The sequence below is a fragment of the Miscanthus floridulus genome, chromosome 4 (assembly GCF_019320115.1).
Source record: "Miscanthus floridulus cultivar M001 chromosome 4, ASM1932011v1, whole genome shotgun sequence".
Lineage (NCBI taxonomy): Eukaryota > Viridiplantae > Streptophyta > Magnoliopsida > Poales > Poaceae > Miscanthus > Miscanthus floridulus.
Window position 1 is genome coordinate 22,229,169 of NC_089583.1, and position 72,089 is coordinate 22,301,257.

The window sequence follows — 72,089 nt, forward strand, 5'->3', positions numbered from 1 at the left end:
TGCACTGTAGAATGTCAAGATGGCTACAGAGTACTACCCCGTGTAGGGTATGGACTTTGGTATAGTGGTTTTGACTTATGAGCCTCGCCCAGCCTTGCTCCACACGCCTTCTGGTTCCTATGAGTCTCTGTCGGAGGGACGCGGGGTTGGGGTCCGGAGTAGCGCTGTGGGCAAGGTCTTTTGATTGGAGAGGGTGTCCGGAGGCTAAAGCGAGCTCTCTGATCTGGTGGACCCGAGGGGCTGGGAAGTGGACACCGCTCCCCTATGATCATAGCGTGGTGAATGCACATCCGTCATTTATGGAGGACGCGAGTCCTTTCCTGGACCGTAGTGGTTGTCGCATATCTATGTCGGGTTTCGTGTCCCAAAGCTGAAGGCAGCGCCTACAACTCTACAGGGTGAAGAGCACACACCCACAACACTTTTCAAACTCTGCTACATCTGGGAGGGTCTAGAGCACCCATCCCATCATTCCCTGGCAGTACTTTTCCTACCAAGGCATAGGGTATGGTCCTTGAAGCCACGGTTGACCCAAACATCTTGTCCTACCCTACACCCATCATCATGAGGGAACGGGGAGAGGTTGTCAGGCAAGATGAAAACTAGTCCTTGGACATCGAGTGAGGCGAGGTTTGTCCTCGGACATCGGGCGAGGTGGAGTCTAGTCCTTATCCCTCAGGCAAGACCGAGCCCATCCCTCAGGGGTCAGGCGAGGCAGAGTCAATCCCTAAGCTCTCGGGCGAGGCGGAGCTGGCCCTTATCCCTCGAGCGAGACCGAGCCTGGCCCTCGGGGGTCGGGCGAGGCAAAGTCTATCCCTAAACCCTCGGGTGAGGTGGAGCTGGCCCAAAGGCGTCAGGCAAGGCGGAACCAAACTCCTGTCACTCGGGCAAGAAACGCAGCGACGCTCTTGTCTGTCCAGAAGTTTTTAACGTTCGATGGTTATCGATTCCACCTCCTAGGGTACCCCAGTGTTAGGTCCTCGACAGCGATCAACTCACATTTTGTGCTCATCTAACTTCTTTTCCTCATACCTTGCATGGGCCACCTCTCTGGCATGGTCCTCGCTGCATCCAATCCCTTTATGTATAAAATGCAACTAGTTAGCAACGCGATTATGTTACATTTAAAATCAGGCAACGACAATAAAAAGGCTTTCAAGCACTCACTGGCACACAATGCAACAACATGGTCATTCAAGACCTGCATCTATACTCTTGTCTCCTCCCTTGCCTCCTTCCTTGCCCTCTCCTCCTCTAACGCCCTCCGTCTCTCCAACCCCCATTTGTCAAGCCTAACATCGATCGGGTTACTGTAACAACCTCGGTGTTACACCATAAATCATTTACTAAAACATGTCATGAGCATCATGTTTATGTGTTAATGCATGTAATAAAGTGTGTAGATCAATTTCTATAACTCAAAATGATCAACTAAAATGCGAAACGAAAGTTGATTCGATAGTCACGTTATATCACTTAGGGTTTAAAACCAATTTTTATTAAGCAAAAATGCTATAGAACATGTATGTGATACTTAAATAAAGTTTGAAGTACAAACTTTGTAGATGACAATGAAATACTTGTGGTCGAAAGATGATATTACTAGCTAATATTTCCACTAGCTTAGAAATCACAAATGGAAATCAAATTTAGCTCAAAAACTTAGAAATTTTTAGGTCTACCAACAGTTAGAGACTGCTATGTTTAGCAATTTATTGTGAGAGATTGGGTTAAGGAGTGGTGTAGTGTTATAGCTCGATTTGATAGTCTCTTGTGCCATCTTGAGCATGGTGAAGACGGTGTAGGTCATAAAGCAATCGTTTGGTCGTGTTGACACTTTAAAATTCATGCGTGTCACTGTCTTGGGTTGGTTGGTGCTGGGTGCACGGTCACCGCGCGGCCTTCTCAGGCCATGCACATGGCCACATCCTGCATGGTCAGCCGTGCCGCCGCGCTTGGCTGGTCGAGCCGCCTAGGCTTGGCCAAGGTCGGCCGCAGCGAGCCGCTAGCCCCGCGCCCTACTGCTCTGCCTCATGCTGCCATTTTGGGTGCCGCTGTGGCCGTGCTTCACTACCGTTGCATCCGCACTGCCATCAATACTCGCATCATGACGCTGCCACTGCCATCGCATCGTTGTCGTGTCCAGGCTCATCCGCTGCACCTCTACGCTGTTGCTGGCCCTGTGCGTGTCACCTTTGCCATGCGCACATGGGCGAGCCAACGTCGCCATGCCATTTATGGCACTACGGTGTGTGGGCCACGCCAATCAAACGCACGCATGTTGTCCGTAGCACCATCACATGGGCCTCCCATCCTGCCGCTCATGTCTTGCAAGGGCAAGGATGAGCTGAGCCCACCTGCTACGTCGTCTCTCTCTTTCCCTCTCATCCCTCTGTTTTCTGCTACCGTCGCGTCGCATCATGGTGAAGCCAGAGAGCGAGCACCTCTCATCAATTCCTCATGCTCGTGTCTCCACCTTCATGCCCCCTCTCTAGCTGACCCCACCCCACCTTGACTCATGTCACGCCGAGCTCCAATTTTGGAGCTTTGCCTGCCACCGTGCCATTAAGTCCCGTCACCGCTCACGCCGTGGCCAGCCTCCACCACTTCACCCCATGCTAATTCCTCTACACCACTATCTTGCCTTGGCTCTCTCTTCATTGTCCACACGTGTGGCAGAACCGCCCAAAATAGCCCACTTACGGAGGTGCTCGTCTCCCACCAGACAGTAAGCACCTCGAAAACAGGCTACCACGAGCGGTATCCATCGGGCACACCACAAGGGAGAACCCGAACGATCCACATTTTCCCCAAGGATCCAATAATGAGAATGAGTTACAATACAAGTCCATTTCATACATTAGAGATTCTTAAAAAGTACATTATTACATTACCAAATGTCAGAGTGCGGAATGATAAACAACGGAATTTAAATAAACATCTAGCGGTAGGAGCGAGGATTCCGTCTGAGCCCACCAGAAGAATCCTCCACACAAAGTTACTTCTCATGCATCACCAACAATAGGGGTAAATAAACCTTGACAAGCAAGAGTTATCACCTAGCCAGTCTATATAAGCACCTATTCTACTTTCAAGCAAGAGTTGAGCAGTCAGTTCCATTTCCTCTCCTTTCAACTTTCAGTTCTTACTACGATGCTAAACCGCAGACAAGCCATACCGGATTTCCCGATGATTCGTGAATCAATGTGCCCAGCTAGGTGCCCCGAAAACACACACCCCACTTGTACCCTAGGCACAAGCAGGACTAACCCATCACTATCCTATCCCGGGTGTCCAGGTCCTCATCCAAACTTGGACTCCAAGCCCCCACTCCTGAGTCCCGGACTCAGTGCGGTGCAAGGACCTCCACCATCTCTGCCTCCAATTAGTTGGTCCGGAAAGAGTCGGATCCTCGACAAGAGAGCAACAAGTCTTTCCTATGCCCATACCCAAGTATGCACTCAGTACAATAAATCTATGACTTGCCTAGAGTCATATGCTACGGCCGGTCCTTAATCAACACAGACAGGGAAAAAGTATAACCGAGCTATGCCCTATTGGCCGTAGGACACAACCCCTTATACCCACCAAGAACCAAACCATATCCCTGTCCGGTCACCATTTACCTTTACCATTTTATCATGAGTGATCATATTTATCACCTACTTGCGAGTAACGACAGGTTACTCATGCTACCGATATCCCGAGCATAGCAGCTACTCAATCTGTACTAGTAGGACTTATGGGTAGATGTATTTATGCATGTAGTTTCTATAAAATGCCTGTAACTTAAATGCACGTCACATATATATATTCAGTGATCATTAAAATAGGGGTTATGCACCGGGGCTTGCCTTGGGTAGGCGACGGGTCAGTAAGGTCAGCACCAACAGGCTCTAGGGCTCCCTCCTGCATGAGGATCTCCTCCTCATACTCATTGATCACCTTGTGGTACTCTGGCTCACCGATGGGCACGAAGTCTACCAGCTCGTGATCTACATGCATGAAATGATGATGCAATGCTTATGAATATAACAACATCAACTTTTAAAATAAAAGTACATTGATTTAACTACTAAGCTAGTGCTACCGACCATGGTGCTAAGCTATCTATTGTTACTGATAACAAAATTGAAATGTGACATTCATTATTATTATAGCAACTACAGGTGTTATTACTCCTAATGCTAATTTATGCTATATACGATAAAGCAAGGGTAATAGCTACTCTATTTAGCATCCTACTCTAGGACTATGAAATTTATAGCAAGTACATAATAATCTAGTGAGGTTACTGTAAAATTTTTATAGCTATAACTATCACCGATTTACCACAAAAATTCCTACAATTATTAATCTACAGAATACTAAGCTCTTTAGTTTGAATTTATGAAACTACCATTGTTAGAGCTAACTGTAACCTAACTGTACTAACAAGTAGATGGTAATTTTGCAAACCTAGCAAAATTGGTTTTACTATTTTTGGACCACTACACAATTTACTACAAATTATCAAAGTTCAGCTTGAAAACTAAATTGAATAAACATTAATAAATTCGCTGGAAAAATGAAAACAGCTTTCGATCTCGCGGCCCACGCTAGAACTGGCTCGGCCCAACCCGACTCCCCCCTATGCACGCGCGCAGCCACCAGCGTGGCCCAACTAGGCATGGCCCACGCACGCCAGTGGCCCACAGGGAAGAAGACCCGCGCACGTGCCACAATATGCAAAAGAGCCCTCGGGTTCCCATCAGATGACAACACAGTCCATTACACTATTCCCTCCTCTCACTGACTCTAGCACTTAACCCCTTTGTTTACTTCAAATTCATGTCGCGGCGCCCCTAGCCGGACATAACAGAGCCGCGACCTCGCTGGCCAAACGCCGGCAAGCACTGACCACGCCGGCACACACCAGCATCCCCACGAGCTTCCACATGCCACTCAAAACGGATTGAGGTAACACACGTCCAGAATGGCGCACCACACAGATGTGGCCACACGCCACGGCAGTGACTGGCCGCGGTAGCCCGACGCTGGTGAAATCACCTATTCAAACACCTTAAATACTACTCGGTGACCACCAGCAATGTTGAACAAAGTAGCAGTTCTAATTGGTTTGCTACTACCCTCAAACGTGCCGACCATGAAAATGGCATCTCCTACGTCCGCCGAGGATGGCCACGCGCTTCGGCACACTTCTGCCCTAATCGGGTCAACTAGGTACTCTAGAAGTAAGAGGACCTCACCAGCGGTGTGACAGACGGACTAGGTGAAGGCACGGGGCTCGACAAGTGGGCGCACGGCCAGAGCGTCGTGGGGTGCTTCACCGTTTCAATTAGGCTATGCCTTGAATAATAGTTGACTTAGTTATCGCAATTGTGTAGTGGTTTCGTCGGCGAAGCAGTGGGTCACTAGATATGCCGTCGCTGTGCTCACCGAGAACCAGTGTGACCCCGTGTTCGTGGCACCTTTGCCGTCCTTCCACAGTGACTGGTTTGGCACGACGCCATCCTTCCACACAACCACCACACGTGCACGATACATAGAAAAGGGCAGCGCATCAATTCAGTTGCATGGCATGGCTCGGCCGGCCGACAACCTTGTAGGCAAAGTGACTAGCGCCTTTGCCATGGCCTAGAGCACAAGCATGAGAACGCGACAAGCTAGACGAGCCCACGCACGCGCACAGCTGACGTCAACGGGAGCAGTACCAGGACGGCAGCACCAGACGGCACACAATGCGAGCAACGTGACACGACATGAGTAGCAGCCACTGTGGACGTGCTGAAGGGGGAGCAGAGCCGCCAGACATGGCTAGGCCTAGCGTGCGCGGGCCGCGGGCCAGTGCACGACAGCAAGGGACCCAAGCCAGTAGTGTCGGGCCAACACGCGGCATACGTGCGTAGGCGCGACGACGGCCAGTTCGAAACACTTGCGACGCGCCAGCGCAGCAGCGTAGCACAGCCAGGGCAAGGGCAGCGGCTGGGATAGCCAGTGCAACGGTCCACGCGTGGCGTGCTCACCCGAGCGCAGCAGTGGTGATGTGCTGGCTCGATAGTGCTCACTGGTGGATAGTAGCGGCAGCAGCAGTGTCGAGCAGAGGCAGTGACCGTGGCCAGCATTGGCTTGGTTGAACTATGTGACGTGCACGCTTTTTAAACTGGTTGCAAAATCCTACCCGATGGTCCAAACGCCAAACTAATTCTTCTATGCGCAAGAGGGTACGTAGGGCTATCGACCCAAGCCATGACATCGTGCCACTTCTTAGGCCGCTTGCTCTACAAAAATTCCCAAACATGGATTCATCGACCTAATTACAGACTTAACGCGAAATGAATAAACCTCGATGGTTTCGCATCGAATTCAATTTCTGAGCTTCTTGATATACTAGCTAGCGAGCCGTGTCCTCGACCATATGCATTTCATCGATGCCTACGAAGTGCATACGACAAACTTTATCAAAGTTTGCATAAACATTCTATACCATTTTTGTTCGATAAAAATTCGCTTAGAATACTAAACGATATTAAACGACATGAAGCGTAACATTTTTTTTGTATAAACATTTCAAGTGTCGTACATTAATTTATACTTTATGTTACACACATTTACACATAAGTATGATGCTCATGCAGTGTTTTAGCAAAAACTATACAATGTAACACCGAGGGTGTTACAAATCTACCCCCCCTAAAACAAAATCTCGACCTGAGATTTTATGTGCCTAGGGTGAGAAAGAGGTAGGGAATGCACAGCAACTAACTATCAGAGCCGATGGGAGGGTGGAGGTAATGCTGCAATAGGTAACTCTCTTGCTCCCAGGTGGCTTCATCCTCTGAATGGTTTTGCCACTACACCTTGTAGAACTTCACCACTCTGTTCCTGGTCACTCCCTCCTTCTCATCCAAGATTTTGATAGGGTGCTCCACATAAGTCAAATCTGGCTGGAGGGGAAGCTCTTCAATTTCCATAGCTTCATCAGGAGCACATAGATATTTCTTCAATTGCGATACATGAAACACATTATGTACCGTAGATAAAATATCAGGAAGCTGGAGACAATAAGCAATGGGGCCGCACTATTGCAACACCTAGTATGGGCCCGCATACCGATGGGCTAGCTTGCCATGGACACCAAACAGATGCACCCCTCTCATAGGAGACACTTTGAGATACACATAATCCCCAGCTGCAAACTCCAAAGGCCTCCTTCTCTTGTATGCATAAGACTTTTGTTGGCTTTGAGCTGCCTTCAAGTGGCTTCAAATAATGTTTACTTTCTCTCGAGCCTCTTTTATGAAATAAGGCCCAAAATACCCATGGTCTCCCACTTCAACCCAGTTCAGTGGCGTTCTACACTTCTGCCCGTATAGAGCCTCAAATGGTGCCATGCGGATGCTCTCTTGGTAGCTGTTATTGTAGGAAAATTCAGCTAACTTCAAGAACTTATCCCACTTCTCAGGAAAAGAGATGGCACAAGCCCTCAATATATCCTCGAGCACCTGGTTCACCCTTTTAGTTTGATCATCAGTTTGTGAGTGGTATGCTGAGCTTCTAAGAAGATGAGTACCCAGACAATGTTGTAGTTGCTCCTAGAAACGAGAGACAAAGATTGACCCTCTATCAAAGACGATAGTAAGAGGAACTCCATGAAGGGTCACAATCTGATCGAAATATATCTAAGCATACTTCTTGGCTGTATATCTAGTGTCCACTGGGACAAAATGGGCAGACTTGGTGAGATGGCCCACAATGACCCAAATAGAATCAAAGCCTGTGGATGTACGGGGTAAACCCACAATGAAATCCATGGAAATATCCTCCCATTTCCAAATAGGAATGGGCAAGGGCTACAAATATCCTAGGGTACACATATGATCTGCTTTAACCGTACCACAAGTGTCGCACTCTATGATAAGCTAGGTGATGTCCTGCTTCATGTTAGACCACCAGTACAAGTGGCGCAGATCATGATACATCTTGTTGCTACCAGAAATGAATAGACAGTTTTGAATGGTGAGCTTCAATCAAAATCTTTCTTTTCAGCTCTCCATTGGATGGAACCACCAATCTATCCTTATATCTCACTACTCCATGTTCATCAACACTAAAGTGAAGGCCACGTCCTTCGGCCACCAATTTTCTGATGTGAGGAATTTCTTCGAGATCTTCCTTTTGCTCTCGAACAATCTGTTCCAACAATTCTGAGGTCAATGCAATGTGAGCCAACACCTCTGCGTGGTTGAGAGACAAAGGTGCTTCCTCAACCTGATGTGACTTTTGGCTCAAAGCATCAGCTACCACATTGGCCTTTCCTGGGTGATAATGGACTTCCAAGTTATAATCCTTTATCAATTCTAACCATCTCATCTGCCTCATGTTTAGCTCAGACTGAGTGAAAATATACTTGAGGCTCTTGTGATCTATAAAGATATGCACTTTGTTGCCCAATAGATAGTGCCTCCAAATCTTTAGAGCGTGGACAACAGCAGCTAGTTCTAAGTCATGAGTGGGGTAATTCACCTTGTGCTTCTTTAGTTGGCATGAAGCATAAGCTATCACACGCCCATCTTGCATAAGCACACACCCCAACCCCATCTTCAAGGTATCACAGTATACATCAAAGGGCCTATCAATATTTGGTTGGGCCAACACAGGAGCAGTGGTTAGAAAAGTCTTCAGAGCTTGGAAAGCTTCTTCACAGGCTGGGCTCCAGTCAAACTTGGCTTCTTTTTGGAGTAGCTTGGTCATTGGCTAGGCTATCTTGGAGAAATCAAGAATGAAACACCAATAGTATCCAGCCAGACCAAGGAACTACCGAATTTGATGCACAGACTTGGGAGACTTCCAATTCAATACATCTTGCACCTTGCTGGGATCTATAGAAATGCCTTCAGGTGTCAACACATGCCCCAAAAACTACACTCGATCTAACCAAAATTCACACTTGCTAAATTTAGCATACAACTTGTGCTCCCTTAGTTGAGTCAGTACTATCCGAAGGTGTCGGGCATGCTCTTCATCATTCTTGGAATAGATCAGGATGTCATCAATGAAAACTACCACAAACTTATCCAGCTCCGGCATGAAAACTGAATTCATCAGGTACATGAAGAAGGTAGGAGCATTGGTGAGACCAAAAGACATCACTAGGTACTCATACAGCCCATACCTAGTAGAGAAAGCGGTCTTCGATATATCATGTGGCCTGATCTTGATCTGATGATAGCCTGATCAGAGATCAATCTTTGAGAACACCTTGGTGCTAGCTAGCTGATCGAACAAAGTATCTATGCAGGGCCAAGGATACTTGTTCTTAACTGTTACTGCATTAAGAGGGCGGTAATCCACACACATCCGCAAAGTACCGTCCTTCTTCATGAAAATAGTCGAGCAACCCCATGGTGAAAAACAAGGATGGATGAAACCTTTGTCCATCAACTCTTCTAGCTGCTTCTTCATTTCTGCTAGTTCCCTTGGAGCCATGCGGTACGAGCGTCTAGAGATAGGGGCAGTACCAGGCTCTAGCTCAATGGAGAATTCTACCTCTCTATCCGGTGGCAACCCAGGAAGATCTTCAGGGAAAACATCCGAGAACTCACATACTACTGGAATGGAGGTAAGATCAGGAGAAGCTTCAGCATGGGCAACAACATGTAAGACTGGATTTGAGGGTACAATAAGAGACATCCTATCCTCAGAAGAAGGAAGCCATAACTCCACACTTCTCCTCTTCAAATCCAAGACTACCCCATACACCCACAACCAATTCATTCCAAGAATAGCATCAATGCCTTGCCCAGACATGACCATGAACTGTAGACGGTAATTGTGGGTGGCTAATACCAAACTTACTATATCTGTACAGGTATTGATGAACATTTGCAAACCCATAGTACGGATCTTATATGCATAAGGTATAGCCATAAGTGGTAAGTTGTGCCGCTCTACAAACCCCATGCTCATAAAGGAATGTGATGCACCAGAATCGAACAACACATAAGCTGGATGGGAGTCAATGGTAAACATACCAGCCATCATCAGCTCCTGCTGCAAAATCTATTCAGCATCTATGAAATGCACCTGACCGGATCTGTTGGGCACTTTCTTCTTGATTATGGTCCTCTTGACAAGCCTAGATTTCGCTGATGGTTGAGCGGACTAAGCTGGCTAGTTCTAGGGACAAGCTCAGGCATAGTGGCCATCTTTGCTACACTTGAAGCAAGCACCTAGCTTGTTCCCAAACCCCTGACAAGGTGGGACCTGCTGTCCCTGAGACTGCTAGGGCTGCACCTGCTGTGTGGGTGCACGGTACTATGTGGAGGAAGTTTGAGAAGTATGCTAGGGCTATCAGAACGAAGGCCCGCCTGATGACTGATAGGGCCCCTATCGGACAACCTGTACCTTCTGAGTGTGAGGGTGGCTAAGAAGATCCAGCTACCACCCGCTTCCAATTCCACTCTGCCTGAGACTCCCGCTGAAAACCCTCCATGGCGATGGTGGCATTCATCAGTGCCCTGAAGGTCTGATAGTTCGCCATGTACAGCTTCTCCTGAAGGATGGAAGAGAGACCGCGAAAGAAGTGGTCCTTCTTCTTGTCGTTAGTATCCACATGAATGCCAGCATACTGGGCCAAGTGATTGAACTTATTCACATAGTCCATCACTGTCATATTCCCCTGGCGCAGCTCCAGGAACTCAGTCACCTTCTGGTTGATGACACCAGTAGGGATAAAGAACCCTCAAAATGTGGTGGTGAACTCCTGCTAGGTTGCTAGATGATTAGGCTGCTCCATGGCATGGAAGGTATCCCACCATGCGCTTGCGGACCCCAAAAGCTACTACGCTGTGAAGCACACCTTCTGCTCGTTGGCCATGTCGAGCAGCAGAAACTTCTGCTCCAGAATGCAAAGCCAGTGCTCCGCATCTAGGGGCTCATCAGACGGGGTGAAAGTGGGTGGGTGAGTCTTGAGGAAGTCCTGGTAAGAGGATGGTCCCTCAGGACGGAGGGCACCACCCCTGTTCCCACCGTTGCCCCCATGGCCTCCATGGGCGAGGCCCGCGATAGCTTGTGCCATGATCTCCATGGCATGGGCTAACTCACGGCGAGCAGCCAACAGCTCCACCACCATCTTAGCGTGGGTCATCGGAGGCGACGGTGGCGGAGGAGGAGCCAGAAGTGGAGCCCCATGGCTCTCCCCGTTGGGCTCATGGGCCTGGCCACTCTCACCGTGGCCCTCACCAAGACCGTGAGCCGCCCCCGTACTGGTGCTCCCACGTCTAGACCTTAGATTCATCTATAAGAGATATGAACCATCCATTAGAACGCCCTCCTGATTAGAATCAAGGGATAAGAGAAATGACAGCATATTTATTAAAGCATTCATTTAGTTAGTCCTATCAATTTACTATCTCAATTATACGTGAAGGGGGATTTTAGTTTGAGTAAGATGCTATTGTCATGATGCATACCTCGGCCTATGCGCTCACTCGAAACGGAATATAGCGGCATTCGTTAAATTTCCGGTACATCGCACACTCACTTTTCGTATACTAAGCGCTTTCTTACGCAACGTAAGTCAGTGTACCTACAGAAACTGATTAGATAAAACCAATGCTGCTATCCTAGATAGACCATATTGTAAGGGCTTATACTTATTTACCTAATATAATCGCATCCTACTTTTTGCAAAACTTTTGTTGGTCAAATTTTTAAGTTTTTGAAAAAAAGTAATCAAACTTGTAACCATTATTGGCTCTGGTACCAACTGTGGTAGAACCACCTGAAATAGCCCACTTACGGAGGTGCTCGTCTCCCACCAGACACTAAGCACCCCCAAAAATAGGTTACCGTGAGCGGTATCCGTCGGGCACACCCCAAGGGAGAACCCAAAAGATCCACATTTTTCCTAAGGATCCAATAATGAGAACGAATACAATTCAAGTCCATTTCATACATCAGATATTCTTAAAAAGTACATTATTACATTGAGAGAATTCCTTATTTGACACTGGGAAAATGAGCCGTTCCTTTCTTGACCCTAAAATTTTCTTCGTTCCTTATTTGACACTCACTTAAACTTTCATCCCTAATATGACACCGCAGTCAACTCTATCAGCTAACAGCGTTAAGTGGTGCTTAAGAAGACCTTTTTGCCCCTGGTGCTAGCGCATGCATGCAACGGGCGCTGGGCGTATGCAGAGGCACGGACGCATGCATGCAGCGTATCTGGCCGCTGGCTGCTCTCTTTTTTTTTGTCAACATGTTTTTGCTGAGCTAACCAGTTTGGCCGATAGGATGGTAGATCGTGTCCAATGACCTCTGGCCTGTGGGGAAAGTAGCTTTTGGGGCCGGCCAGGCCTTTTCCCTTTTTTCATTCCATGCCTGCTTGCAGTTGCAGCAACACAGACTTGATCGATCTCAGGACCAGCAATCTGGCATGCAGCTGCATGCTTTATGATTTGTAACAACTATTTTTCAACATTTACACAGCATGATGATGACACATGATATAGCAAGTTCACAGACCAGCACCACATTAACTTCAAACACAAAACGGTTCACATATACATGCAAGTTCACAGGAGTCCAAATTCACATGCAAGTTCACACACAAAGGTTCATGGATACATGCAAGTTCACACACAAAGCGGAGTCCAAATTCACAGATACATGAGGATCATAGGCTGAACCTCCTTTTGCTTCTTGTGCTCATTGCATGGCTAGCAGGATCAACCTTTTTGCTTGTTGTGCCCTTTGCAGGGCTGTCAAGTGGCAGCATAGGAGTGGTGGTTTTCTTTTTAGTAGGCTCCTTTTTCTTTTTGCTCTTTGCCTTGACTAGAGCAACAGTAGATGCAGGTTCATTTGAATATGATATTGACCTATGTATGGCAGAACTAGATTTGAACAAGAGACAACAAAGTAACAGTAGCAACAAAGTAACGGCAGAACTAGATTTGCCAGAAAGGGTTGTATATGTAGCACCAGACATCTTGTGTAGAAGACTATTACACTATTGACAATGGCAAACTAGTAGCTCCATCAGGGAGATAGGGAGCTGAGAACAAATCATTCTACTGACATGAATACCATATCAAATGAGGCCAAGAAAATCCAGATTTCAGTAATATTGTGAATGATCATTCTCTTTTAGCATGACAGTGCATAATTTATTCCATCAATTTTGCCAGGTTGAAAAGTGTTACGCTCAACCTTCACTTATTGAGTTAGAAAACCCCACAAAGAATGTTCAACGAGATACAGAAGTACAGTAGCTATATCATGAACTGCGTCTCATTACCTTTTTGATGCTCCAGAACTAGATTTGCCCTTATTTGCCTTTTTCTTGGATATAATCTCCGCGCTTGTTGATGCTCCAATACTAGAAATGACTTGGTTATAACCAGGCGGGTACTTCTCTACAATCTCTTCAAGTAAATCCTTATAGTTTGTCAAATATGAATCAATAGTCATATCAAAACAGAAACACCTAAAATCCTTTCTAACTTTCTTTTTGTTGCCAAACAGTCTAATTTCTAGCAAATATGTTGAATTTGGATCCATCCTGCAAATGAAAAGAACAATCTAAGGAATCAACACTGCTACTTGCACATCACTTTTGCACTGCTTAGATGAATCGAAGGCTAGCACTCACCCTTCAAGGAGCCAGCCTGGCTTTGTGCCAGCATTATTAGACCCTCCATGCCCCCCTAAATCCTGCCCGAGCATGCTGCCTGGATTTTGAATACAAGTCAATGAAGCTTCAAGTTCATTTTGCTTTGTGCTCAGCACAGCACAAATACGTAGAATATGAATGCCTAATCATGTGCTTATATATGCAGCCGGTAACGCAAATGTAATCAAATTAGTTCATTTGTATCTGCGGCCGATAACTCTAGGGTAGAAGCAAAGATTCTATCTAGTGTATATGTTCACTCTTCGGATCAGAAAGCTAACTGACAACATGTATATGTTCTAGCTGTGAAAAAGGAAAGGCAGATTACGTGGCAATTTCTTAGAGATCCTTAGTTGCAAAAAATGGGACACCTTTTTTTATTTTAAGAAAGACCACCTTGCCTGGCTAGCACCATTCTCAGACTTTCAGAATTCTAAAAGCACTCATTACCAGTGTGGAAAACACAAGAATGAAAAGCAGCGTGCAAATAGGTACGTACTTCAGACATAAATTCTGTGTTCAGCATGCCAGAGTGGCAACAATATATATGTGTTCTCAGACTTTAGAGTTCTAAAAGCAATCATCACTAGCGTTTCTCTCATGACAGATAAGCAGAACAATATTTCAGACACAAGAATGTAGATGACAGGAGTTGCACGAGGCAACCAAGCACTTGTGTGACAATAGCTAAATCACTAGTGAGTGAGTTTGCAAAGCACTAGAATGAAGGCCAGTTTGAGCAAATGGGACTTAACACAAGAAAATGACAGTATTCAGACAAACACTCTGTGTTTCAAAAGAAACTCAAGGGTAGAATAAAAGATTCAAATACAAGAATACATTCTATAGATCAGATCAGCAAGCCAGAGTGGTGAAAATATCTGTATGTTTTAGTTGCAAAAAATAAAAGGCAGATTACGTGTCGACGTCTTAGAGATCCTTGGTTGCAAAAAATAAGAGACATAACCCTTCTTTTAAGAAAAAAGGTCACCTTGCCTGGCGAGCAACGTTCTCAGACTTTTAGATATCTAAAAGCAGGCATCACTAGGGTATCTCATGGTCATGGGAGATAAACAAGACAATATTTTACTAAAGCCCGTGAGGATATATTACCATTGGACCAATTGAATAATCCATCCATCAATTGGCTGGAAATATATTTATTTTTTTTTATCAAAAGAATATAAATAATGAACCAACAAAACAACAGAGGAATGTAGATGACACGAGTTGCACAGGCAACCAAAGTGACAATAGCTGAATCAGAGCAAATGAATTTGCAAAGCAAGATAATTAAAGGCAGTTGAGCAAATGTGTACCTGCTTTACACATGATAATGGCAGTATAGAGACATAAACTCTATGTTTCAAAAAATAACTCTGTCGTAGAAGCAAAGATTCTATCCAGTGATATAATGCATTCCACTCTTCGAATCAGCAAGCTAACTGACAACATATAGAAGAATTTGTGCAAAAGACAGTACCACCAGGGGGGCTCGCCGCCGCATCTACAACCAGGCCAAGGGAGCTCGTGGCCGCCGCTGCCTGCGCAACCCGCTGGGGGGGGGGGGGGGGGCTCGCCACCGCTGCCTGCGCGCGCCGCTGGGGGGGGGGGGCTTGCCGTAGCCGCCTATGCAACCCGCCGGGGGGGGGGGGGGGGGGGGCTTGCCGTAGCCGCCTACGCGCGCCGCCTGGGGGACCTCGCTGCCACCACCAAGCCCCGCCCGAGGGAGCCACCGGCCGGATCCACATCCTCCCCTGCTGGATCTCCTTCCATCTCGCCGTCGACGACCGGCCACCTCCAGGAATCTCGCCGCTCGCCACCGGATCGAGCCTGGGACAGACGCACAAGAGAGAGGACTGGGAACCGCACGCACAGGACAGTCGACGAAGGCCAATTTTGACCTAATCAAAATATCTGACAGCGTGTCCCAGGCACTTTGACGGAAGAAGCTAACGGATCGGACGGTAGTGTCATATTAGGGATGAAAGTTCAAGTGAGTGTCAAATAAGGAACGAAGAAAATTTCAGGGTCAAAAAAGGAACGGCTCATTTTCCCAGTGTCAAATAAGGAATTCTCTCTATTACATTACCAAACGTCAGAGTGCGGAATGATAAACAGTGGAATTTAAATAAACATCTAGCGGTAGGAGCAAGGATTCCGTCTGAGCCCACCAGAAGAATCCTCCACACAAAGGTACTTCTCATGCATCACCTGCAATAGGGGTAAATAAACCCTGAGTATACAATATACTCACAAGACTTATCCGACTAGTGAGAATAATTTCCTGACTCCAAGGAATATGAAAGCTTTATATTTTGCTGGTTTCTTTTGGTAGAAAGCAATACTAATTGTGAGTCCTTATTTCTGTATTATTATCAGCCATATTAAGTTATCACCTAGCCAGTCCATATAATCACTTGTTCTACTTTCAAGCAAGAGTTGAGCAATCAGTTCTATTTCTTCTCCTTTCAACTTTTAGTTCTTACTACAGTGCTACTGCAGACAAGCCGTACCAGATTTCCCGGCGATTTACGAATCAATGTGCCTAGCTAGGTGCCCCGAAAACACATGCCTCGCTTGTACCCTAGGCACAAGCAGGACTAACCCATCACTCTCCTATCCCGGGTGTCCAGGTCCCCATCCAAACATGGACTCCAAGCCCCCACTCCTAAGTCATGGTCTCAGTGCGGTGCAAGGACCTCCACCATCTTTGCCTCCAATCAGTTGGTCCAGAAAGAGTCTGATCCTCGACAAGAGAGCAACAAGTCTTCCCTACGCCGATACCCAAGTATGCGCTCAGGATAATAAATCTATGACTTGCCTAGAGTCATATGCAATGACCGGTCCTTAATCGACACAGACAGGGAAAAAGTGTAATTGAGCTATGCCCTATTGGCCGTAGGACAAAACCCCTTACACCCACCAATACCCAAACCATATCCCTACTCGGTCACCATTTACCTTTACCATTTTATCATGAGTGATCATATTTATCACCTACTTGAGAGTAACGACAGGTTACTCATGCTACCGATATCCTGAGCATAGCAGCTACTTCACCTGTACTAGTAGGACTCATGGGTAGATGTATTTATGCATATAGTTTCCATAAAATACCTGTAACTTAAATGCACATCACATATATATATTCAGTGATCATTAAAATAGGGGTTATGCACCGGGGCTTGCCTTGGGCAGGCGATGAGTCAATAAGGTCAGCACCAATAGGCTCCGGGGCTCCCTCCTGCATGAGGATCTCCTCCTCATACTCCTTGATCACCTCGTGGTACTCTGGCTCGTCGACGGGTACAAAGTCTACCAGCTCCTGATCTACATGCATGAAATGATGATGCAATGCTTAGGAATATAACAACATCAACTCTTAAAATAAAAGTACATTGATTTAACTACTAAGTTAGTGCTACCGACCACGGTGCTAAGCTATCTATTGTTACTGATAACAAATTTGAAATGTGACATTCATTATTATTATAGCAACTACAGGTGTTCTTACTCCTAATGCTAATTTACGCTATATACGATAAAACAAGGGTAATAGCTACTCTATTTAGCATCCTACTCTAGGACTACGAAATTTATAGCAAGTACATAATAATCTAGTGAGGTTACTATAAAATTTTTATAGCTATAACTATCACCGATTTACGACAAAAATTCCTACAATTATTAATCTACATAACACTAAGCTCTTTAGTTTGAATTTATGAAACTACCATCGTTATAGCTAACTATAACCTAACTATACTAATAAGTAGATGGTAATTTTGGAAACCTAACAAAATTGGTTTTACTATTTTTGGACCACAACACAATTTACTACAAATTATCAAAGTTTAGCTTGAAAATTAAATTGAATAAACATTAACAAATTCGTTGGAAAAATGAAAACGGCTTTCGATCTCGCGGCCCACGCTAGCGCTGGCTCGGCCCACCCCAACTCCCTGCCTACGCGCGCACGCAACCACCGTCGCATCCCAACTAGGCATGACCCACGCTCGCCAGCGGCCCACGGGGAAGAAGACCCGCGCGCGTGCCACAATATGCAAAAGAGCTATCGGGTTCCCATCAAATGACAATGCAGTCCATTACACTATACTCTCCTCTCACTGACTCTAGCACTTAACCCCTTCGTTTACTTCAAATTCACGTCGTGACGCCCCTGGCTGGACTTAATAGAGCCGCGACCTCGCCGACCAAATGCCGACGAGCACCGGCCACGCCAGCACGCACCAGCATCCCCACGAGCTTCCACGTGCCACTCGAAATGGATCGAGGTAACACACGCCCAGAATGGCACACCACGCAGACGTGGCCACACGCCGTGGCGATGACTGGCCATGGTAGACCGATGCCCGTGAAATCACCTATTTGAATGCCTCAAATACTACTCGGTGACCACCAGTAGGCTACGTTGAACAAAGTAGTAGTTCTAATTGGTTCGCTACTACCTTCAAACGTGTCGGCCATGAAAATGGCATCTCCTACGTTCGCCGGGGACAGCCACGCGCTCCGTCGCACTTCTACCCTAATTGGGTCAACCATGTACTCTAGGAGTAAGAGGACCTCACCAGTGGTGTGACGGACGGACTGGGCGAAAGCATGGGGCTCGGCAAGATGGTTGGCCACGAACAGGGTGACGTTGGTTCCCAGCGAGCATAGCGACGGCGTCTCTGGTGACCCGCTGCTTCGCTGACAAAACCACATGATTGTGATAACCAAGTCAACTATTATTCAAGGCACAACCTAATTGAAACGGTGAAGCACCCTACGGTGCTCTGGCCGTGTGCCCGCTCAGGCGGCCATGGCGGACCGCCATGAGGGAAACACCCTGTCTCACCTCGCTGAAGGCCGAACGAAAGCCGGGACGGCTTCACTCACACGCTAACTATTTGGGCTCATAGTGGGCATGGTTAATTGGAAAATGGTGGAGTGGTTGAGGCCAATTGCAGTGGCGACTCCTAAGGACTTATGGTGGCCGGCGGCGATAGAATTCCAAATTGGCGTCCTTCCCTTGTACCACCACCATAGTGATTGATTTGGCACAACGTCGTCCTTCCATGCGACCACCACACATGCACGATACATAGAAAAGGGCAGCGCCATCGATTCAGTTGCTTGGCACGACTTGGCCAGCCGACGACCTTGCAGGCGAAGTGACTGGCGCCTTTGGCGTGGCCTAGAGTGCAAGCGTGAGAATGCAACAAGCCGGACGAGCCCTCATGCGCGCATAGCCGACGTCAATGGGAGTAGTACCAGGATGACAGCGCCGGACGCACGCAATGCGAGCGACGCGACACGACGTGAGCAGTAGCCACGGCAGACACGCTAAAGGGGGAGTAGAGCCGCTAGACATGGCTGGGCCTAGCGTGCGCCGCATGCCAGCGCACGACAGCAAGGGACCCAAGCCAGTAGTGCTGGGCCAATGCACGGTGTACGCGCATAGGCATGACGATGACTGGTTCTAAACGCTTGCGGCACGCCAGCGTAGCAGCGTAGCGCAGCCAGGGCAAGGGCAGCGTAGCGCAGCCAGGGCAAGGACAGTAGCTGGGACAGCTAGTGCAACGGCCCGCGTGTGACGTGCTCGCCCGAGCATAGTAGTGGTGACATGTCGGCTCGGCAGTGCTCACTGGTGGCCAGTAGCGGCAGCAGCAGTGCCAGGTAGAGGCAGTGACCATGGCCAGCGCTGGCTTGGTTGAACTATGTGACGTGCATGCTTTTTAAAGCAGTTGCAAAATCCTACCTGATGGTCCAAACGCCAAACCAATTCTTCTATGCATAAGAGGGTACATAGGGCTATCGACCCAAGCCATGACATCATGCCACTTCTTAGGCCGCTCGCTCTACAAAAATTCCCAAACGCAGCTTCGTCGACCCAATTACAGACTTAACGCAAAACAAATAAACCTCGATGGTTTCGCGTTGAATTTAATTTCCAAGCTTCTTGATATACTAGCTAGCGAACCTCGTCCTCGACCGTATGCATTTCATCGACGCCTATGAAGTACATACGACAAACTTTATCAAAGTTTGCATAAACATTCTATAGCATTTTTGTTCAATAAAAATTCGCTTAGAATACTAAACGATATTAAACGACATGAAGCGTAATATTTTTTCGTATAAACGTTTCAAGTGCCGTACATTGATTTATACTTTACGTTACACACATTTACACATAAGTATGATGCTCACGCAGTGTTTTAGCAAAAACTATACAATGTAACACTGAGGGTGTTACAGCACGCTAGTCGTAGCTCTAGTGCTGCCTCCTCACCACTACCGCAGCCGTGCCTTTGTGGTCCACCATTCACCTCGCAACACGCACGTGGCCAGCCTTGCTCAGATCATCTCCGGCCAAGCCGGCTTCTCGGTAAGGTCACTAGCGAGTTGTCGTTGCTCACCCACTACCCCTACCGCCTTGTTGTTGTTGCGGCTCACCAGAACGCCGTCGCCATTGCCGCAGGGTGCCCGCTGTCATGGAGAGGTCCTTCTATGGCGTCCCGGCTCATGCAACCATCGCCCATCGAATCGCGTCGAACCCTAGGTGAGCGTCGGCCTCATAGATAGGTCAGTGTGGGTCCTGCGTGGCCGACGCAAGCGCCAGTGCCACCGCTCACTGTGTTAGAGCACGCCGGGAAGGCCGGTGGCCTTGCCATTGTAAAGAGGAGAAATATCTGAGGGTTTTGTTGCAAAGTCGTTGTCTATAGAAATAGTAACGTGGACTATGGGTTGTTTTGCTCGAAGTCCAGGGGCATTTTTGCTAATGTGCCAGCGCGCGTGGGATTCCCATGCCGTGGGCTGCCTCGCACTGCAGGGCAGCCTCGCGTGGGTCACCCCTATGGGCCGCCATGTGCTCGGGCACTCGTGCGCTGCCCCGCATGGGCCGCGTTGGGCCGAAAGCGGTTTACCTTTTTCGTGGAAAAATAGAAATAGCTTTTCATTTCAATTCTTTGCTAAACTTTGATAATTAATATAAAATAATGGAGATGTCCAAAAATTATGAAACAAATTTTGATAAGTTCCTAAAATTGTGCTCTATCTATTAGTGTATTTAGTTCAGATATATACTTGTTGATATAAGGAGCTATTAAATCAATTGAGAGTGCCTAATATTATTAGGTTAAATATTATAGGAATTTTTGTGATAAAATGGTGATAGCTTTAGCTTTGAAATTTTATAGTAGCTTCATGGTATTATTATGTGCTCACTCTAATTTTTGTAGCCTAAAGTAGACTATTTAATATGGTAGCTAAATACCCATTAAGGCTAAATGGATAATGGCATGATATTGGTTTATAAAAATTAAGCACTTGTAGGGTGAGCTTGGAATCTATTTGATAGAGATAATGATTAGCTTAGTATTTTAGTGATTAGAGCTAGCTTAGTAGCTTAGCATGTGTATTCTTATTTTAAGAGTTGTTGTTGCATCATCATCATCGTATGCATGTAGAGAACGAGTTGGTGGAGATCGTGACCATCGGAGATCACGAGTTCGAGGAGGTGATTGATGAGTATGAGGAGGAGATTCTTGTGTAGGAGGAGGTCCTAGAGCCGCCACTAACTGACTAAGCTGACACCCCGCCTGCCCAAGGCTAGCCCCGGTGCATAACCCTTATTTTGAATGATCACTATATATATATATATATATATATATATATATATATATATATATATATATATATATATATATATATATATATATATATATATATATATGTGATATGCATTTATGTTACATGCTTATTGTTGAAACTACATGTATAGATAACCTACCTATGAGTCCTACTAGCATAGGTTGAGTAGCTGCTATGCTTAGGCTATCAGTAGCGTGAGTAACCTGCCGTTACTCATAATAGATGATTATTATTATCACTCTCATGATAAAATGGTGAGAAGAAATGGAGGCCGGGTAGAGATATGGTACGGGTATTGGTGGATGTAAGAGGTTGTGTCCCGCACCCAATAGGGTATAGCTTGGTTATATTATTTTCCCTATCCGTGTCGGTTAAGGACCGTCCGTTGCATTGGATTCTAGTCAGGTCACAGACTTATTATCCTGAGCACATACTTGCTTATGGGAGAGGGAAGGCTCGTTGCTCTCTTATCGTGGGTTCTGGCTCTTTTCGGACCGACTGATTGGAGGCGGGAATGATGGAGATGTAAGCACCACACTAAGTTCGGGACTCAGGTGTGGGGGCTTAGAGTCCAAGTTTGGATAGAGACCTGGTCCCCTTGACAGGAGAGTGATGGGTTGGTCCTGCTTGTGCATGGGGTACAAGCGTGGCATGTGTTTCGGGGTACCCAGCTTGGCTACATTGATTCGTGAATCGCCGTGTAATACGGTACGACTTGTCTACGATCTAGCACCATAGTAAGAACTGGAAGATAAAAGGTGGTGAAATGGATTTGATTGCTCAACTCTTGCTTGAAAGTAGAACATGTGCTTACATAGAATGGTTAGCTAAGGAACTAATCATCACTGCTAATAAAATACATACATATGGATTCACTACTAGTAATGCTTTTGTAAAAAGGAAACCCAGCATATCATAAAGCTTATCATATCCTTTAGAGTCGGGAAATTATTCCCACTAGTCGGATAAGTCTTGCGAGTACATTGTGTACTCAGGGTTTATTTACCCATGTTATAGGTGCAGCTTGAGGAATGACCGTTGTGTGGAGGATTCTTCTGGTGGGCACAGATGGATCCTTGTATCTTATCGTTAGATGTTTATTTCAATTCCACTGTTTAAATTATGCACTCTGAACTTGGTATTGTAATAATGTTTTTTTGAGAACTCTTGTTGTATGAAATGGACTAAGTATTGTAAACTCATACTCATTATTAGATGCTGGATGAAAAATATGGATTGTTTGAGTTCTCCCTTAGGGTGTGCTCAACAGAACCGTCCGATGTAGTTTACTTTCGGGGTGCTTAGTGTCTGGTGGAAGACGAGTGCCTCCAGAAGTATGCTATTTTGGGGTGGTTCTGCCACAGTTACGAATACCGCGCTGTCTAGCAAACTCACACGTCTTCTTTTTGTTCTGTTTAACGAATAGGTTGATGTAGTTAGTTCCATATCCCTTCTTCCGTGCTTAGTGTCTGTTGATGTAGTCGTGCTTGTTCAGACACAAACTCCAACGTATTCTTAAGGTTATCACAGCTCGATCTCCATATTCGCACAGAGAAGGCTCCTCGAGTCATCTAACTGTGGCTAGGTGCTTCTCCTTAGCCGTCATTGGTGGGGGGTTAGGGGGTGAAACACATCGCTCGAAGTGCTCTCGTGGATGTCTCCCTCTATACCAATCGTCGAAAAGGAGGTAGCTAGGGTCAAACTTGTCTGCACCGTTGATCCACTGAAAGAAAAAGCACATCTCATGGGCTTACAGAACTAGATTCCAACAAAATATTAGTAGCCTACTTACACAAATGAAGAAAAAAAAGATAGTGGAAATAATTACTTACATTAAAATGACTGCATCTGTAGAAACAACGCGCCGCTATGTCTGGATGTCTCGATTGAAACACGTCGGCCGAGAAACCACAGTCACAGTTAGGGATAGGGAGGTGAGGAGGGACGGGGGCATCTTTTGCTAGATGCGTCGGGGTATAATTCTCTAGGACAACCCCGTTTTCACCAAAACTCCTCCCGTTACATGTCTTGCATCTAACAAAATGATTGCAATTTAACAAACAAAAATCAAAACATCATAAATTAATGTCAATGAGAACCATTTGCATTACAACAAATAAAATATAACCTACACTTTGGTGCAAACTCTATCTTAGATGTAAACATGCAAACTATATAAAAACTATACTTTGGTCGCTAAAAAATAAAAGTTGGTACATCAATAGTGTATCCGTATATTTATTCACGTATAAAAGTTGAGATGCAAACTCAAACATCAAAATTCATATAAAAATTGACCTTAGAATATATGTTAATCATAATTCTAACTAACCAATTAACCTTAACATTGGCAATCCTAATCCTAATCCTTCAATCCAACGTTCTAACGAACTCATATTTTCCTCCATACCCTAATTACTCATTCAAATCCTTTGATCCACTGTGGAGGCCGAGGAGGTGCTTCATTACCTTGACAAGGCCGAGGAGGAGCTTTGGAGAAGGTAGGGAGGGGGCCGGCAAGGGAGGGAAAGGCCCCGTTCGCTTCGCTGAAAAAACAAGTCGAAACACTGTTTCGACTGATTTGTTGTGAGAGAAAAATACTGTTCCAGCTGAAAAAACCAAGCTAAAAATACGGATTATAAGATAAGCGAACAGGGCCAAAGTCGGTGGCCGGACGTGGGGAAGCCGGTAGTCAATGGCGCGGGCGCCGCGAGCGACCTCCCCTCGAGTCGGGTAGATAGACAGAGAGAGGGAGCCAGCGCCGCAACGAGTAAGTAAAGCCTTACCGCGCCATGATGCACGGCGCGTCGGCCCCGCCACGTCAGCGGTCGCCGCGACCGTTGACCGCCCCATTCCGCGCCGCCATGCATGGCGCGGCAGCGTGAATTTACCGCGCCATGCAAACAGGCGCGTCCAAAAGTGTTACTTTTGAATAAAAAGTAGTGTTAGAATTAAAAATAGTTTTAAAAAGTGTTAAAAATAAAAAAATTACCGCTGCAGCCTGCGCCAATGGGCATACGTGTCAATACGTAGCAAATTTTGATATACGTGTTTAGATACGTAGCAAATTCGATGTAAAAAAGTCAAAGCGACTTAGGAGAACGGAGGCAGTATATTTTTTGAGGATCAAATTTCAATTTAGATTTTTTAGCAAAGCGTCACCCTCTTTATTCATCAGGTTAACTGGTACAAACTCCATCAGGAGGAGCAACAAACCAAACCATATCTTTCTACCGAAAAGTTTACTGAGCTCCTAGCTAGACAATGAGCATAACATTGGAACGTCTGCCTTCATGAACAAACACCACTCTTGTGAAGCTTCCCGTCTAGGACTTGATTTCCAAAACGATTGACCCGTACCTCCCAAAACCCTCACCATGGATGTTTCGTACTGCATTGACACAGTTGCTTGCCACCCGGAGCATTTGGAGGTCAAGGTCACTGGCCAAAGCTAGGCCCTTGTGGCACGCCACCACATCGGCTGTTTTCGGGTCGGCACAGCCCTCTAGGACCAATGCCGACACACCTAGAAATTCGCCGTCTTCGTCCCTGGCCACAGCCGCTCCCGAGCAGGCCTTGCTCGAATTCTTGGAGATCGCCGCGTCCATATTGACCTTCACAAATCCCCTTGGCGGTTTGATCCATCACGGTTTTGGATCGCCCACCTTCTCCTTTTGCTGGTTCCTCGGCTTGATCATCTCTAAGGGCAGTCCCAATGGTGCATTGATGACGGTTTCTATCCTCATTAAATGACTTGCCACGTAGGCAAAATGCTGACATGGCAACGTAGTTAATGAAAAAAGAGAGCAAAAATCATAGAAATGGTTTCTTCATGAAGAAACCAGGTCTACTCTTGACCCAATGCACCAAAAAACCATGAAATCGCCATTGGGGAGAAACCACCAGTTTCTAGGGAGCTCGTGTCGCACTCTCATTGGAGGAAAAGATAGAGTTGGGAGAGAGAAAGAGAAAATAGTTATTACTTATAGAAATCATGGGTTGAAAAGCAGTACTTTTTTTATGCGGTATTCTATGTTATAGAAACTACTGGTTTCTTTCATTGAGACTGCCCTAAGTCACTTCCACAAAGCTGTTCGTCGAGAACGGACTCTGAAATTTGTTCTCGAACAGCGCCTGACGTGAGCTCTTGGGGCCTGTTTGGATGCAGCCCTGGCCTGGGCAGCGCCGGCCAGGCATGCACATCCGACCCCAGGCGCTCAAAATCGAACGCCTGGGAGTGATGCCTGGCTCAGGCAGCTTTTCCACGCTGCCATCCAAACAGCCCCTTGGTGCTTGAGCGCCGCCATCACCTAATACAAAAGTAGAAAAAGAACTCTGGATACGGATGCAGCTGGCCAGGGTATCGTAGCCCAGCCCAGGGCGCAATGGCGACGTGGCCCATCAGGGGCAGCCCATGTTGACACGATTGTCCCGAGGGCCCGGCCCGGGGCGACCATTTTGTACCCGAGCAGCAACAAAAGTAGCCGGCACGTGAGAACATCCCAAGAATCTGGCGACGTGGCCCATCAGGTGCAGCCCACGTTGACACAATTGTCCCGCGGGCCCAGGCCAAGTGCGACATTTTGTAGCCGAGCAGCAGCAAAAGTAGCCCGCACGTGAGAACGGCCCAAGAACCTGGAGATGTGGCCCATCTAGTGCAGCCCATGTTGACACAATTGCGGGCTCCGGGCTACTACTTTTGTAGCGGAGCGAACAGCAGCAAAAGTAGCCCACACGTGAGAACGGCCCAAGAACCTTCATGTTTTTTGATAACCAAACCAAACTACATTAAGATTAAGTAGCCCACAGGTTGGAGCACAAAGGGCTCCCAATTTGCAGAACTGAGTGCTTGCACTGATGGGAGTGGTGTGTGTGAGTATAGTGTATAGGAGAAAGTAGTATGTGAAGAGAAACAATAGGTTGTCTTGCTTGGTGTGCTAAAATGTGGGGCGGTTGTTCTTTCAAAAAAAAGAAAAAAATATGGGCAGTTGAGTTCAAAGAAAAAAGTCCTCTCTGAATATTGACACGCAAGCACAGCAGTCAGCAGGCTAATTATATTCCAACGAGCTGAGCAAGCTTCATTAGGCTGATGAGGGCCAGAGCTCAAATCCTGCCTGTTGCATGCTCAGCCATCAGCCCAGCACACCAAAGTGGCCAGACCGATATGTGCAGATTGGTAGCCAGAAACGAGTAGTTTTAAAATCTTGCTGGTCTGGCATTACGTCTGAGTCACTCTTTCACTACTCTTCGGAGAGGTCAGTCTTGATCTAAAAGTCCTGATGGATCCCATCCCCATTACAGACCTCTTCAAGAGTTCCCAACTGGATTCTAGTTACTAAAAAAGGTATGAGTTATACATAAGCAACTTCTTTCAGCAGCTATATGAGTTTGCATCACATACGTTCTTCATTCTTGTAATCGCAGAAGGGGAAAAAAAAGGTTCCAAAATGCAAACAAATAAGCTATCACCTCGATCCAGTAGCAAGTTTAATTTGTAGAGAAGGCTTGCTAGCCTCCGTCTCCCTCCTGCAACGACCTGATGAACGCAGCAGCCTCTTTTCAAAGGAGAATGGTAACCTTCACACAGGTCAGCTATACAAGACTTCCACGCACTATGCTCCCCCGCGGGTCAAGTTCTTCGGCTGGCTGCTGATACAGGAAAGAGTCCACTGCAAAACTAATCTGCACAAGAAGAACATCATTGAGGATGACACTTGTGAGTTGTGTGGCCAATCTTCAGAGAGCTGTGATCATCTCTTTTCCACTGCTCAGTGTCCCAGTCATCCTGGATCCACCTTGGATGGACCTTGGACTCGCTGCCTTCAGCTGGAAACCTATGGAACATGCCTCAACCGGAGCACGTCCCCTAAAAGCTGTTCTCCACCATGATCTTGCTCTGCTGCTGGAACATCTGGAATCACTTTCTAGACTACTAGCTGCTTGCAAAACTGCTTGCCAAGAGTGGTGCTGTCGCCTAAGATCTCAGGATAGGTGGATAGCTAACAAATGGTGTGAAATGTTCACCACGATGTAATCTCTGCTTCCCCCCTCTGTAATCCTCCGGGGTTCCACACCCCACAACAAAATGTAGGTGCTATGCACCCTCCATCACTGGTTCCGGCATCTATGGAAAATCATTCGGGTGGGGCTCTCACCCCTCTGGTGACGTCTTCAGGAAAAAAAAAAGTTTAATTTATAGGAGTGCAACACACCGGGCACACGTTTTTAATATAAGAACAGTCCAAAAGATCTTGTAGAGAATAACAATAAGGCTCATGCTTAATTTTCTTAGAAACATAAATGTTTGCAACAAACTTAGTTGTTTGTTTTCCTTGCAGTTATACACCTATAACTAATAATGCAAACACTGCAATTATCCTGTAACAAATGCGAACACAGGACTAATGCATAAATCTCGTCTTCTTGGAGGTAGTGTCCATAGTGGCGTAGTGTATTCCCAATGACTCTTCAATCATTGCCAACCAAATGAACTAATTAATCCTAAGTTCTTCAGCAGTGCAGTTGAGATGTGCACAGTGGTTACCTATGCTAGGTGACCCAGCGCTCGAGTGGACCATGTACTGCTTCATCTTAATTTCCCAGTGTATCCCATCCTCACGACAAACCTAGGCCTTGGGCACAATTTGCATTATATTCATCATCGCTCCAGACCCCTGGGTTAGTAATATTAGGGAAAGAATCGAGAACAGGCTGATGTTATCATCAATCAGTAGGTAATCAGCCATGGGAGAGCTCGAGCTTATAAAACAAGGCTCAAAGACAGTGTTTGCGAGACAACCTGAGATGGGGGGGGGGGGGGGGGGGGGGGGGGGGGGGGGCGCATTACTTCCCAGCTTGCCACCAATCCTCTTAATAGAATGTACAGCGGTAGGTGTTTTGGCCTCTTGGGCTTTTACACATACACTAGTAGTATGGTTGCTCTATAGTGTAATTGTAGTTGCTTGAAAGCAGGAACCCAAACCCTTGTAGACTTGCAGCTAGAGGCGGAGGCGACGAAAGAGATGCCATCAGAATGTTGCTGGACTCCATCAGTGAGGAAAGCATGCACTTGACACAGAAGCTTGCCATGGAGCCTCAATTCTAGGGCTCAAGGCGAGGTCGATGATAGTGGAGCTATTTGGAGCACTACTACAGATTTGGACATCACTGCTGGCCTCATCACTGTCAGATTTATGAGAACCGGCAGTGATGTACTTTCACTGCCGGTTATTAACTTGAAAATGAGAAAATGATTGGGACGGGCTAAAACCGGCAGTGAAGGACCACATCACTGTCGGGTTGTGGCTTGCATCGACAGTGTTTTGGCGGTCACTTATCACGGACGGTTCAAGCAAAGAGCCGATAGTGATTGGGATCTATCACTGTCGGTTCTAGCCAAGAACCGACGGTGATAAGACTACAACACAAAAAGGCTGCAGCCGTCCTCTTCTTCCTCTTCTCTTTCATCCCGAGAACAGAGGCGCGCGGGCCCTTCCTTCCATTATTGCGGCTGCTCTTCACCATGAACCTAGCGCTTGGATTTTGAAGAATGGGATCTTTTGCTTTAAGGTTAGTAACAAACATCCACTCCTTTGATTTTGTTGCTTAATTAGCTTCGTTTTGATGGCTACATTGCTTGATTCTTATTCTAATTTTTTTTCCATTTTAGAGAGCACTTTTTCAATTGGACATTTGTGCAAGGCTCAAATTATAGTGAATCCATCGTCCAAAAGGTTGGTGTCTGTGAACACATTTAAATTCTTAGCTAATTATTCTATGGTGGTCAAGATTATCATTGTTAGTATGTGATGCTATAATTAGTTCTTAGAAGTAGAGTGGAATAGTTGTTCTTCATTATTGTGCAATAATTATTTTTTACTATAATTTTTAATTTACAGGGCCGGGGCTACCAATTTCAATTTTCCAATAATTAGTGTACAATAATATTTTCCGAAAATGGTACTTTCGAGCTATAATTGTTGTTCATGAAGCTCGATTTCTTATTAATTCTTTATTATTATTGTCTCAGTATTTTTTTGTGTAGAGATAGATCGAGAGTGGATGCACCTGTCCCGAACGGACAAGCGGTACATGCATGGCATCAGTCAGTTTATCACCGATGTCAAAGCCCATGTTGGGAATGAGAACCCTGTCTTCTGCCCATGCAAAGATTGCAAGAATCAAATGAACTTTCGTCAAATTAAGTCTATACGATCGCACTTGATTACCAGGGGGTTTATGCCAAACTATATGATATGGACTATACATGGTGAGGTTGGTGTGAGTGTTCTGCAGGAAAACAATGATGATGTGGACATGCCTGACGTAGCCATCCACGATGTTGACGATGAACCCGGTGTCAATACGGAACCTATGGCCACAGTTAATAATGTGTTTAGTAACACGCTAGCTGACGACACTGAGGATAACGATGGTATTTCTCAGCTGCTATGTAATGTAGAGATCGAATGTCTTAGTAAAAGACAGCTGAGAAAGTTAGAGAAAATAAGACAAGATGGCAAAACACCGTTGTATAGGAATTGTTCAATGAGCAAATTGGAAGTCGACATCATGCTGTTAGAGTTCAAATCGACAAACGAATTGAGCGATAAAGGCTTCGATCAGTTGTTAGTATAATAAGGAAAATGCTCCTAGAAAAAAACGAGTTGCTAAAAAAGACATACTTGGCCAAGTAAATGATCTGCCCCATCGGCCTCGCGGTTGAAAAAATTCACGCGTGTTCCATTGATTGCATATTGTACCGTGAAGAAAAATATAAAGACTTGGACAAGTGCCCTAAATGTGAAGCTCCACGGTACAAGGAAGCACCGTCAGATGAGGGTACCAAGACCAGAGGAGGTCCCGTAAAAGTCGTCTGGTATTTCCCTATAGCTCTCCAGATGCATAGGTTGTTTGCATGTGCAAAGTCAGCCAAGCTATTGCGCTGGCATGGTGAAGAGCATAAGAAAGATACAATGATGAGGCACCCCGCCGATGGACATGACTGGAGGACTGTCAATACTATGTTCTATAAGGACATCGATGGAGAGGTAAGGCACCTTTGGTTTGCGTTAAGCACAGATAGGATGAATCCTTTCGACCAGGTTAGAAGCAATCATAGCACCTGTCCAGTGATGCTCGATGAATTCAAGATGAAAAACAAAACCCATATACTTCTAGCCTACAACTACGAGTATGTGTTCTCGGCTTTTAATTTTATGCTTCTTTTTTATTAAGATTATTCGATAATTAGGATTTTGTGATTGCAGCAACCATTTTGTCTTCATTTGTGTCAATCTTGCTAAAAATCTGATCGAGGTGTGGGACTCAAAGAAAAAATCATTTTCATCATCTGGATGCACTGGTGGCAGTGCTGAATTAGTAAGCGATCCTAATAACATATTATTTTCTAGTCACACATACCGCTTTCTAATGTTTCTCCTTTTAATGTTGCATAGTATCCGAAGAAGACATATCGGTGGGACGCAGGTCCCATTCAAGGTTGTCGAAACAGAGGGAAAGTACCTAAAATAGCCGGCGGGAACCAATAAATGCGGGTTTTATGTAATGTGGGCAATGCTTCGCTACATCGACGGAAAATCGAAAGAAGGAGATATGTTGGTGTGTATAATCCCCATTTCATTTATGTCTGTTAATAATTCAACAAAATGATTTACCGATTTCTCTTTGGATATCATCTTTTTTGAACAACAGCGCAAGAAATATAACCACAAAAGATTGTTAGACATGGAGATCGTCGCACTGTAATCGGAGCTAGCAAAATTCATCTTAGCCAAGGTATTGAAAAAAGATGGAGTATTTTCCATTGCACAATCCGTGAAGTTTAAGGACTAGTATGGCAGATTACTGTAAGAAGTCTGAGAAGCATGCTTCATCTTATCGAATAATTTCTTTTTTTATTTTAAGGGATCGAGATCTTAATAAGAACATTTAAACTGTAACTGTAACATTTGTAATGTTTAATATTGATGGACATATCGTCTCCGTAGCGTATATAAAGCGAAACTCGAATCCACGAAAAAATATAAATTAAAATAAATTATAAAACAATAAAATACGAACGGATCATCACTGCCGGTTAGCAACAAATCGGCAGTGTTGTTGTAACCATCACGGCCGGTTAGCAACAAACCGGCAGTGATGGACAAGATGGCACTGCCGGCTTGAGCCACAAACCGGCAGCGTTAGCTTAGCCATCACTGCCGGTTCTTGTCACAAACCAGCAGTACTGGTTACGACAACACTGTCGGTTAAAACACAAACCGACACTGTTAGTAGAACTGAACTCTGTCGGGTGGTCTCATGAACCGGTAGTGATGGTAGAACTGAACTCTGTCGGGTTGTGTAAAGAACCGGCAGTGAAGTTGAAGAATACTGCCGGTTCGTAGGAACCGACAGTGATAGCTGACCCTCATCACTGTCGGTATGGTTATGCCGATTTAAAATCCGACAGTGATGGGGTGTTTTGAACCGGCCGCGAAGTGCTATTCTGACATAGCGGAGCATCACTAAACTTTGGTGAACTCAGGAGACGAGGAGAGCCATGGAACCAAACTAATCATTTTTTGTATTTAAAGAAAACTGATTAATAAGGAAAATATCAAGGAATCAAATTACAAAACCTTTTAGTGCCAATATGGTACGTGAAGCCAATCTCCAAAGTGGCAAATTGTAGAAGCTAGCTGTTTTATTGGAGGGTCAAAAATTCAATTTTATGTAAATATCATATGTACCTAAATGCTGGCTGTTATCAATGCTAGTACAGTAAGTAGTGACAGATCGGTCGACCAATTGATGGCTCGTTATCTCAATGCACCCGGAGCTGTGGAGAAGAACGAGATGCGATTTCTTCGATTTCACACTTTTTTATATGGCATTTAGTTTATGCATCCTACAAAATCCAAAATGATTGTTTCTTCTTCGTAGTTACCATCTAGCGAGCTTTCCTTCTCGATGTGGTGACGAATTTACTGAAGTGGCATTTTTTCAGGTAGAACTTTCTGGACGTAGCTACATTTTCTGCGGTCCATAGTCCATAGAGGAAGATACGGCAGTGTTCAGCTGGGAAAAAGCGGCTTTTTTTTTAGCCGAAATAATATTTTTTTTTTACAACACAGCATAAAATAGTGAAAATTTTATCCGAGCCGAACACTGCCTAGTCTCAATCACTGAAATAGACAAAGATCTAGAGTACTGCTGGTTGTTCTTATCTACAGCTGCTCCATCATCTCCTTGTTTAGCATGGTGTTTCGGATCAGTTGACATATATATAGACACGTTCACTTGGCAGTGGCTCAAGGATAGGATACTAGTCCGGACGCGGACGGACATGCGGACACCCACTACGCCAGATTCTGTAGGAACCGGGACATTTTTACTGCAAGGGCGGCTAGGGATAGGGGTGTCTCTATAGTGAGCATCCTCGGGCCTCAGCAGCCCAGCCGTCCCTACAGATGGCACTATAAGGGCGGCTGGTAACTTGAGCCGCCCCTACAGTTGGGACTGATATGTAGGGGCAGCTCAATCACCAGCCGCCCCTGCAGTGCCTATTTGTCGTTTTTTCAAAATTTCAAATTTAAAAGGTTCAAATTTTATCAAATGACACGATGACTAAAATAAAAGTTGTAGATATTAATGAGTTGAACAACTTTGGTATTAATCACTTTTTATGTTGAAATCATTTTGGGTCTCCAATTTTGGTTCGAACTTGTCATTTTTTAAAATTTCAAATTTAAAAAGGTTCAAATTTAGTCAAATGATAAGATAACCAAAATAAAAGTTGTAGATCTTGATAAGTTAAACAACTTTTATATTTATCACTTTTACATCTGAAATCATTTAGGGTTTGAAAATTTGGTTTGAACTTGTCAAATTTTAAATTTCAAATTTTAAAATGTGTAAAACATTGTCACATCCAAGTTTGATCAAACTTAAATGCTAAAGCATGGTTTTAGAATTTTTTAGGAAAAAAAACCATCACATTTGGAGTTAGTATAAGGAAAAACAATAGTTACAAAGTTTACCCACAGATTAAAAAGAGAAATCACACTGTTCTAAACGATCCTTACGTGATCATAGTGAACAGTGTGATTTCTTTTTTTAATCTGTGGATCAACTTTGTAACTAGTTTTTCTTTCTCATACTAACTCCAAATCTGATGATTTTTTTCCTAAAATTTTCTAAAATCATTCTCTATCAATTTATTTTGTTGGTTTTGTCAATATATACATATGAAAAGTTTGAGCAATTTAAATTTTGAATTTTAAAAAAATACAGCTTCAGACAAGATTTTGGTACCCCAAATGATATCAGCTGAAAAAGTGATAAATATCAAAGTTGAATAACTTATCAAGATCTACAACTTTTGTATTGGTCATTTCTTCATATGACAAAGTGGTAATGACATTGTTCACAAATGTGACACATTTCTCATAAGGTTTTATAAACTATATGAGACATGTGTAAGATTAGTGAACAATGTGTGCTAAGAATTTATCAAATGAAGAAATGACCAAAATAAAAGTTGCAGATATACATGAGTTCAACAACTTTGGTATTCATCACTTTTTATGTTGAAATCAATTTGGGTGTCAAATTTTGGTTCGAACTTGTCGTTTTTTAAAATTTAAAATTTGAAATGTTCAAATTTTGTCAAATAACAAGATGACTAAAATAAAAGTTGTAGATATTAATGAGTTGAACAACTTTGGTATTCATCACTTTTTATGTTAAAATTATTTTGGGTCTCAAATTTTGGTTCGAAATTGTCATTTTTTAAAATTTCAAATTTGAAAGGTTCAAATTTTGTCAAATTACAAGATGATCAAAATAAAAGTTGTAGATCTTGATGTGTTAAACAACTTTTGTATTCATCACTTTTACATCTGAAATCATTTAGGGTTTAAAAATTTAGTTTGAACTTGTCAAATTTTAAATTTTAAAATATGTAAAACATTGTCACATCCAAATTTGATCAAACTTAAATGCTGAGAACAACTAGTTACAGAGTTTACCCACAGATTAAAAAAAATCACACTGTTCTAGATAATCCTTACATGATCATAGTGAACAGTGTGATTTCTTTTTTTAATCTATGGGTCAACTTTGTAACTAGTTTTTCTTCCTCGTACTCACTCCAAATCTGATGTTTTTTTCCTAAAATTTTGTAAAATCATTCTCTATCAATTTATTTTGTTGGTTTTGTCAATATATACATATGAAAAGTTTGAGCAATTTAAATTTTGAATTTCAAAAAAATACAACTTCAGACAAGATTTTGGTACCCCAAATAATTTCAGCTGAAAAAGTGATAAATACCAAAGTTGAATAACTCATCAAGATCTACAACTTTTGTATTGGTCATTTCTTCATATGACAAAGTGGTAATGACATTGTTCATAAATGTGACACATCTCTTATAAGGTTTTATAAACTATATGAAACAATGTGTGCTAAGAATTTATCAAATGAAGAAATGACCAAAATAAAAGCTGCATATATTCATGAGTTGAACAACTTTTGTATTCATCACTTTTTATGTTGAAATCAATTTGGGTCTCAAATTTTGGTTCAAACTTGTCGTTTTTTAAAATTTTAAATTTGAAAGGTTCAAATTTTATCAAATGACAAGATGACTAAAAATAAAAGCTGTAGATATTAATGAGTTGAACAACTTTGGTATTCATCACTTTTGATGTTGAAATCATTTTGGGTCTCAAATTTTGGTTCGAACTTGTCATTTTTTAAAATTTTAAATTTGAAAGGTTCAAATTTTGTCAAATGACAAGATGACCAAAATAAAAGTTGTAGATCTTCATGACCTCTACAACTTTGATGTTTATCAAATTTTCATTTGAGATCATTTGGTGTCTCAAAATTATTTTAGTAGTTTGATTTGATTTCATACAATGATCCACATCTAACGCAATGCTCATCATCTAGGCCGTCCACCTTGCGATCGAACGACGGGGACGGAGTCTGAATCACATGGGATCTCCCCAACGAGGAGGGGGCCGCCTGGAAGGCGGTCTACCGCGGCGCTGTGGCGGTATACAACAGAACCCCCATCCCAGCCCTCTCCTTACGCCCACGCGCTCACCTCTCTCCTCCTCCCCCCTTCCGCCTCTCGAGGACCCTCGCCATCCTCCCTAGGCGCACCACCAAACCCCCAGCGGCGGCGCTAAGGTTTGCTTCTCCGCGCGTCGGCACCGTAACCTCCGCCTGCGGCGATGGCGGGGCAGGAGCGTAGGACAATCGATTTGGAGGAGGGATGGGCGGTCATGCAGAAGGGCATCACCAAGCTGAAGAACATCCTCGAGGGCAAGCCAGAGCCACAGTTTAGCTCCGAGGACTACATGATGCTTTACACGTACGTCTCCCTCTTCCCTCCCTCCTCGCCGCCATCGCCTTCGCGGCCGTGGCCGCTAGGGTTTCCCAACTCGATCCGCTTCGATCTGGTTCTGATCTAGGGTTTTGGTTCCCTTATCGCAGGACGATATACAACATGTGCACGCAGAAGCCGCCACACGACTACTCGCAGCAGCTTTATAACAAGTATCGAGAGTCGTTCGAGGAGTACATCACCTCCATGGTGAGCCACCTGTTCATATCCCTCTTGCTCATGTGAATGTCTGTCTTCGACCTAGATTGTTTTGTATCTGCGGCGTGGTATTAGGGTTAGATTTCCTACCCTAAGGGAAATAAGGCAGTTTGGATGGTTTTTTTAGCTTTGGTGGATTAGCGCTTGGTTGATAGGTTGGGACGAGAACGGCCTTGGTGTATATGGGGATGTTATTGTTTCCTTTTGGTTTTCTTCTAAATAATACAATGCTTGCCGATGACTAGTCAGGTTCATTCACTCTGTAGATGGACATTCTTTTCTAGGAAAAAAATTAGAGTTGTTTGTCATAGAAGATCGAACCCTTATACTATATAGAATTGGCCTGATCTGTTTGATTGTACTTTGTAAATGAACTAACCAAAACTTTTTTATGCTACAAATATTGCAGTGGTAGCGCTCTCTTCCCCTTCTTTTGTCCATCTCTTGATTTGTACAGGATAATAAAATCTCTTTAAAATGATTGTAATCATCTTGATTAGGTGAAACAATTGGTCCAGCTACTTTATGTGCCTTTGTAACAATTATGTGCCCATTTACTTATACACTTGGGCCTGGTGTTCTGTTGGCTCCAGTAGATTCATTAGATGTCTTGTGATATCACTGTGGCTGTTTCCATTTGCTTTTTGTTGGAACTTGTAGTTTATGTTTGATTATAATTTCACTCAAGGGTAGACAGCAAACCAGAAGTGTTTCATTCATTCTGTATTTTGACTTTTTTTGGGGGAAAATGAGAGTTGTTTGTCATAGATGGTCAACCATTATAATAATATATGTAGAATTGTGCTGATCTGTTTGATTGTAATTTGTAAATGGAGTAATCAAAACTTTCTTTATGCTGCAAATATTGCAGTGGTAGCTTTCTTTTCCCCTTTCGTCCATATCTTTTTTCTACAGGATAAGTTAAATCTCTTTAGTTTAATTGTAATAAGCATCTTGATTTGGTGGAACAATTGGCCCAGCTACCTCACAAACAATTCTGTGCCCATTCTTTGTACTCTGCAACTCATTTCTTATAGATCATGTAGAGAGTACCTTTTTGTATTCTTGCAGCACCTTTTAATGGACAGGAATTAGACACTAACCGATGCTATCTATGGCAGGAATAGTGCTCGACGTATTTTCCCGTATGACCCTTACATTGTTATAATCTTGAATTTCGACAGAAAGTGCAAAATGAATCGCTTGCTCAGTATGCAACCCCGCTGTTGGAGAAGGAGCATTCTGGATGTTCTGCTTTGCTTCGTGATGATACGGTTGGATTGAAAACCTATTTTATCATCATCATCTAATGAATGACTTCCTAACAGTATTGAATATTCACTGCATCCCTCTATTACTGCAGGTTGAGGATCTTTCTAGGATGTACAGGCTCTTCTCCAAAATCACCCGCGGTCTGGAGCCTATATCTAACATGTTCAAAACGGTAATAATTTCCCTTGCAGGGTGCCTCTTTTCTTTTTTAGCTCACTCATTTTATTCCTTTGAACCATGATATTCAGTTCTGATTGAGTTATATTTGTCCGCAGCATGTTACAAATGAAGGCGCAGCCTTGGTAAAGCAAGCAGAAGATTCAGCTAGTAATAAGAAGGTGCAGTGTTTCTTTAGCTGTTAAATTATTTATGTTACCTTTATGCACTTTTTGATTCATATATATAAACAGCAAAACCTCCACATTAATAGTTTGTAACAACCTTCATCTAACCTCTATTGTCAGGTTGCTAAGTAGTTCCCATTTCCCAGTCCTTTTCTTTACATTACCACTTTTGTATGCTTGATATTCTGCCACCTAGCTGTTTGATTCTTCTTGCTATATTTGATTTGATTAATTTTCTGATTTATCTTCCCTAAATTATTATTTTTACAATTCATTGCTTTTACAGCTAGAAAAGAAGGATATGATTGGCATGCAGGAACAGGTGTGTATCTTGATCGCACTCTGCTTTTGTTGTGTGTTATGTTAGCTTACATTTATTCTTGTTTTTTAGGTCTTCTTGTGGAAAATCATCGAGCTGCATGACAAATATGTAGCTTATGTGACACAATGTTTGCATGTGGACTTGTGGATTTCTTAATGGACTATGTTATAATGATAGACTTCATAATAGATTATGTTGTAATGATGGACTTTTGTGAATTATGACTTGTGATGATGTTCTAAATAATAGTCTTGTGTTTGTGGATGTATATATGTATATTTGTGGCGGTCATATTCAAATTTGAAATATATATATATGTGGTCAGATTTGAATTTGAATTATTTACTTTTTTTTTGCTGGAAAATCTACTCTAGGGGCGGTTCTTGATTGAACCGCCCTTACAAATACACACAGCATGGATGGCTGGTGATACAGTCACCCTTACAGAAGTCCACTACAGGGGCGGCTGATATTACCAGCCACCCCTACAGAGGACACTGTAGGGGCGTCTGAAAACACCAGCCGCCCCTACAGAGGGCACTGCAGGGGCGGTCAGGAAACCGCCCCTATAGAGGCACCCTCTGTAGGAACACCCTGGGAAGGGCGGCTGACGTAGCCACCCCTACAGAGGCTCTAGAGCCGTCCCTACAGTTAACTTCTGTAGTAGTGATCGTCGTTGTTTAATTAATATTAGAACTTTAGAAAAATTGTAGAAAATAGGTAGCCGGCCAGTTCACCACCGCGCGTTAGTGGAGTTATGAAGTCTGTGCATACTCTTTATATTCTTGCAAATCTATAAACCAAGAAATGTGCTGCCTCTTTGCTTGACGACAGCCAAAAAGAGCAAGTTCATCGGTGTGTGTGCGTCTATGAGGCAACAACACCTGACCGGATCGAAGCTAATAAAGCACTAAAACCAAATGCCTGGAATTGATTCCTATGCAATCAAGTTGTTAGTTTCAGATCAATAAGCTTGTGGTACGTACGAGTATATATTTGTGACACAAAGCTCAAGTCCTGCTCCTCCCCGATTGCATGCTCAGGCGTCACTCTGCGAGACAACAGAACCTAAGCACTCTGCTGCGAGGCAACACAACACAAGCAAATATCCACCTAGACGGCATAGGCAGACAGCTTCCTGTCCACAAGCTAGCTTGCAGGCTGCTTTGCCGTCGTGCCGACGTATTTGAGCTCTGTCATTCATGATGAGGCTGGCTCTAAAACCGCTGATGCATCCCATCCCCATCCCAATTGAATCCTCTCTACTCTAAGGGTCACCATCGACCTATTAGAACGGTCTACTCAGCAAATCAGCACCCTCATCAGTCGTTACTCATTGCCCCCACCCTATTTCAGCCAGGCCATTCCATACTAAGGGAGGCGTGGATTTATTTTCTTCTTTTTTTGAGATCCGTGATTTTTTTTTTGTTGATGCCTAAAACCCACCAGCACTACTGTTATGAACCCTAGTTCATATCGGGGATAGGGAGGATAACCATTGCCAAGAGGAAGACCGGGCAAAGTTGGTGTGGAGGGAGACTAGAATATTTGGAGTAACTGGATTGTTTGTTGTTCATTGCTTGATTCCTCATAAACTGGTTATAGAGTATATATAGAGGCGCCCAACCCCTTGCTCAGGCGCCCAACCTTTAGCTCCTTGTTTCTCTCCCCACCATTAACTCTAATCTCTCAACCATATTACTAATTCTCATTGATTACAGCCGCATGCTCTTATTGCTGTGTTTCTGGCAGCTGCACGTGCCTCTATTACTGCAGCCATAACTATTAATCCCCAACCATCTACTAATTGCTATTGATCACAGCTGCATGCACCTCTATTGCTGCGCTCCTGGCAGCATCTCGAGCCCTGGGATGCCTTTGGTACTAGCACCTCCACATCACATCTCTCCCCCCCCCCTGAGCAGCTTGTCCTCAAGCTGGAAGCTTGAATAGCGGTCGATGAGGCTGTCAATGTCCTCTTGGATCCCATGGGAAGAGCCCAATAGCTAGCTTCAGGATGTAGCAGTCAACCAGTACGTTGGGCCTGTCCAGCAACACAAAAACAGATGACAGAACAGAGAAGATGGCTGGTGTTGGTGGCGGTGCCACATCCAACTCATCAAGCCTTGAGAATTTTTGGTGAACGTCCGCCGCTATCGTGAGCGTCGGATGGACAGTGTGTGGTGCAGCGACACCTAATGATGCGGTGGATGGGATCATTGAAGGCGCAGGGTTGATCGCAGCCCACATCTTCCTTGTGGTGTGCCTTACCAGGAACCCTCGCGCTGCTGCCTGTAGCCACACCGCTGCTTGGAGTTCATGCTCTAACTTCTCCTTGTGAGCACGGTAGCGGTTGAACATCTCGACGAAGCGACCCATCTCCTCTGTGAGATGGAGAGTCCCCTCAATGAGGGCAGTATTGGCTCATCACTTCATGGTGATGGATGACAGACAGTAGAAGCCATAGGAAAGGATCCCTGACTCATGACATGGAAGCGGCGGAAGTCATTGGTGAGGCTGGGGCGGATGGCATGGTGGCTACTAGGTTTGGCGGCGGAGTAGAGGTGGAAGAGGAGCGTCTGAAAGCCGATACCAGATGTTATGAACCCTAGTTCATATCGGGGATAGGGAGGATAACCATTGCCAAGAGGAAGGCCTAGCAAAGTCGGCTTGGAGGGAGACTAGAATATTTGGGGGTAACTGGATTGTTTGTTGTTCATTGCTTGATTCCTCATAAACTGGTTACATGTTATATATATAGAGGCGCCCAGCCCCTTGCTGTTGACACCGTTTTTTGCACGTGTCAAAATAATCGGAGTGGACCAATCGGCAAGGGGAAAGTTATTGAATACTTTGATAGCCAATGAGAGCCAGTTTGTAAAAATGGTTGCCGATAGTTGGTGATGATCGATGGAAAGGTTGATTTGGACTCGGGCGTTGCCGATGAGGTTGGAGGAGTTGTTGCCGATGAGACAGGGAGTATGCCGATAAAGGAAGACTTGACGACTACTGCTGATGAAACAGGGAGTATGCCGATGAAGGAAGACTTAAAGACTACTGCCGATGAAACAGGGAGTATGCCGATGAAGGAAGACTTGAAGACTACTGCCGACGAAGCAGGGAATATGCCGATGGGAAGGAGGACAGTGAGATTTCCATCGTAATTGAGGCGGACAGGGAAGTAGATAGGAGTTGATTTCCTTTTCTATATTTGTTAGGTTATGATTCGTGTAAGAGTCACGTGTTTCCTTAGATATGGGATTGGTGTCCTAGTTGTGTTTGGTTGTGTCTCTTTAGATCAGGGTATAAATATGGAGTAAGGGGCAATGTAATAAACAATATCAATCAATATCAAAACCAACTTTTTACTCCTATTTGCATCTACTTACTTTTCGGCGACTTCGTCAATTTGCATATTTTTCCTTTTTACGAGTTCTCATTGATTCGGCGAGCTGCATCGCTTCAGTGCGACCTTCGGCGATTCTCGAGTTCCGTGTGAGCACCTCTTGGCCGTGACTTCCGGGCGTATCGCTGTTGTCAGGACCAAAGTGTTCGTGTCTTCATCCTTGTCGATTAGCAGGTCAAATCGACTGGCACGCTTTGGATATCGATTCGGGTATTAGCCCTTTGTGTTTGCAGATCACTTTTGCATCAACACATCTTTTGGCACGCTCGGTGGGACCAATCAATCAATATGTTCAATTCCGAGATCGATCCAGGGAACATCATCGCAGTATCAGAAGAAGATCTCAAGGAAGAACAGAGGCAGGCTATGGAGAAGGCTGTAGAAGAATACAAGCAGCTTTGTCTGAGATCGTTTAGCTTGAACAAGAGTGGACAAGTCATCCAGAAGCAAGATTTGCCGTTGCCTCGGCAGGTTACCTTTGACTCCAATCCTGGTAAACTTCAAGAGATGGTTAATTCTGCAGTAAATCATGCTTTGATTAATCATTCCAATGTGCTGTCCAATACTGTTCATAATGCTGTGGTTCGAACTCTCAAAGAAGGACAAGCGGCACCACATTACGTTGGGCCTGCCTATCATCAACCAGAGCCGGCGTCTGTCAAAACTCCATCGGCTCCTTCAGCCGTTGTGGGTACAGAAGCTACTTCCCCTCCAGTATTGGCAGGTTCACCTAATATTCAATCTACACCGATACAATCAGATCAGGTACTACCAGGAGGGCGAATTCAGCTTAATACAGATCTATCGGCATCAGCTATGTCAGGCCCTGTGTCTCAGAATAACCAGATTCCTACTAATTGGTGGGGATATGGCATGCCTCCAGAGTCGTCTGCTTTCAATCCTAGATTACCTCAAGTATTTGATGCAGCAGGAAGAGCGCCTATATCATCGGCCGTTTCGCCGATGGCTCAAGTGCCTCAATATGCCGCAACTACTTCTGTACAACCAACTCCAGGAGGTTTCCAGATGCCTATGATTCAAACATTCAATTCAAGTCCATCGGCGAGCGTACTGCCGATGCAGCAGAAAGCCCCTGCTATGAGTCAAACTGGGGTTCAGTTCATGCCTCAAACCAGTTATAATTATCCAACAATATCAGCAAATTACCAGCCATCGGTAAGTTTTGTGCCGATGAGTTCTAATAATGATTGGTCAGGACAGTTACCTGTTCAACATACAGTTCAGCGAAATCAGCAGGTTGCAGGGATTCAACAAGGTCATATGCAAGCTGGTTTCCAGAATCAAGCATCGGCAGCCCAGCCGATGAATCCTTTCCAACAGGTTAATGGACCACAAGTAGCGGCAAATATGCCGATTGCTGGAGATCGTGGGCCACAAAGATATGTGGAAGGATGTCAGCAGGCACCTCCTGTAGAAATTCAACCAGTTCGTCAGTAGGAGGCTGATGCTTTTTGGGCCGATAAGATAGCAGAGATTATGAAGGATCAGTTTGGGATAAAGCCCAAGGTCAATACTTATTCTTATCGGACTCCATACCCTCCTGCATACGATTTAATTCCTCTCCCAAATCGGTACAAGGTACCGGATTTCACTAAATTCTCTGGGCAAGATGATACATCAACAATGGAACATGTCAATCGCTTCATTATTCAATGTGGAGAGGCAGCTAACAGAGATGAATTAAGAGTTCGATTATTTTCATCATCTTTGTCTGGATCAGCATTTACATGGTTCATTTCATTGCCACCAAATTCTATTATTACTTGGGTTGATCTAGAAAAACAATTCCACAAGTATTTCTTTGCTGGAATCCATGAAAAGAAGCTTACCGATTTAGTAAAATTGAGACAGCGTAATGATGAATCGGTAGAGAGCTTTGTACAAAGGCTACGAGATGTAAAAAATAAGTGCTACAGCCTGGTGCTGGATGATCGGCAGCTTGCCGATTTAGCTTTCCAGGGGTTATTGCCACATCTTAAGGACAGATATGCATCTCAGGAATTTGAAAGCCTCAGTCATCTTGTGCAAAGGATCTCTGATCAAGATACTAGGGTTTTTGAACCTAAAAAGAACTGGAGTAAAAAGGTATCATTTGTTGAAGAAGTAGGAGATTCTGACTCTGATGAAGAACCAGTTATCGGCTTAGCTGAGTGGGTTAAGAATAAAAAGCCGATATCATGTCCCTTTGGTCAAAAAGAGCCAGAAAAGTTTACCTTTGATATCACCAAGGCCGATAAAATATTTGATCTTCTGCTTCAAGAGGGCCAAATTAAGCTGTCACCTAATCACGTGATCCCATCGGCAGAAGAGTTGAAGAAGATTTTGTACTGCAAATGGCACAATGCAACTTCACACAGTACAAATGAGTGCAAGGTATTCAGGCAACAGTTACAATCGGCTATTGAATCTGGGAGAATTAAGTTTGGTACTTCCAAGACCCAGAAGCCGATGAAAATTGATCAACACCCTTTTCCAGCAAATATGTTGGATGCCAAAGGAAAGACCAAGGTATTGACGTCAGAGGCTGCTGAGAAAAACGCGTCAGTAGACCCCCAACATCGGATAACTACCGATGATGCAAAAAGCAAGGGTTTGCTAGGAGAAAGCAGTAGTTCCAAAAAACCTCCTCGACCTGGCATTGTGATTACTCATCGAAGGCAGCAGGAGGGTTGGCATCAACGTAATGACCGATATCGGCAACAGCAAGAAATGAGACGTCAGGAAGAGTGGAATCGACATAAAGATCATTGGAGATGTCCGTTCTTCATCCATTGCTGGGAAGAAGGTATTAAATTGCCAACTGTTGAAAATTGCCCTGAGTGTAATGGTTATTACAGAGTCAATCGTTCAGAAAGGAGGTTTCAACGTGGTAATCAGGGTTTGTCTATCAACGAGCCGATCAGAGGCAGAGCATCAGTGCATGATCGGCTGGGGGGCAGACTTAGTGTACATGAGAGGCTTGGTAAACGCGCTGGATATTTTCCAAGGAATCAAGAGGAGCTTGAGGAGATGGCAAACGCAAGAGTTCCCGATGAGGAAATATTCTACAGGGACCCTAATATACGTCGCGTAGAATCAACTAGGACTTGTTATCAGCCGGTTTGGAAGACCAAGTTTCCTCGATGGTGCCCAGAGGGTCTGACAAAGACGCAGAGAAGGAGGATGCAACGTGAGCGTCAGGAGGATTTATACCAGGAGGAAAATTCCTCCAATGAAAGGCCTGGTCATCAGCAGTGGCAGGTAAAACACAAAAATAAGGGTCCATCGGCAGATGTTAATATGGTATTCATGTTGCCGATGGAGTTTCTGGCAATATCTGATAATGAGGAAGAAGTTGTTCTCTCTGATCAAGTGGCTCAGCTAACACTAGATCCAATGATGGCTGTTTTTGAGAAACCTACCGATGATGAGAGACAGCATCTTAAAGCTTTATTTGTGAAGGGCAGAGTTGATGGGCAGCCTGTGTCTAAGGTACTTATTGATGGAGGGGCTACGATTAATATTATGCCTTACGTGATGTATCGGAAACTTGGTAGGGGAGAGCAAGACTTGACCAAAACCGATATGATGTTGAAAGATTTTGAAGGCAATGTGTCACCGGCTAAAGGGGCAGTGTGCGTTGAATTGACCATCGGCAGCAAAACCTTGCCAACGACGTTCTTTGTTATCAACGGCAAGGGTGCATATAATCTGCTTCTAGGGAGGGATTGGATTCATGCTAATTGTTGTGTTCCTTCTACAATGCATCAATGCCTCGTGCAGTGGATTGGGGATAAGATTGAGGTCGTCCCTGGTGATTCTTCTTATATCATCGCATCGGCAGAATCAGATACTTATGAGCGAACTAAATGCATATCAGGAGAAGCTTGGGAAAAAGAGTTCCTTAGAGTTGCTGATTATGAAATTCCACCGATCCAAGCAGTCGGTTCTGAAGAGGAGTTTTAATGGATAGGTTTGCCGATGATGGAAAATTAGGCCAAGGGTTCACATCGGCAGATGATTTAGTAGAAGTAGATATCGGTGATGGTGATAGGTCGAGGCCTACTTTTATTAGTGCTAAGTTAGATTCTAAGTGTAAGCAGCGAATGACAGATTTGTTAAAAGAATATAAAGATTGTTTTGCTTGGGATTATACTGAGATGCCTGGGTTAGACCGATCGATAGTTGAACATCGGTTACCTATCAAATCTGGATTTCGGCCACATCAGCAGCCAGCGCGCCGATGCAACCCTAATGTACTTCCTGACATTAAGGCTGAAATAACTAAATTAATTGAAGCAAAGTTTATTCGGCAATGTCGATACGCAGAGTGGATCTCTAATGTGGTTCCTGTTTATAAGAAAAATGGAAAACTTCGTGTTTGTATTGATTTCAGGAATCTCAACAAAGCCACACCGATGGATGGCTATCCAATGCCGATTGCTGATTTGTTGATTGATGCTGCGGCTGGACATCAAATTATTAGCTTCATGGATGGTAATGCAGGTTACAATCAAATATTCATGGCTGAGGAGGATATTCCCAAGACTGCTTTCAGATGTCCAGGACATGTGGGGTTGTTCGAGTGGATAGTCATGACGTTTGGTTTGAAAAATGCCGGTGCTACTTATCAAAGGGCTATGAACTTTATTTTTCATGAGTACATCGGCACATTAGTGGAGATCTACATTGATGATGTAGTGATTAAGTCTGGAGATATCACAGCACATTTAGCCGATCTGCGAAAGATACTGGAGTGCACAAGGAGGCATGGATTGAAGATGAATCCTAATAAATGTGCATTCGGTGTATCGGCAGGACAATTCTTGGGTTTTATGGTGCATCAACGGGGCATTGAAATCAGTAGGAAGTCTATTGATGCAATTAACAAGGTGATTGCTCCTGCCAATAAGACTGAATTGCAATCTTTGATCGGTAAGATTAATTTCATTAGAAGATTCATATCTAATCTGTCGGGTAAGATCAAGGCTTTTAGCCCACTACTTAAATTAAAAGCTGATCAAGAATTTGTATGGGGAGCTGAACAGCAATTAGCCCTTGATGAAATTAAGAAATATTTATCAAATCCTCCAGTGCTAGTTCCACCTCAACATGGGAAGCCTTTCAGGTTATATTTGTCAGCTGATGATGTAGTTATCGGTTCAGCTCTTATTCAAGAATTTGAAGGGAAAGAACGTGTTATTTATTATTTGAGCAGAAGATTAGTGGATGCTGAGACGAGGTATTCGGCTATCGAAAAATTGTGTCTGTGCTTATACTTTTCTTGTGTTAAATTAAGGCATTATTTGTTATCTGCCGAATGTACGGTCATATGCAAAGACGATGTGGTCAAGTATATGCTGTCAATGCCGATATTAAGTGGTAGAATCGGCAAATGGATTTTAGCATTATCAGAATTTGAGCTACGCTACAAATCAACTAAGGCAGTTAAAGGGCAAGTGATGGCTGATTTTGTCACTCAGCATTGTAATACGGTGGATTCTCTGGGGATTGCTCCCTGGACACTTTTCTTCGATGGGTCCACATGTGGTGAAGGAGCGGGTATCGGCATTGTGTTAATTTCACCTCAAGGAAAGAAGTATGAGTTTTCGTTGCCGATTGTTGCTACAGCGACAAATAATCAAGCTGAATACCAAGCCTTGATAAAGGGGTTAGAATTGCTGAAGGAGATACGTGCCGATGTTGTTAAAATCTTTGGCGATTCTATGCTAGTTATAAATCAATTAGCTGGAATTTATGAATGCCGAAGTGAAGCTTTGATTTCGTATTATGAAAGATGTTTGCAATTGTTGAAAGGATTTAGAGATTTTCGTCTTGAACATATCTCTCGATTGCATAATGGGGAAGCTAATCGACTAGCTCAGCATGCTTCAGGGTATCAGCCTATTCAGGAAGTGCTAACATCGGTAGTTGATACCGATGACTGGAGGAAAGAGATTGTCAATTATTTAAAGGATCCATGTAGAAAGGTTGAGAGACGTATAAGGTTCCAAGCTACCAAATATGTGCTCCTCGATGATGAATTATATTATCGAACTATAGATGGAATTTTACTCAGATGTGTTAGCAATGATGAATCGAAAAGCTTGATGGGTGAAATTCATGAAGGAGTATGTGGGGCACATCAATCGGCTTTCAAGATGAAATGGATGATCAGAAGGAATGGGTACTATTGGCCGACTATTCTTGAAGATTGTTTTAAATATTTTAAGGGATGCCAGGGGTGTCAAAAGTTTGGTAATATTCAAAGAGCGCCTGCATCGGCTATGAATCCTATAATCAAACCATGGCCGTTCCGGGGATGGGCTATTGATCTCATTGGTCAGATCTATCCGCCATCGAGTAAAGGACATAAATTTATTCTGGTTGCTACCGATTATTTCACAAAGTGGGTTGAGGCAATTCCTTTAAAGAAGGTGACATCGGTCAATATGATTGATTTTGTGAAAGAGCATATTGTTTACCGATTTGGTATTCCTCAGACTATCACTACCGATCAGGGTACTATGTTTACATCAGGAGAATTTGATGAGTTTGCTGTAGGTATGGGAATTAAAATTTTAAATTCTTCTCCATATTATGCTCAAGCTAATGGTCAAGCTGAGGCTTCTAACAAAGGGATCATCAAACTCATTAAGCGCAAAATTGAAGAAAATCCTAGGAGGTGGCATACAGTATTAAATGAAGCCTTGTGGTCATATCGGATGTCATGCCATGGTGCAACCAAAGTAACGCCTTATCAGTTAGTATATGGACACGATGCAGTGTTGCCTTGGGAAATTAAGGTTGGCTCTAGACGAATACGTTCTCAAAATCAGCTAACAGCCGATGAGTATAATACTCTTATGAAAGATGAGTTGGAAGATGTGGCGGGTCATCGGTTAAGGGCTTTAGTTAGTATTGGAGAAAATAAGAAAAGAGTAGCTAGATGGTATGACAAGAAGGTGAAAGTAAAAGAGTTTGCCGATGGAGATCTGGTTTGGAAATTGATTTTACCGATTAGGACTAAAAGTTCAAAGTTTGGAAAGTGGTCTCCTAATTGGGAAGGTCCATATCGGATAAATCAGTCTATTCCTGGTAATGCATATATTTTAGAAACCCTCGAAGGGGTTATGTTTCCCAGAGCGTTAAATGGAAAATATTTAAAGAAATATTACCCTAGTATCTGGACAGATGCATAAAAGTATAAGTGCCGATAACAGTACTATCGGCTAAGAATTATGCAAGGGTATCAATGTCTCATAAAGTGCCGATACAATAAATAAGATTACACGTTCAGCAAGGATTGGATAGCTAATATCGCACGCAGGCGAATCTGGTCGGCTTCTTCCATTTCTTTGATATCGTCATCGGCAGCACCCTCCACAGGCTTGAGTTTCTTCTTCATGGCTAAAGCTTTGCGAGCTTGGATATCTCTTTCTTGCTGAAGGGCTTTGACGACATTGGGTAGCTGGCTTTCTTCTTGTTGAGCATGAGTTAAGGCTGCATCAATTTCTTTCAATTCAGCCAATAGAACTGCCTTCCTTGCCGATAGATCCAAGATTTTCTGCTTAAGTGCAGCACCCGAAGTCTGCAAGTTGACGATGCCCTTGTGCTTCTCATCAGCGACTTGTTTCAGTTGTAGCATCTCTCCTTTAAGTTGAGCTTGAGCTGCTCTATCGGCAATGCGCTGAGCAGCCCGTTGATATTGCAGTTGACGGCTTTCTAAGTGAGCTGCTGGGAAGAGTATTTCTTCAACATCGGTAGGGACCTGGCCACGAATTGTTTTGAAAATTGCCTTTGCGGGGTCCGAGTCATCTACCAGTTGGGCGGTACTTTGCTGTAGCAAGTTCAGGAGGGTTTCCAACTTGGATTTAGTTTCTGCCGATATTGTTCCCAGTACAAGGGAAGAACTTGTCTCCTCTCCATCGTCGTCAGAAATGTCAATGGCAAAGGAAAATAGGCTGTTCGGGGAATCTTGTTCCTGAAAGAAAGACAAGGAGATCAATCAGGGGTAAGTATGAGTATTGTAAAATCAGATAGGTTGATCGGTTTACCTGTTTCAAGGCAATTTCCTGTGCTTGACTGGAGGAAGCAACCTGGAGTATGTCGTGTGGATCGGCTGAGCTTGCCGATGGGATATCCTCTGTGACTTCATCGGTGGTAGGCTCTTGAGGTATGATGACCGATGACATTGGGGCAGATGTAGGGATCGGCATAGACCTTTGTCGTTTTGGCTGTGCTTTAGTATCTGTTGAAGCTTTGCGCTTTGCTTGGACATCGGCAACGATTGGCTGGGGGGCATCGACACTTGTTGGTTGTGAAGCTTGGGCATCTGGTACGTTTGCCGATGTACCCAATTGTTGCTGTAAAACAAGTGTGAGATATGATATTTAACAGATAAAATGTAAAGTCAAGAAGCTACCTCTAAAGGAGTGGTGCTTGATATCGGCGGAATTGCCGATGATGATCCAGTAGCAGCTCTTACCCCCTGATGATTAAGGTTAATATAGTTTGTGATTGGCATAAGTGAAAATAAACAAGGTTGTTACCTTAAAGGCTTTGACCAAGGTTGTAGCAGCGGCCGATGGAGTAGCCCTGGATATAGCCAATTTGGACTTAGAAGTGATGGTCTTGGTACGAATCTTCTGGTGGGTCAAAGCGGCTAAGGTGGGAGCGTTGTAGCCGATCGGCGATGTTGGGGAAATAGGCCGGAGATTGAAGGGTTTCCCACTTTTGCTCACCGATGGTGCTGGGTGGTTAACCTGTTACAAGGGAGTCAGTTATTGATAAATGAAAGGAAAAGCAGAAGGGAGTTCAAAGAAACTTACCGCGTCGTCAGGGATGGCATATTCAGAATCGATCATGTGCCGATATGTGTGAGCAGAAGTCGCGAACAGTTGCTCTTTCCACTCTCGCCACCATTGCTTGTATGACTCGGTGATGAAAGATATTGGTGTCCAGGTGGATATATCAACATCTGTGGTATCGGCATCAGGAGAAAGTTGTACTACCTTGTTCCAGTCTGTTCCGCAGGTGATTATTTCCCTGGGTTTGATCACATCGGCAAAGCAGAGTTTGATTGGCAGTTGCCCAAAAGCCAATTGGCGGGATACTGCCGATGGGTTGTAAAATTCATATGTAATGTTGGTGTTTTTCCCGCTGCCGAATGTGTTTACTGGAATTGCCCTGGGAGTGATGATAGCCATCATGAGCTCATTATCTTGATTCAGAGTGTCATCGACAAAGTTGAAAAGAAGGGGGAATCTGTTTTCTTCGTCGATATAAGGCACCCAGGCCCTATGATCACGAGAAAGACCATTATAGAAGCTTTGAAAGAATCTGCCGATTTGGTCTTCGTTGGCTTCTGTTCCAGGAAGGACAATTATGGCTTCACCAAAATTGAGGGGTGAGCGTGTTGCCGATTCATCATCCCCGAGCACATAATCTTCGGCAATTTCTCGTGGGAATTGTTGAGCAAAAAAGTCCCATTGCAAACGTTTGTGCATATGGGCATTCAGCCACATGTTGATGAACCACCACGGGCCTCCCAGGTTGCCGATGGGTTCGCCAAGCAGAAGTTTCTGAGATACTTGGTGAAGAAGATGATAAGTGGAGCTCAGAAGGTATCGGCCAAGAGGAAACCTTACGCCATTAGCCAGAAGTTCAGCTGCAGGGAGGAAGGCGTTGGTTGGTCCTACTGATCGACCACAGAAGATAAATTTTTCTAACCACATATTCAGGAATGTGGCATGTTCCCTCTGGCTAGGTGTCCCGGTTTTCTGGTATTCTTGAATATATCCTGTCCAACCGCCGATGTTACGGGTATTCACTCTATATTCAGGCTTTCTACCATAGATGGAGCCTTCATCGGCAGTTGAGATGTCCAAGCCAGTAAGCATGTGGACATCGGCAAGGGTAGGGGTAGCTGGGCCATGTCCAAACATAAAAGTATTGGTCGTATCTGACCAGAAATAAGCAGCTGCAATTATCATTGATTCATTTTTCTGCATATCGGCAATAGAGAGCCTGATACATTGGTCTAACTTTCGTTCTGCCCAGTATACTTGCATCGATCTATTAACCCTCAAATACCAATCTTTCCACCCTTTGGTGGTTTTGGGCCAAGATCGGAATGTGTCTTTCCACAAGTTCAGAGAGAAATTTTGGGCTCTAAAGGGGATTCTGTTAACCTCTGCGTTGATCAGATCGGTTGGATCTGGGTTGCCCATTGGTCCAAGGCATTGGACGTGTGGCTGATCGGTTGGGATAATTAATTTGTTGCGCAGTTCCTAAGGTTATGGAATCCAGAAGACAGAAGAAAGGAAAAATCACCAACTGAATAAATTTGCAAAAAGATCAAAGTAAAAGGTAGTGGAAGTGGAGCGAACCGCGGGGACGTCGAGGTTGATGGCCATTGTCTTGAGGAAGGTGGAGATACGAGCCGAGAACTTGAAGTTAGCGCCGGAGAAGGGTTCTTGTTGGTTGAGGTCGCGCGGTTGTTCGTCGGAGTCGCCGCCGGAGAGAGAGAATGCCAGGGATTGGAGGCTGAAGATAGAGAATGAGGGTTCCGGAGAAATCTATTTATAAGCCGGCCAGAATAAGGGTATTTTGGGACTTATCTCTATGACGCGCGCATATAGGTCAAGGCGGTGCAGGGGGATATGGTAACTATTCGCGCGATAATCAGGGGATTGTACAGATGAGTTGATAACAAGTAATCATGACTTGGAAGGGATATTGATACATGATATTTTAATTCTTAAAATGGCAGCATTATCATGTTAAGATCTTGCCGATGGGTTGTTGTTTTGGTATCTCAATCAAGGCAAGAGTGGTTGGCGATTGTGCGATATTTACTGAAGTGCGTGGATCAAGATTAGATTTGATTGGATTTGATAACAAATCAAGTTTTGGCTTGGGGAATGAGTTACAGTAATTGGGCAAAGGCAAGCGTTATCTGGAGAAAATTTCGGAGCATTAATGGTTTTATACTCCGAAATTGGGGGGCATGTGTTGACACCGTTTTTTGCACGTGTCAAAATAATCGGAGTGGACCAATCGGCAAGGGGAAAGTTATTGAATACTTTGATAGCCAATGAGAGCCAGTTTGTAAAAATGGTTGCCGATAGTTGGTGATGATCGATGGAAAGGTTGATTTGGACTCGGGCGTTGCCGATGAGGTTGGAGGAGTTGTTGCCGATGAGACAGGGAGTATGCCGATAAAGGAAGACTTGACGACTACTGCCGATGAAACAGGGAGTATGCCGATGAAGGAAGACTTAAAGACTACTGCCGATGAAACAGGGAGTATGCCGATGAAGGAAGACTTGAAGACTACTGCCGACGAAGCAGGGAATATGCCGATGGGAAGGAGGACAGTGAGATTTCCATCGTAATTGAGGCAGACAGGGAAGTAGATAGGAGTTGATTTCCTTTTCTATATTTGTTAGGTTATGATTCGTGTAAGAGTCACGTGTTTCCTTAGATATGGGATTGGTGTCCTAGTTGTGTTTGGTTGTGTCTCTTTAGATCAGGGTATAAATATGGAGTAAGGGGCAATGTAATAAACAATATCAATCAATATCAAAACCAACTTTTTACTCCTATTTGCATCTACTTACTTTTCGGCGACTTCGTCAATTTGCATATTTTTCCTTTTTACGAGTTCTCATTGATTCGGCGAGCTGCATCGCTTCAGTGCGACCTTCGGCGATTCTCGAGTTCCGTGTGAGCACCTCTTGGCCGTGACTTCCGGGCGTATCGCTGTTGTCAGGACCAAAGTGTTTGTGTCTTCATCCTTGTCGATTAGCAGGTCAAATCGACTGGCACGCTTTGGATATCGATTCGGGTATTAGCCCTTTGTGTTTGCAGATCACTTTTGCATCAACACTTGCTCAGGTGTCCAGCCTTTAGCTCCTCATTTCTCTCCCTACCATTAACTCTGATCTCTCAACCATACTACTAATTCTCATTGATTACAACTGCATGCTCTTATTGCTGTGTTTCTGGCAACTGCATGCTCCTCTATTGCTGCAGCCATAACTACTAATCCCCAACCATCTACTACTAATTGCTATTGATCACAGCTGCATGCACCTCTATTGCTACGCTCCTGGCAGCATCTCGAGTGTTGTTAGAAGCTCCCTGTCGTGGTGTCTGCTGACTATTCTATTGCTGGAGACGTTGATTGCCATTCTACTGCTGGTATGGTGGACATTGCTGGTTTGAGTTGTGCTGAGGGTACTGACCATGATTCCCCTGATTGGGTGGTCCCTGGTACCTCTGCTGGAAACCTTGCTGAGGATTGGTACGCAGACGAGTATTGCTCCTAGAGGCCTATCTCTGAAGCCTCCTCTTCTTGGCCTCCATCTCTTTACACTTATTATCAATAACATTAGCGTGATTTACTAGCGTCTGAAAATTGGGATAGGTATTAGACATAAGTTGGAGTTGCAGTCCATCATATAGACCCTTGAGAAAATGGCATTGCTTATCAGCATCATCAGCCCCCTCATTCGAAGCATAACGTGACAACTGAGCAAACTTGTCATGATACTCAGCTACGGACATAGATCCCTGTTTTAGAGCTCTGAATTCCTCCTACTTAAGCTCTATCAATCCTTCAGGTATGTGGTAGGATCTAAAATTCTCTCTGAATCCCTGTCATGTGACAGGAGGAGCATTGGTGGGACGTCCATACTCAAATGCCTCCCACCAGTCTTGAGCTTCTCCCTAAAGTTGTCCTGACATGTACAACACCTTCTGCTAGTCATCGCACTGCGCTATGTTGAGTTGCTTTTCCACTGCATGAAGCCAATCATCTACTTTCAGTGGATCAGTGGCATGAGAAAACACTGGGGGACGGCCCTTCAAGAATTCACCACGCTTGTCATGTAGTGCTCCACCAATCGGTTGATTCTGCTGATTGTGCACCAGAGATTGCATAAGCTGTGTCTGTACTGCCAGAAGCCGCTCAATAGTAGGTGGCAGTGGTGGTGGATGTGGGGGAACACCTCCATGACCTCGGCCTCTTCCTCTTTCGGACATTTGACATCCAACACAAATATTCAAAATTTAGAGATTTCCAAGTTATAGACACTTATAGAGATATAGAACACATTCTAAAAATTTTCTGGACAAGTTCAACATTAGCAGCTTGGTAAAACAGTCATATCTCGAGTTTCAGATATCTAAAAGACACGTACTTTATATGGTTGGAAATATTAAGAAATTATCTACAACTTTTATTCAAACCACAATCCCAAATTCCATCGTTAGGTTACTCAAAAACAGCATACAACCGAAACTGTTCCAGATTCTAGACTCTGTAGAAACTTTAACTTGAAACAATCGTATCTCACAAACCAGATCAGGTATTAGGGTGATTCCAGAGGCATTGAAAAGATACTTAAGTCTAGTTATTCCCATAAAAATTTCATAGTTTTTGGTCAAGTAGATTTAGATTGGCATTGAGATAAGGGCAGGCTGTACAAAACCCAACTATTTATTTATTGACTCAATCTTTAATATTCTTAACTATGGAGCTTGCGGATATGCCCACAAAGTTCCAGCACTCATTACAAAGATCCAACTCACACATAAACATAATAATAATCCAACTAGGCACACCAAAGTTGACACCGCACTTCTAGACTCGACTTGACTCAACTTGACCCGTTCTACTAACGTCTTATTACATAAAAGGGACTCCAACACCTATGGGCAAAATTTAAGGAAAAGCTCCTCATACATCCTTGGTAGGTTGAGGCACACCCTTTGCTCATCTATCACTTGTTGGTATCTCTTAAGAGTCATCTCTTGTGCCTTCAACTGATCTTCCAGCCATCGATTCTTATCTACTAACTCAGGCACAGTTCACCATCACTAAGTAGTGGGATCTGTGCCTTCAGGGTCTATTATTGCCCATCCCAAGTTAGGGTGTTAGCAAGGGAGAAAGCAATATTGATCCTCCTTCATATCCTCAAAGCAACGACCACGGAGACCCATGCAGGCTACAACGGCTGCATCTTCTATGCTATCTTCCATGGTGGAACAGTGAGCATGATGCGCATAGTTTGAATCTAGCTGGTATTCTTCCTTCTGTTCGTCCCTGATGGAGATGCACACCCTATTCTTCCAATAAGTGTCCTCTAGAGGGTGTGTACGCTCGGTGCAGATGTACTACATAGCTGCATTCCAATCACCGTAGTAGGTCTGAAGAATCCCCATAAGTCGGTGGTGCGAGATGAAAGATTCACACCCTGGCTTGTACCAGACCTTTGTAGTTCATCCTAGGGGAGGGATTGGCTCGTCCTCTTGAATGGCGTCCTCAACATCAGACAACATGACGACCTCCACTTCTTCGGGTTCTTCTTCTTCAAGCTCTTCCTAGAATAGCTCAGGCATAGGTGCAAGTACTGGCGAATCAACTTCTTGCTCCTAGGGTTCCTCCTCCTCCTCATGTGGCTACATGGGCTCGTACAACCCACGAGGTGGGTAGTAGCCTCCGGTGCTGATGCGAGCGGTCTTATTGGCACGAGACATCTACAGAATTAGATTTAGTTAGAGTAGAGGCAAATAATTTTCATAACAGAGTGAGGCAAAAGGAGCATAAAACTTTAGGAAATAACAAGGGTGAGACGGAAAGCATGAAGTGAGTGAAGCAAAAGAGGCTAAAACGACCATTGCTAACTAGGCTTGCATCCTACAGTCAATACGGCTCTGATACCAATCTATCACACTATCGATGTTTGACCACCGATAGCCTGCCACGGGGGTCCCTAGGGCAGTTTGTTCGGGCTTCAGCGTATGCAGAACTCGATGGTAAACGCAAGAGACAATCGATTTATCCTGGTTCGGGCCCTCAATCTTTGATCGAGTAATAGCCCTACGTCTAGTCGGCGTTAGCCTTTGCGTTGGATTGATCGTAAAGTGTTGTGTTGTATAATTGTTCTCTGAACTCCCAATCCAAGGAGCCCTGTCCTCCTTTATATAGTCAGGAGGTCAGAGTCCTAGTTGGTTTACAATAAGAGTTGCTAGTAGGATTACAGAATAATACTACTACTAAGATTACAGGGGAAGAATCCTAGTTAGACTACTTCTTCTCCCTTCCTTGTGGGGTATCCCGTGGGTCCCACACCGACAAGCCCCCGACCACTTCATGGTTGAGTTCTGGAAGCCTCGTCTTGTTCCTTCAAGTCTTGTCGAGTAGGAACAAGTGTCGTCCGAGTGCTTTCTTGAGCGAAACTGTGTAGCGGTTCGTGAGATCTTCGCGTGGTGTGTACCTTTTTAAAGAAAAAAGTACTCCCATTTGGATGTAGCCCCCGAGCCTCTTGCTGTTTGGCACAAGGAGCTTGAGGGTCTTTTCTTAAAATCACCCTGATTCTTCGTCGAAGGGCTCCCGAGCATATATCCGGGTTCTTTGTTGAAAAGAGCTCGGATTTGGCTATGTCTGGGTTCTTTTTGTCGAAAAGAGCTCGGATATAGCTATGTCCAGGTTCTTTTTATCGTGTGGCCTTGAAGTCGTCTGTCCTGAAGAAGTCTTCTAAGTGACGTGCGCTTTTTTGAAGGAAAAAGTGCACTCACTGAGTGTAGTCCCCGAGCCTCTTGCTATTTGGAACAAAAAGTTGGAGGGTCTCGAATCTGAGTTGTTCGAAAGAACTATATACCTCTCCTGTTGTAGCCCCCGAGCATATATTCGGGTTGTTTTGTTTAGGAAGAACTCGGATGCAGCGTCTTGGCATATTCTCTGGTAGTCTGCTGTTGTTAGATGTAGTTGTATGGTGGTGGTTGAGTGTGAATGCTGTTTGTTCATGAGTTGTACAGTGTTGGTATATCCTTTCAAATATGCTTGTCCTTAGGTACTGTTCCTTCATGCCTGAGTCCTCTTTCATTGAATTATGTCTTTTCACTGTGTCCTTTGTTAGGCTTATTTCATTGGTGCTCCTGGTCCATGTGCACCGCTCCTTCGGTCTATAAATACCCTCCTGGAGTGATGTTTTGATTCATTGAGCATTTTGTTGCTTGTTCTGAAGTCTCTGTAGTCATGAATATGGTAGTTTGTGAAGTAGAGCAGCCTTCGGGTGTATTTTGCAGTTCTTATGTGTCTTGCTGTAGCTGGAGGGAGTCTTGTGATAGGGATTAGAGGTAGGCTAATCCCGCAACAGCGTCGTACTTGGAAGTACGTGGCAGTAGTTGGAGGGAGTCTTATGATGTGGGATGCGATCCTTCATCTAGCAGTTCTGGGTTGATCCTCATCGCCTGCCCTGAGACTGTCCAGTGCAGATCAACATCATATCCAGCATCACATTGGACTTGGGTAGACAGATGCCTGCCGGCCTTCTCTGCTTCATGTTGTCCTGCTGTGCTGTTGATTTCCACCTTGGATGCGCTGCGCCCGTCCTTTGAAGAAAATAGTGTAGCCAAGGGCAGGTTGTCCTGCCGAGTAGCAATTTGGAACACATAGTCGTTCCAGAGCCTAGCCATGTCCGGGTTCCTCTTTGCTACTTTGCTTTTCGTGGTACCGAGTTCATTGGGTCTTGCAAGATGTGTAATCTTCTATTTTTGAAACTAGTTATAATGGAAAGAATCTTGTCTTCTGAGTTGCAATTCTTTATTTTCTTGGTTTCTCGGTTGTTGATGAGATTTTCGAGTTCTTTCTGTTAGGACCAGGTTGTTGCGCTCCTTGTGAGATAACCCTTCTTTGCTTTATTGTTGATGAGTTCTTTTGTGGTGATATGATAATTCTGCTGTGGTGCTGGATGGATATGTCTGAAATCTGCCCGTTGAACTATACCGTTGTGTGGATTTGAGCCATCCGTCCTTTTAGCTGCGTTGGTAAATGGACCATTGCGTCCTCATGCCATGTTAAAACGGGCCTGGTGGGCTGTGTTTTTACCGGTGTAAAATCTATTTAAAGGCCTTTCTCCTCCTTTTCTTTGGTACCCTGCCTTTGCCTTGAAAACCGTAGCCTTCGCAACTCCACCATCGCCATTGCCGCCGCCATCTGAGCGCTGCCTTCTGAGCCTTCTCTTTCCCTAGTGCCTTTTTGCCTCTGTTAGTACATGGGTAGGAAGAAAGCCGTGAGTAAGTCCTAGGCATCCTTTGTGGATGAGGAATCATCACTTTCCATGATCGAGAACCAAGAGTTCATGGCCATGAGGGCTACCCAGAAGGTTTGGACGGCTCCAACAATGACTGAAGACAAGCTTTGCGAGCTTGTTAGCGATAGCCTGATCCAGAGCAAGGACATTGCTGAATGGAGGGCTCCGGGCGAGCATCGGGTCCCTACTCTAGGTCCTGGTGAGATCATTCTCTTCGTTTCCTTTGTCCGCGCTGGACTTTGCCTCCCAGCTTCTACTTTTCTTCATCGGTTTCTTGGCTATTTTGGGATTAGTCTGAATCATCTTGCTCCCAATGATGTTCTCCATCTTTCTGTCTTTGTTCATCTCTACGAAACCTTCCTTGGAATTCCTCCTTCTCTTTCCCTCTTTCGTTTGAAGCCCCAACCTCATTGTGATGACACCAGCGTTCTTGGTGGCTGTGGGATTCAGTTTCGCTAGGGTTTTAAAAGTAAATTCTTTAACTATGACCTAGTTGATTCTGTTAGAGATTGGCGTGTTGATTGGTTTTATGCTGTCAACTTGATTCCTCCTCTTTCTGTTCACTCCGAGTCTGGTCCCTTGGTTAATGACCGATGGGAAAAGAACCCGGTGACAACTGCTGAGCTCCAAACAATCAAGCCCTTTCTCGAGAAGATTTGCACTCTGAAGCAGCAAGGTTTGACCAGCTTTGGTATTATTTTAAGTTTTCTTCGCCACCGAGTTCAACCTTTGAAGGAGCATGAACATTATGGTTTCGAGTACTCTGGGGTGGAGGACCCTTCTCGTATGGTCCCTGCCCTTGAGTTGACCGATGAGGAAGTGCTCGAGCGTCTCCAGAAGATGCTGAAAGGAGTAAGCATTTTTCCACTTGCTGTCCTTGAGTACAACACAAAGAACCCGCCTCCAGCTGTGAGTTATTCTTTTCTTTATTTGAGTACTTTTGATTTCCTTTCATTGAATCCACTTTTGCTTAATCTTCCTTATCTCGTTGTTTTATAGGAATTGGGGCGTAATTTCGTTGATCCAATTTCGCTTGATGATCTCCCTGCAAACATGGATGCTGGGGGTAGTCTTGCTGGGGCGTCCTTGACTAGTAAGTTTCAAACTGCTATTATGCTTCCTGGTGTTTCTTCCATATTTTCTGACGTATATGAAGAGTATGTTCCTCATCTAGTTCCTCGAGGCCCTCGTAGTGTCGAAAAGAGGGGTCGAGCTGAAAGTTCTTCTGGTTTGTCTTCTGCCAAGAAGTCTCGCCAGTCAAGTACTCATCCAGGTACTCCAGTTGTAGCTAGCATGCTCTTAGGTGAGCATATTAATATGCTCTGTCCCTTTGTTTTTTTGTTTTTGTCTTGAACCGAGTACTTTTGTCCTTTTTTAGCTGGTGCTTTGGCAACCTTGGTCGAGAGTGAGGAGGAAGAGGACAGTGATGCTACCCTTATTACTCGTCAGTGAGTTGTTTTCTTGCTTTCCTGTAGTTGAAACCTTCTTTTTGTTCTAACTTTGGTCTTGCTCTCTTTGTAGTAAGCGGTCGTCGAGTACAAGTTCTTCTGGGGCACCAGCACCGAGTTCCTCTAGGATTCCGGTACCGAGTTCCTCTGGGGCTCTGGTGCTGAGTTCTTCTAGGGTTTTGGTACCGGCTATGCCGCTCCTGCCGCAGAGTTATGGTGACGTCTTTGCTGCCATAGTCCCACCTTTAAAGTCTTCTTTTGGTTTTATGAAGAAGAGATAGCTGAGTAAGTGATTTCTTGTTACGCTTCTTTGTTTCTCTCTCTGTTTTTCCCTGACTCATATTCTTATTGTCGATTTTTCTTATGATTTTGTAGACCCTCGCCTTCCCTTAACCCTCTACCGACTTCTTCTTAGTCCTTTGACCCGCCTCTGTGTGCTGAGTCTTGGGCTTGGAATGTTCGGTCGGCAAGGTAGCTATGGGGGAAGCCGAGTCCCCTACCGCTGCTGAACCTGTTGCTCCGGAGGTGACTGTGGCCACGGCGGTGGGTACTTCTAGGGAGGTAGCCGAGGCTTCCTAGGATATAGCCCTGGTTTTGCCTTCTTTGCCTGCGCCGGCTTCTCCCTCTGCTCCCCTTGGAACCAGCAGTCAACATTTGGATGACGATGTCTTGCTACAGTTCGACGCCACCCATCGTCTATCAGAGTTGACTGCTGCCTAGGGGGGCCTTTCGACTTCCTTTGGTGAAAAGCTTCAGGTGAGTTTTTCTGGAGTTCTTCTTTGGATGTTAGATCTTCGTTTTCTTCTTATGCCTTCTCTCTCTCTCTCTCTCTCTCTCTCTCTCTCTCTCTCTCTCTCTCTTTTTGTTCAGTCTTTCTCTCAAGATTATATCGGCTTCTTTTTCTCGTCTAAAAATGAGAAGAAGTTGTCTTCTAAGGTAAGCGCCCTGAAGGCTGAGCTTGACCTCCTCTAGGCTGAGTTGGAGACCGAGCATCAAACGCACCAAAAGGAGGAGAAAACTCTTCGTGCTCGGGTGGTAGAGGTAGAGAAGTAGAAGGATGCTGTGAAGAATGAGTGCAAAGGTATTGTGGGTTCTTTTTGTTTCCTTTTGTATTCTGGCTTCCCTTTCTACTGACTTTTTGTTTTTTCTTTTGTACTTTGATTTTCCTTTTTGCTGACTTGTTTCTGTTGCCTGGTCTAGCTCTCTGAGTTGAAAAGCAGAAGCTCTCAGAGGGTCTTGAGGAAATGAAGACCACTGCCCGCAATAGTCACAATAGGGCTGAGTAGGTAATTACTCGTGCTGAGGAAGAACTCGCGCTTGCCAAACTGATTAGGTGTGGGGCTGATAGAGATCTTATGCAGGCTCAAAAGACTATTCAAGACTTGTCTAGTAAGTTGGCGATGGCTACTAAAAACTGGAATGCTTTGTGGAAATCATTTCGGTCAGTAGCCGGTCTCCTCTGGACTTCAGCGAATGATGGTCATTCTTGGGCTTAATTCATTCCCCAAGTGTCGACCCGTTTCTAGGAGTTCATGAAGAGGTGTGCCCATCTTTGCACCAGGAACATTGTTGCCTAGGTCCAAGTTCTTTCTCTGGATTTTCCTTTATCCAAGGTTGCCGATGAAGCTGAGAGCCAAGAGTACCTCGATGCCGTTGAGAGGTTAGAGCCTGAGGTCGATGACTTAGCCGGGAAGATTGTAGATAATCTTAATATTGATGTTTCTACTCCTGATGACAATGCTTGAATGTAATCGACCTTTGCACTCTGGCTTTTGTAACAGAATACTTATACTCTTTCTTGAATGAAGATCCTTTATCTTTGTTGATGTCTTCTTTGTCTAAATGTCTAATCCTTGCTTACTCTTTAAATGTGTTGTCCAAGTGATTAGAATTTTCTCCGAGTAGCTATCTGTTCTGACTTTCATCTGCGTCGTATAACCCACTCGGTGTATGTAGATCGTTGTATTTGACAAATTTTCTTGATTTGTCGAGTACTTGTCTGGCTTTCATCTGTGCCGTGTGAAACAACTCGGTGTAGATCATTGTCTTGACAAACTTTGTGTTCTTGTTAGTACTAAAAAGACTTAGGACCGGCGATCTTAGCTTTCTTGCTTAACTCGAGATGTGATTAACATTTGGTGTAGCCCCCGAGCACTTCATGGTTGAGCTCTGGAAGCCTCATCTTGTTCCTTCAGGTCTTGCCGAGCAGGTACAGGCGTTGTCCGAGTGCTTTTCTGAGCGAAACCATGTAGCGCTTCTTGGGGTCTTCTTAGTGTAGCCCCTAAGCCTCTTGCTATTTGGCACAAGGAGCTGGAGGGTCTTGTCTTGAAGTCGCTTTGATTTATGTTCAGGCTTAGTTTCTGTCATTTTGCTTTTTGGTTCGGGTGTTAGCTTATTAGCTACCCTCATCAGTGGGCTCAAGCATCTTTCTAGCTCTTTTGCTCTCGGCCGATATGCTCAGGCATCTTTTCAGCCATTTTGCTTTTTGGTTCGGGTGTCAGCTTATTAGCTACCCTCATCGGCGGGCTCAAGCATGTTTTCAGCTCTTTTGCTCTCGGCCGGTATGCTCAGGCGTCTTTTTAGCCATTTTGCTTTTTGGTTCGGGTGTTAGCTTATTAGCTACCCTCATCGGCGGGCTCAAGCATGTTTTCAGCTCTTTTGCTCTCGGCCGGAATGCTCAGGCGTCTTTTCAGCCATTTTGCTTTTTGGTTCGGGTGTTAGCTTATTAGCTACCCTCATCGACGGCTCAAGCATGTTTTTAGCTCTTTTGCTCTCGGCCAGAATACTCAGGCGTCTTTTCAACCATTTTGCTTTTTGGTTTGGGTGTTAGCTTATTAGCTACCCTCATCGGCAGGCTCAAGCATGTTTTCAGCTCTTTTGCTCTCGGCCGGTATGCTCAGGCATCTTTTTAGCCATTTTGCTTTTTGTTCTTATTGGAAACAACTCAGGGAAAGCCATAATGAAACATATGTTTGTCGAGAAAGAACCATCTTTATTGATCATGAATATTGATAGGTCACAATAGTACATATGTTGTTGATGAGCGCTATCTTTGTTGATCATGAACGTTGATCTCTTGTGTCTTGTATACACATTTTCCCTTGAGTTGTTTTCATGTGTAGAATCTTCGTAGCTGATTGATGTGCCATGTATTGTTGACTTCTTTTCCGTCTTCGGTTATCAACTTGTATGTGCCCGGTCCGATGACTTTTGTGATCATAAAAGGACCTTCCCATGGACTAAGTAGTTTATGGCGTCCGTCGGTTTTTTGTATTCTTCTTAGTACTAGGTCTCCGACTTGTAATGACCGAGACTAGGTATTCTTGTTGTAGTGGCGTCTTAGTCCTTGGAGGTATCTTTCTGATTGAAGGGTAGCATTTACTCTGACTTCTTCTGTACTATCGAGTTCTAATCTTTGGGTGTGTTTAGCTTCTCCTTCGTTGTATTGTTCTATCCTTGGTGATGTCTAGATCAAGTCTACAGGTAGTACGACTTCTGATCCGTAAACTAGGAAGAAAGGTGGGTATCTGGTGGCTCTGCTTATTTGAGTCCATAGCCCCCACATGACCTTGGGTAATTCTTCAATCCATTTTGATCCATAGTCTACTAGTTCGTCATACAATCTTGGTTTAATCCAGCTAGTATGAGTCCATTTGCCCTTTCGACCTATCCTTTGGCCTCTGGATGTGCGACTGATGCGTAATCTATTCTAAAGCCGTAGTCCTGTGCCCAACTTTGGAATTCTGTGGCTGTGAAGGGAGAACCTAAATCCATGATGATTCGATTGGGCATGCCGAAGCAGTGCATAATGTCTTGGATGAACTCGGCTGCTTTGGTTGCGCTGTATTTTGCGAGTGGTTTTAATTCAATCCACTTGGTGAACTTGTCAATTGCTATGAAGATGTACTCGAAGCCGCCTTTTGCTTTCTTGAGAGGTCCTACTTGATCTAGCCCCCAGCAGGAGAAAGGCCAAGCAAGTGGGATGCAGATGAGGTTGTGAGCTGGCACATGAGCTTGTCTTGTGAATATTTGGCAACCTTTGCATCTTCTGACGAGTTCTTCTACGTCTTTCAAAGCGGTTGGCCAGTAGAAACCGGTGTGGAATGCTTTGTTGACTAGTGTTCTTGAAGCGGCATGATTTCCATAGCAACTTGAGTGTATTTCATCTAGGATCTCTTTGCCTTCTTCAAATGAGACGCATTTTAGGAGTACTCTTGATGATGTGGCTCTTTTGTAGAGCTTGTCTCCCACTAGGACGCAATTCTTGCTTCTGCGAACAACTCTGGTGGCTTCCTCCTTTTCCACCGGCAACTTATTCTCTTTTATGTAATCAATAAAAACCTAGGTCTATGAAGTGGTGATTACCAAAATCTGGATGCCTTTAGCTGAGATTTCAGGGGTTATCTCACCAGGTTATTTGATAGAGGGAGCTGATAATTTCTCTATGAATACATCGGGTGGGACCTTCGCCCTATCTGATCCAAGCTTGGCAAGGACGTCTGCTGCTATATTAGAATCGCGCAGGACGTGTAGAATTTCTAATCCTTGAATTTTTTTTGAGCTTTCGTATTTCTGCACAGTAAGCACCCATGTTTTCTTTGGTGCAATCCCAATCTTTTTTGACTTGATTGATGACTACTGCTGAATCGCCGTATATGAGTAAACGCTTGATTCCGAGGGTAATTGCCACTCATAGCCCGTGGATGAGGGCTTCATATTCTGCTCCATTGTTTGTAGCTTGCCATAATATCTGAAGGACGTACTTGAGTTGCTTTCTGTCTGGAGAAATGAGGAGGACGCCTGCACCGGCTCCGCCTAGCTTGAGTGATCCATCAAAGTACATCTTCCAATGATCAAGGATGGTACTCGATATAGGTTGTTGTATTTCTGTCCATTCGGCAACAAAATCAGCCAGGACTTGAGATTTAATTGCCATTAGTGGGGTGAAATAGATATTGAGAGCACCAAGTTCAACTGCCCACTTAGATATGCGCCCTGTTGCATCTCTGTTGTGTAGGATGTCTCTTAGTGGGAAATCTATTACTACGGTAATCTTGTGGCTTTCAAAATAGTGGCGAAGCTTGCGTGAAGTGATCAGGAGGGCGTAGAGTAGTTTTTGCACATGCGTGTACCGGATTTTTTATTCTAATAGTACTTCGCTGATGTAGTATACGGGACATTGTACTTTATATACACGCCCTTCTTCTTCTCTTTCTACGACAATTGTAGTGCTGATCATAGTAGAAGTTGCCACAATGTACTGCATCATGTCTTTGTATTTCTTTGGAGGTGTGAGAACGGGTGAGGATGTGAGATATGCCTTGAGTTTCTTGAAAGCTTCGTTGGCTTCTTCTGTCCACTCGAACTTGTCTGTCTTCTTTAGCAATTTAAAGAAAGGTAACCCTTTTTCACCTAGTCTTGATATGAAACAATTTAGTGCCGCCATGCAGCCTATTAGCTTCTGCACATCTTTGACACTTCGAGTAGGGCCCATCTCTGTTATGGCTCGAATTTGCTTGGCGCTTGCTTCGATTCCATGATGACTGACCAGGAATCCGAGTAGTTGTCCTGAAGAAACTCCGAATACATATTTGTTTGGATTCAATTTCCACCTCCATCTTTTCAGGTTTTCAAAGGTTTGCTTTAGGTCTTCAATTAGTGTATCTAGGTTCTTTGTCTTTACCACTATGTCATCCACGTATGCTTCTATGTTTTCGCCGATCTTATCACCGAGGCATGTTTGGATAGCTCTTTGGTAAGTCGCACCAGCATTTTTGAGTCCAAATGACATAGTTTTGTAGCAGTAGGCACCGAATGGAGTGATGAAAGATGTCTTGCTCTGGTCTTTTTCCTTTAACACAATCTGGTGATATCCTGAATAGCAATCAAGGAAGGATAGTAGGGCAGATCCTATTGTTGAATCTACTATCTGATCAATGCGTGGTAGTCTGAACGGATCTTTTGGGCAGTGTTTGTTGAGATCTATGTAGTCGACACACATGCACCACTTGTCCATATTCTTTTTCTGTACCAGAACTAGGTTTGCTAGCCAATCTAGATAGAGGATTTCTCTGATGAATCCAGCTGCCATTAGTTTTGTAATTTCCTTTTTAATCGCTGCCTTCTTGTCTGGTGAGAATCGTCGTAGTCGTTGCTTCATAGGCTTGGAGCCTTCATCGATATCAATTCTATGCTCAACCAACTCTCTTGGGACCCCTGGCATGTCGGCCAGCTTCCAAGCGAAGATATCTTTGTTGTCCCAAAGAAAGTTGGTGAGCGCGAGTTCCTATTTTGCCGATAGGTGGGCGCTGATGGTTGCCATTTTTGAGGGATCACTGGTGCCCAGGTCGATTTGCTTGACGTCGGCTTCTTTTGGTGGTGCTAGGATGCTGGGTTTTTTAGCCGGTATCTCTAGCTCTTCTGGGCTCATTTTTGCCGCAACAGTGGTTATTTCTTTTCTTCCATCGTTGGCCTGTGCTTTTGTTGCAATTTGGATTGCCTAAACATCATAGTCAAATGTGCGCTTCAAATCACTCCGAAGAGAGAGGACACCGTTAGGCCCTGCCATCTTAAGCAACAGGTACGGATAATGCAGTATTGCCATGAATTTTTCTAGTGCTGGGCGCTCGAGGATTGCGTGATATGATGAATCGAAGTCCGCGACTTCAAATTTGATGAACTCTATATGGTAGTTCACGGGAGTCCCAAAAGTAACCGGTAGAGTGATTTGTCCAAGTGGCATTGCTGCCTTGCCGGGTACTATGCCATAAAAAGGCGTGCTTATTGGTGTGATCGTCCCGGTGAGTTGTAGTCCCATCTTCCTTAGAGTTTCTGAAAAAATGATGTTGAGTCCAGCTCCTCCGTCGATTAGTACTTTCGTAATAGTCATTCCAGCAATGGTTGGATCTAGAACCAGTGGGTAATGGCCTACGTTTCCTACGCTGGTCCATTGGTCTTCTCTTGAAAATTGGATTAGATACTCTGACCAATTGAGATATCTTGGTGTAGCAGGTTCTGCTGCCATGATGGTTCGTAATGCTAGCTTTTCTTGATGTTTGCTTCTGGAATCTAGAACCCCGGTGTCGGTGTTTCGTACAAGCACCGGCAAGTAAATTTATAGTAATGCGCGTTAGGTTCGGATGGTGCGCTAAAGGACACAGGAATTATACTGGTTCGGGCGGAACGTCCCTACGTCCAGTTTGTTGCTGCTTGTGTTATTAGCACCGTAAACGATCTGTAGTAAGGGATACAAACTGCCGAGAGAGGGACTGGTCCCAAGTCTCTGATCGAAGGATTGAAAGGTGGTCAAGAGCTTCGTAGCTGCTTGAATGTGTGTGAGTGCGTTCTATTGTTCGGTCCTATTTTTCCCGTCCGTTTGATGGAGGACATGCCTCCCCTTTTATAGATGAAGGGGCTGGCTTTACAAGGGTGAGAGCTCCAGGATGCGTACTCTACTTAGCCTTGTGGCTCATGTCCACCTGGTCAGGTCCTCCATTCTGATGAGTGCGAAGGAAGATAAGTGCTTATGATGTCGTCAATATCTCTGTAGGATGTCAGATCAGTCACAGCATGCTGCCCCCAGGGTATGGGCTGTAGTACAGTGGTTTTGACTTAGGGGCCTCCCCCAGCCTTGCTCCACACGCCTTCTGGTTCCCATGATTCCTGTTGGGAGAATTCGGGGTCGGGGTCCGGTGTAGCGCCGTGGCCAAGGCTCTCTGACTTGGAGGACCTGAGGGGTCGGGAAGAGGGCCCCCCCCCCGCTTCCTCGGGTCCACAGCGCGGTGACGGAGTATCCGTCGTTCGTGGAGATAGCAAATCCGTTCTTGGAGTGTAGCGGTTGTCGTATATCTTCGTTGGGTTCCGTGTCCCAGAGCTGAAGGCGGCGCCTACAACTCTACAGAGTGAGGTGCACGTACCTGTAATACCTTTTGGGCTCTGCGGCGCCCGGAAGGGTCTAAAGCGTCAGTCCTATCGTTCCCTGGCAGTTCTTTTCCTGTCAGGGTGCAGGGTATGGTTGTTGGAGCCATGGTTGACCCGAACGTCTTGTCTCGTCCTGTACCCATCGTTATGAGGGATAGATATCGATCAGGGCGAGGCTCGTTCTGGGCCGTCGGATGAGACGGAGGCCAGTCCCTATCTCTTGGGCGAGACTAACCCTATCCCTCCGGGATCGGGCGAGGCGGAATCTATCCCTTAGCCTTCGGGCGAGACCGAGCCCGCCCTATAGGCGTCGGGCGAGACGGAGATTAGCCTTGAGCCTTTGGGGCAAGGCAGGGTTATCCCACAAAGGCGTCGGGTGAGGCTGACCCCACCCCTCCAGGATCGGGCGAGACGGAACTCATCCCTCAGCCCTCGGGCGAGACCGAGCCCGTCCTCAAGGCGTCGGGCGAGACGGAGTTTATCCCTCGGTCCTCGGGCGAGACCGAGCCCGTCCCAAGGGTGTCGGGCGAGGCGGAACCGAACTCCTGTCATTCGAACAAAGGATGACATGGCGCCCTTATGCGTCCAGAAGTTTTTTATGTTCGGTGGTTATCGGTTCCACCTTCTGGGGTACCCCGGTATTAGGTCCCCGACAGTAGCCCCCGAGACTCTAGGTGATTCGGGCAGAACCGCCTGGAGGGTGTTTTTCGATTTCGCCGAAGCTAAATTGCCGGAGGGTGCGCGCGAGCGCACCCGATGGGTGTAGCCCCCGAGCCCCCGGGTGACTCGAGTAGAGTCGCCCGGGGGGTTGTATCGGCCCCTTCGCGGGTAAGGCTGAAGGACTTAGTTTTTCATCAACTGGGTGTTTTTTCGAGTGGGTCGTGGCGTCCCGTTCGCTGGGGACTGACTCGGGGCTGTCCTAACTGGTGCTTCTGCCCCTGATGGCGGATCATTCGTGGATTCCTTCTTAGTTGGGCTGGCCGGCGAGTTGCTGGACCCTAGGTGGGCCAAAGAGAAAAGAAAACAGGCCTTTGTGGCTTGCGCTTCCCCGGTGGGCAGAGAGTCTGGATTCGCTTGGGGAAGGCGAACCGTCCGTCGAGATTTTTGGGATAAGAAGATAGGGACTGCGGGCGCGTGTCCCGCGACGCGACGCAGGGGCGCGCGTGGCAAGCCCGGAGATCGAGGCGGACGGTTGCCCTTCTCGTGTCCATCGCCCCCTATAAAACCGCGGGGTTCGCCCCCAGGGTCCCGTATTTCGTTCCCCTTCCTTTGCGTTCTGAGACATCCGCTGCCAATCTTCCCAGCCCCTCACGCCCGCATTGCCACCGTCGACCGGCCTGCGTTCGTGTTCCAGCCGCCGTTAAGCTCGTGCCTGCCCTTCCCCCCTACTGCCTCAATGGAGTTGTGGGGCAGATCAAGCATCTCTTCCTGGTGTCTGGAGGGCCTCGTTCGCCGTGGCCTTCTCCGCCCACAATCCGCCATCCAGGAGTGGTTGCTTCCTGGCGACGAGGGTGAGCCGGTGCCGCCTGAAGGGTATGTCGTCTCTTTTGCCCTCTTCCATGAGCGGGGATTCGGGGTACCCGCGCATAGATTCCTTCGGGGGCTATTAGATTACTATGAGGTAGAGCTGCAGCATCTAACTCCCAATGGGATACAGCATATGGCAGCGTTTGTTGCCCTGTGCGAGGGTTTCCTGGGGATCGATCCCCATTTTGATCTGTGGCGGCATTTCTTTAGCGTTAGTCTGTCGAGGAGGAAGATTGGGGGGAAAGAAGTAGACGCACCGATGGGGTGTGCCAGCATTCACCTACGCCATACCCGATCGAAGGGTTACCCGTACATGCGTCTGGCCACATCCAACAAGGGATGGCATTCGCAATGGTTTTATGTTAGGGATGATGCGAGTGCCCCCCTACCGAAGTACACCGGACGTCTTATTATGGATGCTCCGGCGTCATGGGGCTGGGGCGTCCAGACTAAAGACAAGAAGCACATCTCCGACCTTCTCTCCGCCCTCCATGCCCTGAAGGGTCGGGGTGTAAAGGGGTCGGGGATTATCGGTGCTTACCACGCGAGGAGGGTGGCGCCACTGATGGCGCGCGTGCTTCCCCTGCATCGGATGATGCCAGGGATGTCGTTCGAGGGAATGGTGCTCGTTGACGAGGCGCTCCCTTATTCAGAAGTGGCGCAGCGTGTCAAGGAAGCGACGGAGCCGACGAAGGATTCTGCCGGCATGGTCCTCGACATCGTGTATCCGGTGCCCGGGCATCCTCCAATGCGGCCGAAGCCTGGGTTCTTCGAATTCGTAAGCCCTCTTCCCCTGCACTCTTTTCTTTCTCCTGAATCTCCCTTTTTAATACTTGCTTTTGTGATGTTGGGGCTAGCCGAGGGGGCTAGTCTTCAAGGATAGTTCGGCTCCACTGCCGAAGGATAGGGCTGTGGCGGCGGCGAATCGACTCGTGGCCGAGCGGGACAAGAAGGCAAAGGAGGAGATGAAGAAGGCGAAACGACTGAAGCAGGAGGCACGGGATCGGGGAGAGGACGTGAGCAGTGAGGATGACGACGATGATGATGATGACGACGGTGACGATGAGGTAGCCGTCGACGTGGATTGGGGCGTCCTGGAGGATGAGGAAATGCTGACAAGTGGCCACCCACCCGTGCAGGGGCCCTTTGCTTTTCACGCAGAGGGAAGTGAATCAATGAGGTCGGTGGAGGCCGGCGAATCCACCGCTTCGCACGGCGTGCTGGCCGAGGATCGGTGGATGGGGGACGCTGGGCTTGTTGCCGCCGACCCTGAGGCGATCGTGGAGGGGGGTGGTACTGGAGCCGCGCCCAGCTTTGGTGCCGTGCCTTGTGAGGTGATGGAGGGGAGCAGCTCTGGTGCTGCACCCCGTGAGACGAGGGAGGGGGATGGCTCCGGTGCCGCGCCCGGCGAGACGATGGAGGGGAGCGACTCCGGCGCTGCGCCCGACGAGATGAACCCCCCTGCCCCGGGGCAGGGGGCAGGTATGAAACGGTCCCGTCCGGACGAGTCAGGGCAGGGATCTGGGGATCTGTCCCCAAAACGCTTCCGTCGGCCGAGGACGTCAACGTAAGCTCTTGACTCCTCTGTTTTCATCTTTTTTCTATTTTTATTTTGACTTAACGGTTATTACCTCTGTGTAGGTTCTTGCGGACGGGTCACCCCCTGGGGCTGGCGCCCAAGAAGAGTCTCGCCCTTCAAGCGGGACAGACAGCGTCGCCTGGAGTCACCCCTGTTTCGGGCAGGGGTGGTGCCGACGTTGGGGCCGCGTTGGCCGAACCGACGGCGTCCATGGTGGCTCCCACGCCCGCGGAGGCCACTGAGCGAGCGGCTTCTTCCGCGGCGGGCGTGGGAGAGCCGGCCGAGGACCGCATACCGCCGGTGAAGGTGATCGTGACTGCACCGAGCCAGGATCAGCCGGGCGCGGTCGTGGTGGCACCCGAGGGCGTGGTGCAATCCGCGCCACCAGGTGCCCATGTGGATCCACCCGTGGCACCCGAAGCGGTCCAGATGGAGGAGGGTCCATCCGGAGGGTCCTTGAGTGCGGCGGTGGTGCCACACAGGGTCAGGAGGGAGCCGCCACCGGCCCCCTTGTCGAGAGGAAGCCGCTCCCCTGCGTAGGGGGAGCCGCCGCTCCAGTGGATGGCTGCTCAGGACCCGACGTTGGCTCTTTTCTCGCTCGATGATCATTCCGAGAGTATGGAGCGAGAAGGTCTTGACATCGGGATCTCGACCATGCTGAACGCCCTAGATCAGGCCAGAGGAGCCCTCCGTGAGATCGTTATCCCTACCTCTCAGGTATTTTCTAGACTTTCTTTTTTCTTTCTTCGTGTGTTTGTGGATTCTCGCATTTCTGATATCAGTCTTCTTCTTCTTCAGATTCTTGTTGCTCGTAGCCGGAAAAAATCCCAATTCCTCCGTGAGCAGAAGGCAGAGCGGGATCGCCTCTCCGAGGAGGCCCGGCTACGAGCAAACATGGCCGCCCAGCTTGCTATCGTCCAAGAGCGGGAGGCCCAGGCGCGTCAGGATGCGGAGGAGGCGCACAGGATGTTCGAGGACCTGTCGGCGAGGTCTGAGCTGGATGGAGAGGAGATTGCTAGACTCAAAAAAGAGCGAGACGAGCTGCTGCAGAAGAATGCCGCGGCCAATGAGAAGGCCGGCGAAGTCCTGAAGGAGCTGGAGATGGAGCGGGACCTCCGGCAGAAGGCCGAGAGTAGGGCCACAGCCCTCCAGCAGAAGGTGGATGAGGACGTCGAGGTGGTCCGCTCTCTCCGGGCAGAGCTTGATGAC

At 45.4% G+C, this 72,089-nt stretch overlaps 1 protein-coding gene across 1 annotated transcript; it reads left to right on the forward strand.

Annotated features, from left to right (window-relative positions):
- Positions 1 to 35,586: 35,586 nt before the first annotated feature.
- LOC136548225 (cullin-1-like) lies at positions 35,587 to 38,051 on the forward strand. Its single transcript, XM_066539830.1, has 7 exons — positions 35,587 to 35,726; positions 35,849 to 35,948; positions 37,142 to 37,231; positions 37,321 to 37,401; positions 37,505 to 37,567; positions 37,860 to 37,895; positions 37,965 to 38,051. Exons 1-7 carry the CDS (start codon positions 35,587 to 35,589, stop codon positions 38,049 to 38,051), a joined length of 597 nt encoding a protein of 198 aa, XP_066395927.1.
- The last annotated feature ends 34,038 nt before the right edge of the window (positions 38,052 to 72,089 follow it).

What these genes read in the sequence shown, in the direction of transcription:
- LOC136548225 (XM_066539830.1), top strand. Translation starts at nt 35,587, where the DNA reads ATGGCGGGGCAGGAGCGTAGGACAATCGATTTGGAGGAGGGATGGGCG. An exon ending in GACTACATGATGCTTTACAC is followed by an intron (nt 35,727 to 35,848) that starts GTACGTCTCCCT and finishes CCCTTATCGCAG; the next exon opens with GACGATATACAACATGTGCA. An exon ending in ATTCAGCTAGTAATAAGAAG is followed by an intron (nt 37,568 to 37,859) that starts GTGCAGTGTTTC and finishes TTGCTTTTACAG; the next exon opens with CTAGAAAAGAAGGATATGAT.